Raw genomic sequence first — 63951 nt, forward strand, 5'->3', positions numbered from 1 at the left:
ATGGCTTAGAGGATGGAAAGAAAGCATGCAAAAGTGGAAGGAATACAAGAAGTTGAAGGAACTGCAAAGCTGTCAGCCTGACCCTCTCGCACTAAAACGATCATAACTTGAGCTACAGAGGTCCAAATGATGTGGTTCCACTTGCGTTGGAAAGCTAACGTCCGGGGCTTCGATTTGATATATAATTCATCATAGTGGCTGTACAGATAGGCGACACGAACGCGCGCTCCATGCGGACGCGTCGCATCTGCGAACTTCAATCCGCGCGGACACGTGGATGACGCCTCCGCGTCACTTTGCCGCGACCTGTACGGACCAGATTTCATAATCAGCGACTTCTGGGCTGTTTCTGACCCAGTTTTCGGCCCGAAGAACACAGATTAGAGGCTATAAAGTGGGGGAATGCATCCATTCATGATTATGCTTTCATAACTCACAATTTTAGGTTTTAGATGTAGTTTTTAGAGACCTCTCTTTCTCTCTTAGGTTTTAGAATTAGGATTCCTCTTAAAGGATTTAGGATTCAACTCTTCATCAGGTTCAATATTTCCTTTACTTTATATTTATCTCTTATTTTCATATACTTTAATGCTTTTATTGGTATTTGATTTATGTTGCCGAATTGGCTTATGAACTTTTCATGTTAGGATTATACATTATTGAGATGTTTTCAGATTTATGATTTTAATTCAGCTTTTTACATTCTTGGCTTTGGTTAAGAAATCAGTAACTCTTGAGTTATCAAACTCAACGTGATCAATAACCGCTATCTTTACTAATTAGCTTGAACTTCTATAATCCCAATCTTTTCCTAGAAATTAACTAGGATTTGAAGATCAAACTAATTAGCCACTTGACCTTCCTTTGCACCAGCAGAGGTTAACTAAGTGGAATTAAGATTCAATTTTCATCATCATTGATAAGGATAACTAGGATAGGACTTTTAATTTCTCATACCTTGCCAAAAGTTTATTTTACAGTCAATTATTTATTTTACTTGTCATTCATCACAATTGCTCCTCATTCTTAAAACCCCCAATTTACAAAACTCATAACCAATAATAAGAACATACCTCCCTGCAATTCCTTGAGAAGACGACCCGAGGTTTAAATACTTCGGTTATCAATTTATTTAGGGGTTTGTTACTTGTGACAACCAAAACGTTTGTACGAAGGAATTTCTGTTGGTTCAGAAACTATATCTACAACGCGACTTTATAAAATTCTTTACTAGCAAAAATCCTAACATCAGCAATCCTAAACTCCAGCTCAACACAAGATTCAAGCCTAGGGTTCCATTAATCCCAATAAGGTAATTAGACTAAATCTCAGCTATATTAGTGATCTCAGATCTTCAACTCTTCTCAATACAAGTCATCGATTCTCTCAATATCACAATGGTTCAAATTTATTAATTCAGTGTTCAGTAATTTTCTTAGTAGTAATAACAAGCACAAGTAGAAATATTCAAGCACAAACAAAGGCAATTAGCAGTTAAACATGAATAATCACATAAGCAAACCCAAATACAATATGTATGCGCAAACAATGCCACATAGATGCAGATGATGCATGCTTGTCCTACTGACCATGAACTCACGTGTCAGTTAAACTGCCAGAACCCGACACAATCGGTAGCTAGCTCGGATATCGTCCTTCTGTTGTGCATCCCTAGGAGGCATTTAATCGAGGGAGTGTGCTTGACCACCTTCTCTTGGAGGCAGTCATCAGAGGGAATAAATAGAGGGAGAGTGTCCTAGCAACTTCTCCTGTGCGGTCGTGCCATACAGATCGAGGGGTTAGTGCCCTACCACATTGCAGACAGAGAGAAAATGTGGGGGAATACATCGAGAAATTAGTTCCCTACCAGCTTTTCCACTTCCAATATAACACAATCAACGAGAATGTAGGGGAATAAATTGAGGAAAAGTTCCCTACCACCTTCCCCACATCCAACAAATCATAATTTAAGAGAATACGGGGGAATAAATCGAGGGAGAGTGCCCCACCTCCTTCCCCACATTCATATCGCAACAAGAAAAGGAATCCTTCATCCTCAACTTGTCTATCATGAGAGAGGGAATCCTTCATCCTCAACTCGCCTAATCGTGAGTAGGACAACACTACCGTCCTCACCGTGAGCGGGATAAAACCACAATTCCTACCACATCACACCGCAACCACGAACAAGTGGAATGGAACCTCTGTCCTTGCCTGGGGTAGGTGCCAAACCACATACGCAAGTGGGACGAAACCCATGTCCTTGCCAATCCAGCCATTCAGGCCACAATCAGACAACATCAACATCTTTAATCAATTTCTTAAGTTATTATACTCATTAACCCCAATTTGTTATCAATTTATTAAATTTAGATTCATTAACCCAAATATTTTATCAATTACCAATTCTATTATCAGTTTATCACGTGAGCGGGATAAGACCACTGTCCTCACCACTGGCGAGACAAACTACCATCCCCACATAGTAATTTACGCACTTAGCAAGTAGGATGACACCACCGTCCTTGTCAGGCAAGAAATCAATATCACATTTATCCTTAATTGTCATCTCATTCGATTTCATAAGTCATATTGTATAAAAACCTTGTTCACTTATCAATGAACAAATCTTATTATCTCGTGAGTGGGATGAAACCATCGTCCTCAACGCAGACGGGACAAACCTCCACCCTCTCCACAGTGTATTCAAAGCTTATTTATTAGTTATTCAACTCCATACAGAGGTTAACAAGGGTTATAAATATTATGGAAAGACTAGATAGTTCAAAATTATCAATTTGAAAAAAACAGGGTATTCGTGCGTACGCACACCTAGTAAGTACGCGCGAAACCTGGCTCTGGTTTTTCGCAACTTTTTAACATTGTGCGTATGCATGCCTCGTGGATACGCACAAGTTTTCATTCATGTGTAACGCACACATGGTGCGCACACGCAGTACTTGCCACTACCCCCTTGGGTGCCCATAGTGATGCATACGCACGCCTGGTGCGTACACATGGGACCTCCCACTGCCAAGAATATTGTAACCTCTGCATAATTCAATTTTCAACCCCAATTTTTCAACACCCATAAATTTTGATACAAAATTTATTTTTCACCCATTTTTAGACGGTTTTAAAGATTTTTTTCACTAGCTTTAATTTAAGATAAATTTTATTTAATTTTAAGCTTTGAGCACTAAGTTATGACCCGTCGAAGTTGGTAAAAAATAACAATTTACACATATTCTCTACACAATGCACTATCACAATTCCCTAATTTATTCGATTTCAATACTACCCAAAACTACCTATGGGCATCATTTATACACAATTATCAATTCAAGTTCATTCCCTAGTCATTTAAAGCCTAACAACCAAATTTTCAATCAAACCTTAAACGCGCACACACACTCATACATCTATACTTCTCAGCCAAACTAAAATCAATCATCTCATTCTCATCATTTTAACAATTTTCAACATAGCAATGCCACCGCATACATCCATTCACCAAGTAGGGGATACCTCACCCTATCACAAATTTTGGCCTAATATCCTCATCAATAATCATGATAGGCAATTAAACCATACTATTATAATTATGCGCACACACATCCATCCACACACACACATATATCATAATTCAAGCTACCATCGAACCAATTAATCACTATAACAATTAATTCTATTCTATTCAATCCTATCATAAGGACAATTAACGTAGGTTTTCACACAATTTTACATAGTGCCTATCCAAAACCAAAATCCATATCTTATCGACGGCGGTTTTCAAACACTCGAATTTCTTTTTCGACTGGACTCTAGCCTCAATCGACTCCTCCAAGCCTCCACCAATCGTTACGCAACCACACCACGTACTCCAATTGCACCAATTCAACCAAACAAGCCAAGCTAATCCATATATTCTAATCAAATACAATTTCACAATTTTCACACTAGGTTATTAACCCAAATTTGAGAAAAACAAGGAAAAAAGGTTTCTTTACCTTATTTCACATATACTTGGATTAAAACCTCACTAGAACTCAAGATTAAGCTTTCCCTAAACAACAAAATCACAACAATCTCAAAACCATATACCCAAAATGTGAATTTGAAGGAAATTTCAAAAATAGTTCAAGGTTCTTGGGAGTAGTTACCACAAAAATTGGTATAGAATCAAAGAGCACGACAAGAGCGACGCGTAACTACAAACGGGTCCTCGATCAGAAATAGGGTTTAGTGGGATGGTGAATAGTAAAAAGTTAGGGCTCCACTCTCTTCTCTCCTTCTCTTCTTTCAGCTGCTCCCTCACTAATAAAGGGAGAACGGGGCTAAACTTCACTAATGAAGGGAGAACGGGGCTGAACTTGCTAAGGGTGAGGGGTTACATGTTTGGGCTTGGGCCTAAGTATGACCCAATTCAATTTCTTAGCTATTTGGCTCAATTTTGGGTCAAAACCTTTAAGATAACTGTTCGGGCTTTTGTTTTAAATATTTTTTCTTGTTCTTTTCACAGTTTTAGTTTTTTTCTCACTCAAAGTATCAGACAAATTTAAGGCGGTACAACTTTATCGCTGGTATACACTTTTCCGCAATTAGTTATATTTTTGCGCTCAGTTTTATTTTCTAATTTAAATGTTGACCAGTAAATTCTCAAATTATAAATTTTAAATTTCTTAACCCTTTTTGCTCATAATTAATTTATTACTTAATTATTTATTATTTACCTAGGTTTTACACGATCACCCTCAGGTTGGATGTTATGGATATCATATTGAAACAATGAATGAGGGAAATCATGAGTACTTATATATAATAATTCATGATTCAAATAAAAAGGTTATATTAGAAAAGTTACCCTCACTTTCATCTAGGTTATATTATACTAAATTAGTATAATTGAATCACATGTCATTGTAAACCAGAAGTTTACCAACCCCAATGAATTCATAATTTGGCATGATCGATCGGGACATTCTGGAACAACAATGATGCGGAGAATTATTGAAAACTCTCATGGACATTCACTAAAAAACTAGAAGATTCTTAAATATAGTGAATTTTGTTGTGATGGATGTTCTCAGGGAAAACTAATTCTAAGGCCATCACCAGTAAAGATTAGATTTGAGTCTCCTGAATTCCTTGAAAGGATTCAAGACGATATATGTGGACCTATTCATTCACCATGTGGATCTTTTAGATATTTTATGGTCCTAATAGACACATCTTCGAGATGGCCTTGCTAAATGGAACATGGAAGCAATGGCCTTGCTATCCTTCAAGTTCTTCAATTCCTAAAGTTAAGACTAGCATCCTTCAATGTTCTCCCTGAAAAATAATCCACTTGCCCATAACCTTGAATTTCATGAATAGCTCTAAGTAATTAATTTGGATGGTGCTCAGCCGCATCATCTAGTGCATACCTAGAACCACATCAGCCCTTTTTAAGTATTGTACATAGGCATCGACGCCAAAATCATACCCTTGAACTGAGAGGGTCAAATTGGGATACTTAGTTTCATAATGAATCGATGCACTATTTCCGACCATCATTTGAAGAGTCGCGGTGGGAGTAAATGACGTCTTTAATTTCTTTGCAACAAAACTCTTGATGAAATTGTGAGTACTACCTCCATTGATCAAGATCATTAGGGGACGATTAGCATGGGTTCCATGAACCCGAAGTATCTCAGGGTGAAATTATCCTTCAAGTGCGCTTAGACTAATCCACAAGCGAGGAGTCTTATCATCATCGTCCTCTCCTTTAGAATCAAAATCTGAATCGCCGGCAACTCCTTCCTATGTCCCCTGTAGCAACTCTCGAAGCTCTTCCTCCCCGACTAATAGTTGGAACACGGCCTTACAGTGGTGTTCGGGGCAAACTTCTCATCACAATAGTAGTATAGGCCTTTTTTCTTTTCTATTGCGGATGTCAGCAGATGTGAGCTTCTTGAACTGACGGGTATTTGATTTTACAAAGGGAGAAGAATCTTGTGATGTGAGGGATGAAGAAGCCGTGACAAGAGAGATAGGGATTGTGGGTTTCTGATTGGAATTAATCTGGTTTAAAGTCCAGTGGGGGTGAACTGGTTTGGGTTGCTGAAGGAAGTATTAGGGTGAGTTGTAATTTTTTGGACAGCCCTAAAGTCACCGTGTGTTTTTGTTCATGTAGCTTGGCCATAGGCACATCTTGGATATAAGAAGTGGCTTGGGGTAGAAGCATCTCACATTTTAAATGCTCTTGAAGCCGAGAAATAAACAAGGCAATGATCCACTCCTCACTCATGCCGGTGACCTAATTGCTTAGCTCTTCAAACTAGCCCTGTTATTCCTCCATTGACCCTCCTTGTCTCAATTCCTTGAGGGCGTTCCAGTCATCATAAAACAAATTTTAGTGAATCTACTGTTCATGGCGTTGAGCATCGAGGAATGTTTCCTAATTGTAAGGAATGCCATTATTGACTCCCCAGCGATATCAAGCATAGCTGCGTCGACAAGGTGGAAGGACAGAACCTGGATCTTCTGCTCCACCAGAATATCAAATGTCTTGAGGTACTGTCTTGCTTGGAAGACCCATTCTTCAACACCTTTCCCATTGAACATTGACAGATCCACAACTTTCAATTTTCGTGGCCAATACAACTCTGCACGCTGATTATTCGGACTTCCTTCAAAATTGTATCCGATAAGGACCGATTCGTTGACTTCGTTCTTCAACTTCAGGTTATCGTCAAGAAGCCTTTCAATGGATTGCAGAGAGGAATCCATATTGTTAATCTGCATTTGTATCTTGGCAATCCGCTTGTTAGCTTTAATGAACCCTCTACCTAACGTCGATATTTCATGCTTTTTGGAGAGTATCAATTCCTCCAACCGATTCAAATGAGCTCCTTCTACCACGGTGATTTCTCAATGGAAGCACCAATGATGTACCTAAATAAAAAAATACCATTTTTACAGCAAAATACAGAAAGCCATAGATGATAACAACACCACAAATCAATCCAAAAATTGTTAATGAAGAAGAATTAAGAGGAGAATGAAGAAGAGAGCAAATATAACCTATGAAAAGAAGTGTAACAATGTTTTCCCTTTCGAGTATGGGCATAGTTGTAAAAACCGGACCGGACCGGCCGGTTCGACCGGAAAATCGGTGAACCGGATCCTATACCGGTCCGGTTCTGGGAGAAAATATTTCCAAAATGCTTGAGGTAGGGTTCGAACCCTTGTCCTCAAGGAAACCAAAAGGCTCCACAACCACCAAACCACTTTGTTTTCTATTAAAATTTATGCAAATTATAATACATATAGATATTTTTCATCAAATAGTTTACTTTTATTTAATTTATTTTAATTTTAATTATAAACTCACTCATTCTTAAATTAATTATATTTTTGTTTAACAATAATTATAAACTCATTTATTTTTTTATAATTATATAATATCTATTAATATTATTTTTTAATAAATACTTGTAGTATATAATAGTATAAAAGATATAAAATAATTAATAAATTATTAAAATTTAAAAATAATAGTTATTTTAATATAAAAACAAAATAAAAATATTGATGATAGAGTAAAAATAATAAAATATTTATTGTTCATGTTCAATATTGTTTTAAAATAACTTGATATTTTAAAATGTTAGTAAAAATATGTATTTTAAATTTTAATTTTAAACTTTTGACTATTTTTTATTTTTTATTTACATAGGACCGAGTCAACCGGTTCAACCAGTAACCCAACGGTTGAACCAGTGACCCAGTGACCCAATGACCTGACCGGTTCGATCACCGATTCGGTTCTGACAACTATGAATATGAGAGTACTCCACAAATAAATTATATAATTCTTTGCTACTCTATATTTTTCTTTGCTTCTTATTTAACCAATCCTCCACTAAGGTTGTTAGTAACTAATTCTACTCTTGTATTATTTTTCTGTGGTACACACTTCTAAGTTTCATAATTTCTAAATCACATTGGGGCTCTTTATCTTGGCATGATTGGGCTTGTATCACTTCACTTTAATGTAAAACACGCTTAATATTCTAATAGAGTTAACTACCAATTCAGTATCCAAAAGATTTAGCCATTGATAAAAAAATTACTGAAAGATATTATCAACAAAAAGAATTAATAAATATATTTTAAAAGTAATAAAAAAATTTCATACTTGACAAACTACTTATTGTATGTTTGGATCAATATTTGTAAACGGACATTGATACAAATGTGCTTTTACAAAATTAATTTTGATCAAAATTGAATCAGTGTCAATGTAATTTATGTTTGGATAATTTTTATCAAATGTGCTTTCGTGAAAATGAATCATGTTGGGAATATATTAACCAAAATCACATTAAAATCTAAAATTACTAAAAAAGACATTATTTATATTATTTTTTATATTACTTATGTAAAAAATAAATATTATTAAATATAATTTTTAAAAATATAAATATTATTATATAATATGATATGTTAACCAAAATGTATTTAAATAATAAATATTATTATATGAAAGTCGGAAATTTGTACTTCGGCGTACTTACAATTAGACCGGGTGGATAACCTGCAACCGATACTAAAATCAATAGTATTTTTAGATTATATAGAACAAATGTTCTTACCTTTTTATCTTTTCTTTTTAGGTGTCACCGTTTTTCAGCATTTAGTTATTTTACATTACCGTGTAAATACTGGGATTTCACTATTTTAGTCTTAGCAACGTTGTCGTTATGGTGTATTTAATGTTAATTCGTAATATCGAATTCTCTTTTAGTCGTTGTCCGTTATGTTATTATTTGTCTAAAACAATAAATATGAGAAAATATAAAATAAATATGACATTATGTGTTGTGCAAATTGACATGTATAATAAGGTGATTAGGAAATTAATTTTTGTGTGTATTTTAGTAATTCAAACATATATATATATATATATAATGATGTGTAAATATAAATATAATGAAATTAAGATAAAACTTTAAATAATTCTGTTAATGCATGAGCAAATGAAAAATTCTTTTACCTATAATTTTTACCATGAATTCTCCTGCATATCTTATATATTTGTAAGAACAAAACACTTATAATTTTTAGAAAATATAGATTTAATTATTTTGTTAGTTCTTATAATTTTACTAAAATTTTAATTTAGTTCTTATATTTTTTTTCAATTAGATCTTTATATCATATCAAATTTTATAACTAAGTCCCTTTCTATAATTAACAGAATATTTTATTAAACTATATAGAATATTCAGTCAAATATTATGTATATTTGTTTTGTTTAACATAATCTTCTGTTAATTTCAACGCTTTTGTTATAACAAAAATTTAACTACAAAATTTAATGTGGCATAAGAAATTAGGGACTCAATAAAAAAATATACAGACTTAATTAAAAATTTAATAAAATTATAAAAATTAACATAATAATTAAACCAAAATTATAATATCTTATTTTAACAAGTACAAGTATTTTTTTTCCACCATCCATGCGTAGCATCTATTGTGTTTTTTTCTCTGTTCCATCCTAATCCAGTTTCTTTAGCAAATAATTTGTACCACACTCTCCATTTTCTCTTAAAATTATTCCACTTATTTTTCAAATTATTCTTATTATCATCTTTCAATTGTTGTTATAATAAAATGCCTAATAGTTTTTGGCTAAAAAATTTAGATATAAAAGTGAGATATAAATATATTTTAATATTGTAATTTTGGATGTTTCTTAAAGTTGTGGAATGTCCACAAATCGAACCTCCGATTTGTATTTAAAAAATTTAAAAATTTGGAGTACACAAATCAGACTCGTGTTAAAAAATTTTAAAAATTTGGAGTACACAAATTAAAGGGTACCATTTGTGTATTTTAAATTTTTTTAATTTTTTAAATACAAACTGCAGGATCTACTTTATGTACTAAAAATCTGACGGTACAATTTTTATACCTCTTACAAATTGGACGATCCGATTTTAACTTTTGACATTATAGCTGCGTAAAGCACTTCATGCATTCTATAACTACCTTCACCATTTTCCTTTTTATATCTAAATTAAAAAGTGATAGTTTTCATATCTCATACCGCCTTTTGTTTTTGAGAATTGTTATTCAATATTCTAATCAACAATGCTAGGGAACTAAGAGAGTACCAGCAAAAAATTAGCCAAATACCTTTGGATGAATCTAAAATCTCTACATGAATGGTGCTTATGCTAGGCATTAAGATGTTTCTTCTACTAAGTATTAGAATGTTTCTTTTTCATACTTAATATATGTTTTTTATATATTTTATAAATTTTTTATATACTAAGAATCAGAATTGTTGGAAGTAGAGTTCCATGATCCCCGCCCCTAATTTTCCAACGTATCATTCAAAATTTTAATTTGAGGTGAGAAGTAATTAATATCAAATATTATAAATTAAAAACAAATAAAATTAATTAAATATAATTATAAATTAATTAAGTTGTTTACTTTTTTGCTGATCACTTCTTAATTCCATATATTTTTTCTATTCTAATTTTGTGTAAGTTAAAAAATTATAATCATAAAAGAACATAAAAAAGAATCCAAAAACATTAATCAATATAATTCAATTTAATTTTTTTTTAAATTATAACCTATAAATAATAGATACAAACTGTTTCAAAAAAAAAATACCTATTACTATTATAAAAAAAATTAAATTCATACCAATACAAAAATCTATTCAGATTGATAGATAATAAAGAAATAAAACTGTGAAAAAAAAAGTGTTTATTTTATTGCGTGAATGAATCAATCTTGTAATTTTAAAGCCAATCTTCTTTGTACATGAGATTTTATAAAAAAAAAATTAAAAGAACGGTATTTTCAATTAAACGTTGAAGCAAGTCCAATATTACTTTTGAAAAATGTAATTTTGAAAATATTGAACGTTGTTGAAAAAAAGAAAAAGAAAAAAGAAACTAATCAAAAGGAACTTGGTTTAAAAAAATAAAACATACTTGTTTATTGGATGAAACATTAAACCAAACACACACTTATCCATTAATTCTAAATATTTGAATAAATATTTAAAAAATACATACAAAAATTTAAAATAAAATTTAATTTTTAGATTTTTTTTATGTTTTTTTAAAATATGACCATTCATACTAAAAAAAAATTCTTGACAAAAAATTAGAAAATTTTAATAATAAAAAATCTTATTTTTTAAATTATAATAATAAAAAATTACATCAAAATTTTTATCTCTAAAATTTTGTTTAAAATATATATTTAATATTAGTTCTTTTTGTCACATTTTAAAATCTTTTAAAAAATTATTTGTCTCTAGTATTTTTTGAATTCGTCTTATTTAAGACTTGCAATACATACCCTATATGCGGGTACCCAAACCCGCCTAATCCGTTCAGGTAGGGTAGGTTACCGGCCCGCTGCAAATAGGGTAAAAATCGGTTTGGATATGCCTGCGGGTAGGTAGGATACGGATTTAGGACCCCATAAATAACACATATTTTATAAAAATTAAATATACAGTGAAAGAGGTAAAAGTTAAACCCACAACTTTTCTTATATAATGACTTATAATAAGTGAACAACTATTAAACTAGTTATTTAATTTAGTAATTTAAAATATTAGTTTTTTATTTTTTATTTTATTAATATATATAAAATTCGAAATAATTGAATTTTATATTTACTTTAAAAAAATTTAATATTTCTATGGATAAAATAGGATAATGTAGAGTAGGATTTAAAATTTTACGGTGCAAATAAGGTTACAATTTAGAGATTCTCAATTCGCAAATAAGATAGAATAGAATTTTAATGAAATTTTCAATTTGCGGATAGAGTTAGAGTATAGTCCAAACCCTATCCTATCTTACCATTGTCAGTCCTAATCTTATCAACTGTATAAACTTTTATATACCATTTTAATAATTTACTTCCAATATAAAAAATTGCAAAACAGAGCCTATTAATTAATATTGACCTCAATTTATTTGACTTGGGCATGCGATAAAATTGTCCTGTGACATACGATGAACTTTCTAACGCCGTTGTTGCTTCAGTCTTAGTCAACAACTGTCCAAAGAGCACCGGTGACTGGTGTGGAATCCATTCGTAGGTTAAACATTCTTAGTACTTCACAGTTCCCATATCAGTTAGTCACGTAAGGGAGCCCAATTTATGAAACTCACCCTCTCTTCTGGCGACCATCACAAAAATTCTAAGTTCAAAATAAACGAATATGCAAAACAAAATAAATATTAATTGAAAGTTTTTCGGTAAAAAAAAGAAAAAGAAAAGAAAAAGAAAAATAAAAAGGAATAATAATAAAAAAAGAATGAATGAATAAATAATAAAGGAAGATGTTAAAAATTAAAAATAAAACAAAGCTACAGAACGTGAAACGGATGTCAAAACTCAAAATAAGAGTTAGAGGGCTTGGATGAGCGCGTGATAGAGACTCGCGAAGTGAGTGGGAAGTGAGAAGCATGGTCACTCATGGGCTCCTGGTTTCGTACGTGGGGACTAGTGTTCCTGTGTTACCTCGTTGCAGCAGTTCCCATCAATAACCCTGAGGCATGATCCCAACGCGCAAATATCTCGCGCGTGAAGTTCTGCAGAGCAGCTAAGCTTTGATAGTTTGATGCATCATGTATGTATGACCAAGGAGGAGGCTGAGCCTCATTTGCCTTTCTATTTTTGGCTCCCTGCCCCATTCTCCTTTCTCCCTCCACACAAACTATAATCTCTCGGATTCTTCACTTCACAAACCTGCTCTCTACAGATCGCGATTTCATGAATGGCCACCCACCGGAAATTCAAATTCCGGCCTCCTTTTCCGACTTGAATGCACACAATTTCATTGCCATCCGGAGGGCCTAAGCCATGACGACCAAGAATAACATGTAATCAATCATAAGAAATCCTCCACGACCTTCAGCTTGAGCTTCCATCATCACACACCAAAGCTTTTTTGTTTGTTTGTGTTTGAGTGGGTTCTGTTGGTCAGTTCCACTGCAATGGCGGCGAGCAACACTGCCACAACGCCTTCCGTGGACTCCGCTTCAGCAGAGGAGCTATCAGCGAAAGCCGTTAACAAGCGATACGAAGGGTTGGTCATGGTTAGGACCAAGGCAGTCAAGGGAAAAGGGGCTTGGTACTGGGCGCACCTCGAACCTATGCTGGTTCACAACGCTGACACCGGTCTTCCCAAAGCGGTGAAGCTACGCTGCTCTCTCTGCGACGCCGTTTTCTCAGCTTCCAACCCTTCTCGCACAGCCTCCGAGCACCTCAAGCGTGGGACTTGCCCCAATTTCAATTCCGCTGCCAAACCCATTTCCTCTGTTTCTCCGACCGTCGCTGCCATGGCCTCCTCTCCCTCTCCTACGGCCAACCACAACCACCGCAAGAGGAGTTCCACTTCGTCCGCCGCCGCCACGGCCGGTCCTGCTACGTCGTACCACGTGACGCCGCTAGCGGTGGTGGATCCGTCGCGGTTCTGCGGGGAGATCGCGTACACATCGTCAGGCTCCACGGCGATTACACCGGTGGGTCTGCTGGCGCAGCAGCCGCATTTGATGCTGTCGGGAGGAAAAGACGATTTGGGAGCTCTGGCTATGTTGGAAGACAGCGTGAAGAAGCTCAAGAGTCCAAAAACGTCCCCCGGTCCAACGCTGAGCAAGACGCAGGTGGAGACGGCCTTGGATTTCCTGGCCGATTGGGTATACGAGTGTTGTGGTTCGGTTTCGTTTTCGAGCCTGGAGCAGCCGAAGTTCAGGGCGTTCCTGAACCAGGTTGGTTTGCCGGCGGTTTCTGGGAGGGAGTTGATTGGCGGGAGGTTGGATTCGAAGTTCGAGGAGGCGAAAGCGGAGTCGGAAGCTCGGATGAGAGACGCCATGTTCTTTCAGTTATCGACGGAGGGTTGGAAAGCAAAGAGCAGTGAGGAGAATGGGAATGTGGTGAAGGTGACTGTGAATCTGCCGAATGGGACCAGCTTGTACAGAAGAGCTGTGTTTGTGAGTGGCTCTGCTCCTTCAAAGTACGCAGAGGAGGTTCTGAGGGAGACAATCACTGCCATTTGCGGGAATGTTGTTGACAAGTGTGTTGGCATTGTTGCGGACAGATTCGGCTCCAATGCTCTCAGAAATTTGGAGTCTCAGAATCATTGGATGGTTAATCTCTCTTGTCAGTACCAAGCCTTCTCCTCTCTAATCAAGCATCTCACCAAGGAACTTCCCTTCTTTCCCACCGTCACTCGCAACTCTTTCAAAATCGCCTCCTTTCTCAATTACAACTCTCCCCATCTCAGGAATGCTTTCCACAAGTACCAATTGCAGGAGTACGGCCACGCCTCCATGCTGCGAATGCCGCCTCCCCCACCCGACTCTCATCATGCTTTCTTCACCCTTGGCCCTCTCTTTGACGTCATGGACGACACGCTGGCTTCTGCCCGTGCCTTGCAGCTTCTCCTGCACGATGAACACTTCAAGATTCTCTCCATTGAAGACCCAAGCGCCAGGGAGGTCGGGGATATAATCGGAGACGTTGGATTCTGGAACGACTTGAACGCTGTTCACTCGCTCGTGAAACTGGTCAGGGACCTAGCTCAGGAAATTGAGTCAGAAAGGCCGCTTGTTGGTCAATGCCTTCCGTTGTGGGAAGAGGTGAGAGCCCAAGTGAAAGAATGGTGTTCTAAGTTCCACATGGCAGACGGAGCGGTGGAGAAGGTCGTCGAGGGACGCTTCAAGAAGAACTACCACCCTGCTTGGGCTGCCGCCTACATCCTGGACCCGCAGTATCTTGTGAGAGACACCTGCGGCAAGTACCTGCCGCCGTTCAAGTGCTTGACGGCGGAGCAGGAGAAGGACGTGGACAAGCTCATAACAAGGCTTGTTTCGAGGGAGGAGGAGCACATTGCTCTGATGGAGCTCATGAAGTGGAGAACGGAAGGGCTTGATCCCGTGTATGCACGTGCCGTGCAGATGAAGGAGAGGGATCCTGTTACCGGCAAGATGAGAATTGCGAACCCGCAGAGCAGTAGGCTCGTTTGGGAATCATATCTGACCGAGTTCAAGTCCTTGGGGAGGGTTGCTGTTAGGCTCATTTTTCTTCATGCAACTTCTTCTTGTGGCTTCAAATTGAACTGGAATGTGTGGAGATGGGTTTCTAGGGGGCAAAGACACTCCACCACCGCACTCGAAAGGGTGCAGAAATTAATATTCATTGCTGCTCATTCCAAATTGGAGAGGAGAGATTTTTCCACTGATGAACATAAGGACGCAGAGCTTCTTGATTTCCCAAATTCTGACGATGATGTCTTGAACGACGTTCTTGTCGATACATCTTCCGTCTAGTAACTTTTTTTTTTTTTGGTTAGGGAAGGGGAAGGAGAGCTTGATTAATCATCATTTAGGACCTTTTTTTTCTTTTTCTTAAAAGAATTTATTGAATTCTTTCCGATTACTTTTCTTGTGATCTTATCTCCTTCGTTTCTTTTCATTATTATTACTATTATTATTGTATTTTGTGGTGCCATCCTTCATCCCTAAAGCTAGAGAAAGGAAAGGTTAGATCTTTGTTGTTTGTAAAGCTAGAGAAGGAAAAAAAAAAAAAAAGAATGCATGAGCAGCTCCAGAAACGGGAAGAGTGTTGTATAAAGTGTATGTGGCTCTGGAAATTTCGAGATTTTGATGATAATAATAATAAGAATAATATTTGTAAAGTCGGGAATGGAATTGTCCTTTGATGATTCCATTTCTAAGCAATGCTCAAAACAACGTTGTTTTTCCGCCTTACATCATCCGCTAAAAGCTGCAATCATATTCTTGTCAAATGTGGCTAACTTTGGGCATCAAAAATTGTCTTAATGGGGTTCAATCCTCTTACTGTTACTACTAGTTTTTTTATACTCTAAAGAATCTTAGTGCATTTTTATAAAATCTGGTAAGTTAGCTCCGCTATCAATCACTTGTAGGACTGATGAATCCTTTCCGCCCTACACCTACAAACAAAGAGAAACAGCTTTTTAATTCTGACTACATAAAGTCAAAGTTGTGCCATAAATCATCCAATCCCAAAGGTCTTGTTGATGAAATCACGTCAAATATGTAGATATAGTTATAGTTGTGACTTTTCAAATGGACACTTGTTTTGAAGTTCAGTCACGATGTTGATTCCTTGGTAAGTTCAGTGTCTTGTGGTATTGGCAGCAGAATATAAGGGGGGCCTTTGTTTGATAGCTAAAGCTGTCATGGATATCACTCCAATGGGGATGGGGTCCCAATCCCACATTAATCTCAGTTTAAACGGACAGCGTAACATGGAGTAATCTTTATACTTTTAACCACATTATACACACAAAATTACATGATCTAACAGTGTATAATTTTTTTTCCTTATTAAAATACTAAGTAGCAAAATTGGTATTGTATGCCGTGCATGCTTGATGACGATGAGTTTAATTACTGTATAGTGTGTATACTGTGTAGAGTTTGAAGTACTATATCTGTAGTGTGGATACTGTAGAGTTTGAACATATCAATAAAATTAAAACTTAGTAACTTACTGTTTGGTGCCAGTGGACAATAGTGGACGTACAATGATATGGTTGGTTGTTAATAGAACTTGCTGGACCATAATTTAGGAAAGCAGGTCTTAATTGACTTGAATTTCAAGGTGTCTATCTATACTGTTAAAAGGTTAAGACAGTTTGAAATATTATTAACAAAGACTAATTTGATTCTTATTTAATATTGTTTCTTTTGAATTTTAGTATATTTACTTAGCTAAAATTATGATTCAAGATCTCTAATTAAACCGATCAACTCTTATGAGAGTGTTAATAAAGTTAATTTGACTGTGATTGGATTGGATTTCAAAGGAGCAGGGCTAAGCTAAATGTATCCCATCCAGGTATGTTTGGTCTGAAATCTGAACCCCACCAGCAGGAGAGTATGTATAGTGGTGAGTGGAGGTCATTTTCCAAGCATTGGTTGGTGGTGTTGCATTGTTATTGTGGATAGATATTAAAGCCTTTCTTTCTTAAATGGAACAAGGTAGCTTTGAGTAACTTCTCTTTTAAACATTCCAAAGATTGTGTGATGGTTCATGGCAGGGTCATTGGATGATGCTCCCCATGATTGCAAGAAAGGTGTTGAGAGGACCCAAAACAAAGGAACTCTGTCGGCATGAAGCACCACAGAAGATGCTGCAACACAAGATTAGAGAGAACCCATTCTTGATTCTTCAACAACGAATTTTATTTTTTAACTCAACTACTCCCTCCCTCCCTTTCTTTTTTCCAAAGCTACTACTCTTCCCCACTTTACTATAATAATATGTTTGTTGAAACCCAAGAACAACAAATTATTATTGAAATTGATTCGTTTTTGCTAAAAGTTCCGCATCTTAAGCTGCTTCTACGAACGCTTTCTTCAAGCATATATAGCAAGGATGCTCCTATAGTGTGTGACATAATATGTTGTAAAGTTTGAAAAGGAAAGGCACGTATATATTATTAACAGACTTGTTCATAATTCTTTTGAAATAATATCATATCATATCTTACCAGAATCGGAACACTTCTGTATAGTGTATATCCCACAGCAATGAAATTTTCTAGCTAGTATTATTTGAAAACTCGAAAATTTAAATTTGATGCAAATTGCAAATTTTCATTAAGCTAAAGATTCGAATTGTCTGCTACTACTAAGCGAGGTATTATTGTACGAGCTAGAAGCTCAATGCCTCAATCTATCCCCCAATTGATTCCGTATATGCCAGCTACTCAATTGACAATTTGACATCATTTCAAAATTGAACATTTGAAAACAATGCTACAGAGGACCCAAACATCAATAACAACTTTTAACTTTATTAAAATACTACTAAAGAGAGTCCTATTTAATATCATTAACTTTAATATAATCAAGTTGCTCGTCAAGTTTACTAAATTTAGGCAAGCAAAAATATTGAATAACTTATCTTTTAACGCAACTAACAATATTTAAATTTATATTTGAATTTCTTGGAATGTTTATTAAATGAATTAAAATTTTATAATAAATAATTTTATTCTTTATTAATATACCATCATATTTAAATAATAAATATATTTATTTAAAATACATCTAAAAATATTAAATTTAAAAAATATTATTATTAATTAAAAAAATTAAATAATTTTTTATGGTTGATTCTAGGCTTTTCTTTTTTTGTACATGGAAGTAAAAGTAGTGATATATCATAACATTGTAAATTTCGTTGTTTTTTAAAAGTGTGGAAGATACACAAATCGGAAGGTCCAATTTCTATACTTCAAATTTTTTAATTTTTTAACAGAAATTCCTCGATCCGATTTCTGTACTCTCACAAATCCCTCGGTCCAATTTCTGTACTTCTCACAAATCGGACGATCCGATTTTTTTTTTATCTAATCAAACGGTTTCACATTTGAGAATCACACCCATCAACCCACATTTTGAAAAAACACCGTTATTACTCCAATATCAAAAATAAAAGCCGTGATTCTAATGACAAACCAACAACAAAAAATAAATATGAACTATCAAGAATCAATTTGTTGAATGGTCTAATGAGTAATGACATAGCAAATAAAAAAAGGCTACTTATTAATAGTAAATTATAACAATTAATTTATGTTATTAAAATAGAACAAAATTATGCCTTTTTTGCTAGTGTCATGATTGACACAATTTCACTTGAAATATTCAAACGTATTGGCAAACGATTAGTGTTATTAATCTAAGTTAAACACTCAAAATCTATACTATATGTATATTTTTTTAGATCTATACAGTAGACCTTTCAAAAAAAATGTATATATTATATTAAGTTGAAGAAAAGGGAATGAAGGTGGTGAAAGAAGCGAGAGTGTGTTAAAAAGTTGGACACATTGAAAAAGAGTGAGTGAAAAAAAATTAAGAAGTAATTAAATTATAAAGATATTTTAAATATTTTAAATTTTAAGTGAAATTTCATTAAAATAAAATTTTAAATCAGACCTATATATTTAAGTTAAAATTAATTTTAAAAGAAAACAAATAAAGTGAATTGAATTCCATCTAAATTAATTTAATTATTTTTGTTTTAAACACTGGAATTGAATTCAATTATCATGGGAATTGAATTCTAAGAGGTTTTAAAACACCCTATTTATGTGCATTATTATTATTTCAAAGAATTTAGCTAAAAATGTGTTTAGAAAGTGTTTAATACAAAATATTTTTTTAACTTCACAAATTTTGAAATTTGTACACTTTTATAATGCATGTATTATTAAGAAATAAAACTTAAAAAATATTTACTTTCAGTATCCTTAACAAATGTCACTTACTTCTTAGTTGGAACTTTTTTCTCATTCTTTCACTGGTTTCTTAACAAGCGTAAAACAAAAAGGAGTTTTTTTTTTTTCAGTGTATATATAGTAATAAGGTCTAGTATAATAGCATGCTTATGATGCCTTTACATGTGAAAATTATGTTGCCATTAATAATAGCCGGAATGAACCCTTTCAATTCATGGCTTAAGCTAGGGGGTATTTAAAGCTTTGCCCCAAAATTAAAGCAAAGCAGGTTCCCAGTTGTGGAAAGCTTCCACTAGTCTCGGGTATACTATATTTCGTTTCCACAGAATACAATTAAAAATAAAAAAACAAGAATTATTAAAAGTGCATGTATAAAATAATGAAAAGATGATGTAGTGTCCTTCATGATAGTCATGATAGTAATTACACATCCTCGTGGGGGGAGCTGTGATATACGAATCCCCAATGTTGTTGATGGTGTTCCACGTTCACACATTCACTCACTCACCACTTACTTCAAACAGTTAAAAGGTGAAAAGCTTAGGGGTAAAATAATAAGTGCGTAGAGCTCTTCAGTAGTGTTCTTTTTTTGAGTAGGTCTAGTAATGATAATAGAGATGTTGTAAGGAGTGAATAGAAAAGTGGTAGTAGCTAGTGAAAAAATCAAGTATAGTATTATTATAATTATAATTGAGTTAGGGGTGATGTAATTACTGATTTTAGTGAGAGACAGAAATGATTGTCGGCAAGGCCTTAACAAAGCTGACTGCTCACCAACCAAAAAGTTCATTCTCTCTCTCTTCTCTCTTACACACACAACTTTCTCTGTATGTGTTTGTCTGTGTCTCTCTCTAGATAATAGATATATTAGGCTTTTATTTTCACCTGTATGGTATGCACTACATTCATTCATTTTGAGGTTAAAGAGAAAAAAGAAAGCAAATATAATGATTAGTATAGGACGACACACACACACACTCTTTATACAAGAATCTTGGCTGTTCCAAAGAGTAATTATGTAAGCTTTATTAATAATTGTTGGTTTTACTTAATGGCTGACTTGATTTGTATGTCCTTTTCTAACGGGAAGAGCACATTGAGGCATTGATGCTTGACAGAAAGAAGAATGCTGTTTGCGATCTGTGCATTCATATGGGTACCCACACAAATACGCATATCTACTCACTACTCACTACTCACTACCCCCTATCCCCTATCTAGCTACCTAGCTTTAATTTTCTCTTTCTGTTTAGTTTCACTAATCATATCATTCCACATTATTACCTTTTGGATCTTGTAACAACTCTACTCCAAATTCAATTTTACCAAGCTACACATATTAATCAACATATATTAGCAGTAGCGTATGCTTTTCCTTAATTTCTTTAGCATCATCACACGTCATTTTTTAAGAATGAATTGAGTTCTCAATGCCCTTCACTACTTTAATTTTGCTCTGCATGCAATAACAATTTCTTTCTTGATGATATTATTAATTATTCACTTCAAACTAACTAAATTATATTTTTCTACTAATTCATGCAGGGACAAGCTAAGCACGCTGAACAAAATTTTATGAACGTATGAAATAAATATCTTTGCTTTCAAATAAGCTCCCTAAACATCAAGCTAATGTTGATTGTAGTAGAATAGATTAACATAGTGTATATATATATACTGTCATTTCACGTGCAACGATAGTTTTTTCATACCTTAACTTTCTACGAGAAATTTAATTCCTTCTCTTAAACATGAACCCAAAAGTCTTGGCTCTTTATGCACTTTTCTATTAGACCATGCCTATATTAAAATAAGAGAAAGGAGTAATTAATCGTAGTGTGTCAGGAGATGTGTCTTGTAAGTACATGCTTGTTATTTGAATGTTTATTATTTGTCAGTAGTCTCTTTTATATGTTGTCGTATTCCGTTCAATTTTACCCTTGTGAGTAGTATATATACATGCACGGGTACATTAGATTATTTGATGTGATTGCGCTACAAGAATCGGGCAGATATACTTGTTTCTTTTATTCTTCTTTTCTTAATTTCTTTTTAGTTTAGTTATCCTTTCTGGCAAAAAAATTTCAAGCCCTTTAGAGGTGGGGTGGAAGTGGAACTATAAATTCTTAACGAATTAACTCTCTATTCTTTGAAGATGCAACTACTTCCTAACCTTTCCTAAAAATTAAATTCCGAGACTATAAGAAATGAATATTATTTCTCCCGTATTCATTTAAGGCAACTACTCAAATGAAGATGGCAAAAACATCTTTTTATGAAGATGTTTTGTTCAAAAATATGATTTATTTATTTAGCCACACTTTAAATAAAAATAACACTTTTATAAATATCAAAATCTAACCATCCAATCTATAATTCAAGGGTCAAAAAAAATATTTTTACATGAAGACAATTATAAAGTTTTCATTGTAGTATCCACCTTCATTTAAATATAATGTTTGTTAGTAATGTTCATGAGATAAACAATATAAGTTTTGATGCAACATTAGAATTGTCGAGCTTCATTCACTCAATCCTATAAGTTACTAGTTTATGAGGTAAAGGTTGTCCATCTTATGAAAGCTGCTAACCTTTATCTCTATAAGATATACAATTCTAATAATAGGATTATGTTCAAAGAATAAATTGTAATTAGAAAGCCTAACTCTTGTAATGATATGATAATTTGCTATGATGATCATATAATAAATAAACTTACACTATAATATTACTCGTAAAAAAGATTAGAGGAATAATAAAACCTTACTTTATGTTTAATTAGTTAGAGCAATTACATAAAGTAGACATGTTTGTAATTATAGATAATGATAAAATCCATCAGTGATGAAATATCTTGTGAAACAATAACCATATCGTAGCAAAAGTGGCATCATATTTAGTCATCAGTTTAATCTATTCGAAATCCCTCTTTTGTTTTTTTTTTTTTTCTTTATTTATTCTCTCGGATGAACTCTAAATAAACTTTACATATTTGTTCTATTATGATCATTTAACAATGCGATGGTTTTCTCTCACGTACTAGCATTCAAACTTCACATAATTTTGTAATATATATTTTTCTCCTTTCCGACTCATATTATATACCAGCCGTCATCTTTACATAGTAAGAAATTGATTAATATATTGGCTCAAATTTAAGAAAAATATAAGGGAAAAATGATGGTAATCTAACATTTATGTGTATTAATGATATAGTAGAGTTATATATATTATATTTTGTTCATAATATGATTCAATCTGAAAAAGAAAATGTTTAGTAATATTATTAACAAACAAATGCAAAACAAAACTTATTGCAGTTCTTTCTATGTTGTTGTTTTCTTTTTTTCATTTTTTTTCAACATCATTGTTTTCTTTCAGACTATGATTTCCCCCTTTTGGGTTGGGTCCATACAAGGAGAAACGCAATGATTATAATAAGTTAATAGCCCTTACAAACCAATGAGCGAAAGGACTCAAATCTTATGTAAATAATGATGGTTGCGGGTGGGACGACTAATCCATTTTGAATGGGTTGAATGTCTTTTCGGGGTCATATGTTTTATGTATTTAATTGGTTTTAATTTGTTTCGGTTTACTTTTGGTGGTTTTTGTTGGAGCTAATACAAAATAACGATCAAACATTAAGAAACCACTTTATTTATTATTACCATTGTTTTTTGGGAATGAGAATCACTTTTGTTTAAAGCCGTAGATGGTGCACTTTCGTTTTTCGTATTATGATAGTAGTGCAATTTGTGCAGGTGCTTAATTCCATGACGTGGCTAGCTGAGACTGGCTACACATCATGATCCATGTTAGATGAGTTATCTGAAATGACAATAGTAGCCATTGAAGATTTAGAATCCAATGCAAATGAGAAGGTGAAAGTGGGAAAGTGGGGTTTGGGGGTTATGAAGTTGGTGTTTGCCTTTTGTGTCATTGTGTGTGTGTGTCTCTGTACAGATTACTGAATCTCCAAACAAGATATGGAGGGTATAAGTATTTGCCATTTTGTAGGCTTGCATGGTTGCTTGATGCAAAAGAATAGGAAAAAAAAATAATTAATTAGTTGGATTAGTTAACGAATTTCGCGTGATATGATGGGTAAACACTTAAATTTTTCCCTATTGCTCCCATTAGAAGCATGAGCCACGAGAAATGGAAGCTATACTTATCATCATTATTATATTGTTATTATTCTGATTATTAATAGTTAACCTTATTTGGTTTATAAAATTGAGTGGTGGACCTACTACTTCTAGTAGTAGCAGGCGTAGCTACATAGTGTATTTGGTAGACGGGGTAGGTATTTGTGTTTGCAAGAGAGTGTGTGGGTGAATATCAGAGTAAATAAATGAAAAAGAGTGTTAGGAGTAGTAAATTTTTGTTATTTGTAGTCATTAAAAATATTTTTAATAGTGTAAAATTTTATATAATGATATGAGATTATTCACTTTTCTTTTATTAATTATATGTTGGCCACAATTTAATAAAATTGGTATCCCTAAATTTTTTTATAAATAAAAATATACATAAAAAATTTAGTGTGATAAAATATATATCAAATTCGTAAATACGAAGTATATCAAAAAATTATTTTTTAAGGACCAAAATATACTCGGGTCTTATAAATTTATTAATGATACAATATTTTTGTTTATCGAAAATAATCGATATACTTTAAAATTTATAACCTTTTGTATGTATTTTTGTTCATTCTAAATTTATATATATATTTTTTTATTTATTTACTTGTAAATAATAATATAACATGATTGAAAGTGCTTTCTCTTTAAACTCGTGTTGTCAAATTTGACAACCATGAATTTTTTGTAACTTTGTTAATATTCATTCATCCATGCATTTTAACTCAAATGTGTCTATGTCCATATGAATATTGTGAAAGTCTCCAAATAGTCAAACCTAGAATCTCCTCTATTCAGTATTCATTTTTACTAAACAAAGGGGACATGGGGCCATAGCTTACGTCTGACACCGTGATGAATCTTTACTCCTATTCTACTTTCTTTGCACACAAATCAGAACACTGCAATTAAGCTGTAATGCTTTATTTCCTTTATATTTTTGGTCAAAATATGATGGGATTCAAGTATGACCCCAAATGTACTTTCATATGGGCTAGCGAGATCCAGCTTGAAATTGGGCCTCACGTAAGATCGAATGGAGTATACACGTGTCTTTTTGGAGAAGGAAATAGGGATAGATTGTGTGGCTAAAAAAAAGTCTTGTGTGAGTCGGACTTCGACTTTGTAGATGAACCTTGTGCTGAGCAGACGAGCATTGTTGTTGATGATGCTAGAGTCTAGAAGGGTCTCCTTAACCCATCTCGTTTAGTTGAGGTCATTTTGGGCGTTAGCCCTGTTTAAATCACTAATTATACTACGTATATATTAAAATTAATCATTAAAATTAATTATTAGTATAAAATATATATTAAAAAATAAATAAATATTAAAAATAAATTAAATTATATATATTTATATAGAAATATATTAATGACTAATTTTAATAATTAATTTTGATTTACAAATAACATTTTTGTTAAACAACAAACAAGTCGAGAACTTGCTGATAACTGTCGCTTCTACCAACCGCATTATGAATTTATGATTCATTGCAAGGAGCCTGCGAGTCGACTCGTAAGACTTTATTGGATTGATCAATTTCCGACGAACAAGTTTGTATAAAGAAAAAAATTATAATTTATCTTAAAAAGTGAATAAAAAAAATAAAATGACACATTTTATTTTGTTAGATAGGTATTTAAATAGAGGCATGCTCCATATACAAGTCTTTTTGACTTACAAGCTATACAAGTTGGTCCAAATTTAAGAAAAAAGCACGCCCACCACTCCTTTAAAATCGAGCGTCCAACGCACGCGTTCATTATGCCACACTCTTCCTCTTCTTCCTCAATCAAAACGCAAACCGTCAAGATTCGCACTCATCCTCTTTTTTCTCAATCAAAACGCAAAATGTCAATATTCAAGCGACATTCAAAACAAAAGACACGTTCCAACTCCTCGCGAATAGTAGAAGAAATCAAGAAGAAAAGATACAAATCTCCATAAAAAATTACCAAAAAAATAAAGAAACATTATTCAAGGTACTGTTTTACTATTCTTCTAGATTTTTTTTTCTAGATTATCTCTGTAATGTGCCTCATTCTTAACCGTTTGGGTGTATTTTTGTAATCCTTCTGTAATCATTTGGGAGTATTTTTGTAATCGTTTGGGTGTATTTCTAAAGTTCCATTATCTTCAAAACAATTTCAAAGCTTGATTTCAGAAACCATGAAAATTGAAAAAAAACCGAAGCAAGAAGGAGATCTAACAAATTTGGCAAGAAATTCGAAAAAAGAAACGAAATCGTTTGAAAAATGAAAGTTATATATTTGCGCGTTAATTGATTTGAATTGATTTAAAAGTCTGTTAAAGAGGTACGTAACATAAGCAGCGCGTTTAGTAGGTTTTGTTTTCTTCAGACATGTAAAACTTGTAAGCGCAAAACACTTGTATGTAGAGATTAATCCATTAACTATATAACAAAAAGAATTTTCATTTTTTTACTATTTTTTCTCTTTATTATAGCAAACACTCATTTTATTTACTTGTGTTAGTTAGATAATTAGCTTGTTAATTATAGAGATTAGTTTGTCATATTCAGGTTAGTAAAATTAGTTATTCTCACTTACATGTATGTATATATATGTGACAGCTGGATTTGTAATAGCTAATAAAAAGTAAAATGAAAAATGCTGAAGGTGCTTTTTGCCCCCGATCTTCTCTCTCGAACCGTCTCTCTCACCTTCTAGAAACTCCTTCTTCTTCTAATCAACAATTGATTCAGTCATGGACGCAGAACACAGCAGTTTCAACATGGTGCGGTGAGCGTTCCATGGATTGAATCCTTCATTTCTTCTATGTACTCCCTTTGTACTCCCCTTTACTCCCATTTCTTGATTTCTTCTCTTTCCTTAAACCTACACTATAGAGTTTGATGAGAGTTTCTCACTTCACGATCTTGCAATTTTGGTGTGGTAAGAACTCCGATCAACGGGATTAAGGGAAGAAGATTCTGAATCGGTCATTTACTATATTCATTGATCAAAAATTTCAATTCCTACTCCAATGGATTCTAACCACACCCCGAATCTTAGAAGCATCAATCTCCAACTTTTGGCCCAAATTGTAATGCAAATCACTAGTATGCAATCTGCATCGACGAAATCAACTGTGAGCCCTCATCTTGATTTGGCTAGTTGATGAGCGGATAATTTGTACGCTTTTTGGCATTGTTTTTAGTATGTTTCTAGTATATTTTAGTTAGTTTTTAGTATATTTTTATTAGTTTTTAGTTAAAATTCACTTTTCTGGACTTTACTATAAGTTTGTGTACTTTTCTGTGATTTCAGGTATTTTCTGGCTGAAATTGAGGGACCTGAGCAAAAATCTGATTCAGAGACTGAAAAGGACTGCAGATGCTGTTAGATTCTGACCTCCCTGCACTCGAAGTAGATTTTCTGGAGCTACAGAAGCCCAATTGGCACGCTCTCAACGGCGTTGGAAAGTAGACATCCTGGGCTTTCCAGCAATATATGATAGTCCATACTTTGCCCAAGATTTGATGGCCCAAACCGGCGTTCAAAGTCACCTTCAGAATTCCCAGCGTTAAACGCCGGAACCGGCACCAAAGTGGGAGTTAAACGCCCAAACTGGCACAAAAGCTGGCGTTTAACTCCAAGAGAAGTCTCTACACGAAAATGCTTCATTGCTCAGCCCAAGCACACACCAAGTGGGCCCGGAAGTGGATTTTTATGTCATTTACTCATCTTTGTAAATCTTAAGCTACTAGTTCCCTATAAATAGGACCTTTTGCTATTGTATTTGAGGTCTTGGAATCTTGGTAGCTATCTTTAGTCTTATGCTATCTTAGATCATGGGGCTGGCCTCATGGCCATGCCTAGACCTTGTTCTTATGTATTTTCAACGGTGGAGTTTCTACACACCATAGATTAAGGTGTGGAGCTCTGCTGTACCTCGAGTATTAATGCAATTACTATTGTTCTTCTATTCAATTCAGCTTGTTCTTGTTCCAAGATATCACTTGTTCTTCAACTTGATGAATGTGATGATCCGTGACACTCATCATCATTCTCACCTATGAACGTGTGACTGACAACCACCTCCGTTCTACCTTAGATTGGGTGAATATCTCTTGGATTCCTGATACACGACGCATGGTTGATCGCCTGACAACCGAGCGCTCGCCTGACAACCGAGCCAGCCATTCCGTGAGATCAGAGTCTTCGTGGTATAGGCTAGAACTGATGGCGGCATTCAAGAGAATCCGAAAGGTCTAAACTTTGTCTGTGGTATTCTGAGTAGGATTCAATGATTGAATGACTGTGACGAGCTTCAAACTCGCGATTGTGGGGCATTAGTGACAGATGCAAAAGAATCACTGGATTCTATTCCGACATGATCGAGAACCGACAGCTGGATAGCCGTGCCGTGACAGGGTGCGTTGAACATTTCCACTGAGAGGATGGGAGGTAGCCACTGACAACGGTGAAACCCTTGCATAATGCTTGCCATGGAAAGGAGTAAGAAGAATTGGATGAAGACAGTAGGAAAGCAGAGAGACGGAAGGGACAAAGCATCTCCATTCGCTTATCTGAAATTCTCACCAATGAATTGCATAAGTATCTCTATCTTTATCTTTATGTTTTATTCATCATCTATACCCATTTAAGTCTGCCTGACTAAGATTTACAAGGTGACCATAGCTTGCTTCATACCAACAATCTCTGTGGGATCGACCCTTACTCACGTAAGGTTTATTACTTGGACGACCCAGTACACTTGCTGGTTAGTTGTGCGAAGTTGTGATAAAGAGTTGAGATTGCAATGAGCGTACCATGTTGATGGCGCCATTGATGATCACAATTTCGTGCACCAAGTTTTTGGCGCCGTTGCCGGGGATTGTTGAGTTTGGACAACTGACGGCTCATCTTGTTGCTTAGATTAGGCATTTTTCAGAGTTCTTAAGAATGAATTCTAGTGTTTCAAGGTGATGTTCTTATCATCGCCAAAGCTGATTGATTCTCATCAATTTAGCTCTTGAATGCAATGTCCTGCTAAAGCTTGGCTATCCATGTCTAATTCCTTTAGACTAAAGCTTTAGACTAACATTGCATGATTCCTGGAATTCTCATTAAGAATTTTGATACCTTTATTTTCTTTTCCACTTAATTTTCGAAAAAGCACAAAAAAATTACAAAATCATAAAAATCAAAAAAAATATTTTATGTTTCTTGTTTAAGTCTAGTGTCTTATTTTAAGTTTGGTGTCTTGCATGCATTGTTTATTTGATCTTGGTTCTATTCTCAAGTCAATAATACAGGGAACTGAAGATTCAGTACATGCAGTAGAGGAATTATACAGAAAAAGCTGGGCGTTCAAAATGCCCAGTGAAGAAGGAAAAACTGGCGTTTAACGCCAGCCAGGGTGCCTGGTTGGGCGTTTAATGCCCAAAAGGGTAGCATTTTGGGCGTTAAACGCCAGAATGGATACCATTCTGGGCGTTTAACGCCAGGATGGCACAAGAGGGAAGATTTTGTTTTTAATGCAAATTTTTTCAGGTTTTTAAAATTTTTCAAAATCAAATCTTTTTCAAATCATATCTTTTCAATCAAATCTTTTTCAAAATCAATTTCTTTCCATTTTCAAAAATACTTGCTATCAATTAATGATTTGATTCAACATTTCAAGTATGTTGCCTTTTCTGTTGAGAAAGGTTTAATGTTTGAATCATATCTTTTCTTGTTAGCCAAGTCATTATTTTTAAAATCAAATCTTTTTAACTTGTTTTTTTCAAATCATATCTTTTTAAAACCATAACTTTTTCAATCATATCTTTTTAATCACATCTTTTTCAAAAAAAAGTTTTCAATCATATCTTCTTCAAAATCTTTTTCAAAATGATTTTAAAATCTTTCTAATTAATTTTCGAAAAAAAACTCTCCCTCTCTTCTCACATCCTTCTATTTATGGAGTATCACTCCTCCTCAATGCACAATTCGAACTCTATCTCACTAAGTTCGAATTTTTCTACCTCTTCCTTCTATTTTTCTGTTCCTCTGACACCTCAAGGAATCTCTATACTGTGACATAGAGGATTTCATATTTTCTTGTTCTCTTCTCTTTCATATGAGCAGGAGCAAAGACAAAGGCATTCTTGTTGAAGCTGACCCTGAACCTGAAAGGACCTTGAAGCGAAAGCTAAGAGAAGCTACGGCACAACTCTCTGTAGAGGACCTAACAGAAATCTTCAAAGAAGAAGAACCCATGGCAGCCGAAAATAACAACAATGCCAACAATGCAAGGAAGGTGCTTGGTGACTTTGCTGCACCTACTCCCGATTTCTATGGGAGAAGCATCTCTATCCCTGCCATTGGAGCAAACAACTTTGAGCTTAAGCCTCAATTAGTTTCTCTAATGCAACAGAATTGCAAGTTCCATGGACTTCCATTGGAAGATCCTCATCAGTTCTTAGCTGAATTCTTGCAAATCTGTGACACTGTCAAGACTAATGGTGTTGACCCTGAGGTCTACAGACTTATGCTATTCCCTTTTGCTGTAAGAGACAGAGCTAGGATATGGTTGGACTCACAACCTAAAGAAAGCCTGAACTCTTGGGAAAAGCTAGTCAATGCCTTTTTGGCAAAATTCTTTCCACCTCAAAAATTGAGTAAGCTTAGAGTGGAAGTCCAAACCTTCAGACAGAAGGAAGGAGAATCCCTCTATGAAGCTTGGGAAAGATACAAACAATTGATCAGAAAGTGTCCCTCTGACATGCTTTCTGAATGGAGCATCATAGGTATCTTCTATGATGGTCTGTCTGAGCTATCCAAGATGTCTTTGGATAGCTCTGCTGGAGGATCTCTTCATCTGAAGAAGACGCCTGCAGAAGCTCAGGAACTAATTGAAATGGTTGCAAATAACCAATTCATGTACACTTCTAAAAGGAATCCTGTGAACAGTGGGACAAATCAGAAGAAAGGAGTCCTTAAGATTGATACTCTGAATGCCATACTGGCTCAGAATAAAATATTGACTCAGCAAGTCAATCTGATTTCTCAAAGTCTGTCTGGAATGCAAAATGCACCAAGCAGTACTAAGGATGCTTCATCTGAAGAAGAAGCTTATGATCCTGAGAACCCTTCAATGGAAGAGGTGAATTACATGGGAGAACCCTATGGAAACACCTATAATTCTTCATGGAGAAATCATCCAAATCTCTCATGGAAAGATCAACAGAGACCTCAACAAGGTTTCAACAACAATAATGGTGGAAGAAACAGGTTTAGCAATGGCAAGCCTTTTCCATCATCTTCTCAGCAACAAACAGAGAATTCTAAGCAGAACCACTCTGACTTAGCAACCATGATCTCTGACCTCCCTGCACTCGAAGTGGATTTTCTGGAGCTACAGAAGCCCAATTGGCGCGCTCTCAACGACGTTGGAAAGTAGACATCCTGGGCTTTCCAGCAATATATGATAGTTCATACTTTGCCCAAGATTTGATGGCCCAAACCGGCGTTCAAAGTCACCTTCAGAATTCCCAGCGTTAAACGCCGGAACCGGCACCAAAGTGGGAGTTAAACGCCCAAACTGGCACAAAAGCTGGCGTTTAACTCCAAGAGAAGTCTCTACACGAAAATGCTTCATTGCTCAGCCCAAGCACACACCAAGTGGGCCCGGAAGTGGATTTTTATGTCATTTACTCATCTTTGTAAATCTTAAGCTACTAGTTCCCTATAAATAGGACCTTTTGCTATTGTATTTGAGGTCTTGGAATCTTGGTAGCTATCTTTAGTCTTATGCTATCTTAGATCATGGGGCTGGCCTCATGGCCATGCCTAGACCTTGTTCTTATGTATTTTCAACGGTGGAGTTTCTACACACCATAGATTAAGGTGTGGAGCTCTGCTGTACCTCGAGTATTAATGCAATTACTATTGTTCTTCTATTCAATTCGGCTTGTTCTTGTTCCAAGATATCACTTGTTCTTCAACTTGATGAATGTGATGATCCGTGACACTCATCATCATTCTCACCTATGAACGTGTGACTGACAACCACCTCCGTTCTACCTTAGATTGGGTGAATATCTCTTGGATTCCTGATACACGACGCATGGTTGATCGCGTGACAACCGAGCGCTCGCCTGACAACCGAGCCAGCCATTCCGTGAGATCAGAGTCTTCGTGGTATAGGCTAGAACTGATGGCGGCATTCAAGAGAATCCGAAAGGTCTAAACTTTGTCTGTGGTATTCTGAGTAGGATTCAATGATTGAATGACTGTGACGAGCTTCAAACTCGCGATTGTGGGGCGTTAGTGACAGACGCAAAAGAATCACTGGATTCTATTCCGACATGATCGAGAACCGACAGCTGGATAGCCGTGCCGTGACAGGGTGCGTTGAACATTTCCACTGAGAGGATGGGAGGTAGCCACTGACAACGGTGAAACCCTTGCATAATGCTTGCCATGGAAAGGAGTAAGAAGGATTGGATGAAGACAGTAGGAAAGCAGAGAGACGGAAGGGACAAAGCATCTCCATTCGCTTATCTGAAATTCTCACCAATGAATTGCATAAGTATCTCTATCTTTATTTTTATGTTTTATTCATCATCTATACCCATTTGAGTCTGCCTGACTAAGATTTACAAGGTGACCATAGCTTGCTTCATACCAACAATCTCTGTGGGATCGACCCTTACTCGCGTAAGGTTTATTACTTGGACGACCCAGTACACTTGCTGGTTAGTTGTGCGAAGTTGTGATAAAGAGTTGAGATTGCAATGAGCGTACCATGTTGATGGCGCCATTGATGATCACAATTTCGTGCACCACTAGTCCCTATTATTTGCATCCAGCGGACAGTACAAGTAACCGTTTGATTTCTAGGGTTCTTGATCATCAGAATCATCACAACTGGTCGCACTATATGCTGTTAGCGAAATCAAATAACAAATTGGCCTTTATTGATGGTACTCTCCCGAAGCCACCGTAGATGACCCGTTGTTTGAGGCTTGGGATCGTTGCAATACTTTCGTCATCTCCTGGATTCATTTTTCTCTAGCGTAATGGGTAATAGTATAGCCAAAGATCTATGGCAAAAACTCAAAAATCGATTTTATCAAGGGGATGTCTTCAAGATTGCTGAGCTCCAAGAGAAGTTGTTCTCAATCAAGCAAGGTGATCTGTCTGTCACTCATTATTTCACCAAACTCAAAGGAATTCGGGAAGATTTGGAAACTTTCATACCCCTCCCACAGTGCAACTGCACACTGAAATGCACCTGTGTTTTTGACACGGTTAGCAATTATCGAAAGAATACTTTTGTGGTGCGATTCTTGAGAGGCCTCAATGAACAATTTGGAAGTGCTCGATCAAACATTATGCTCATGAACCCTCTTCCCTCCATTGATTCTGCCTATTCAATGATGCTGCAACAGGAACGGAAACTCTTGGGCACTAACATTGCTGAGCCGAGCCCTTTGTTGAGCACCGCTTCATCTAACACTTTTCAGTCTCGAGGCATAGGACACGAGAGAGGAGGTCGAGGCCATGGTCCAGGTGGCAGAGGAAGTTCTAAGCTCTGTGCCTACTGTGGTAAAACTAGACATCTCATCGACACTTGCTACCACAAGCATGGAATACCTCCACATCTTAAGAAACAGAACCAAATCAATAATCTCACTGCTGAGGATGATGATTGCGGTGAACCAATTAGCTTGTATGAGAATAAGGGGGAATCTTCACATGCGAAGTTTACTTCAGAGAAAAAAGATGCACTACTCGCCCTCTTGCAGCATCATGGAGCCAAGATCAATCATAATATGAATCAAGTTGCTCCAGCCAATGACACCACTCCTGATGAGCATCACTATGCTGTCATGTCCATTTGTTCACAACACAATGACTCCTGGTTCATCGACACTGGAGCCACGATACATGTGACATATAAGTTAGATGCATTTGATTCGTACCATAAAATCAAACCAGTAAAAGTTAGATTACCAAACAACCAAATCATCATTGCATCTATTGCGGGTCGTGTCATTTTCTCAAAATCTTTATACCTTACAAATGTCTTATACATTCCATCTTTTGCATACAATTTAATTTCTGTTTCACAACTCATTGCATCACTTGACTGCCAATTTGTTTTTAACAAATTTGGTTGTGAGATACAAGATCTTCCAACATGGAAGATGATTGGAGCAGCTGATTATTCTAATGGCTTGTATACACTGAACACCAGCACCACCATACATAATACACTTGAATGCAGTTCACATGACACCACGATGCACAACATTAAACTGTGGCACCTTAGATTGGGCCATGTTCCTTTCAATAAATTGTAACTCTTACATGATTTGTTTCCTTCAATTTCTAGTTCAAACTTTAATAAAATTGTGGCTGCAAAGCCGTGTGATTCTTGTCAATTTGCCAAACAAAAGAGACTTTCCTTTTCTACTAGTCATCGCAAATCTAATGCAATGTTTGACATTATACACATTGATATCTGGGGTCCTTTGAATATTCTTTCTACTGATTGTAACAAGTATTTTCTCACTATAGTAGATGACTACAGCAGATACACTTGGATATTTTTTATGGAATTAAAATCTGAGACAGAAAGGCTGATTAAAAACTTTGTAACCCTCATTGAAAATCAATTTCACAAGACTATAAAGTGCATTTGGTCTGACAACAGCAAGGAGTTCTTAATGCATGACTTTTATGCAGCCAAAGGCATATTGCATCAAAGGTCATGCGTGGCAACTCCACAACAGAATGGAATAGTAGAACGCAAGCACCAGCATATACTGCAGGTAGCTCGATCCATTTTATTCCACTCTACTGTCCCTAATTGCTATTGGGACTTTGCCGTCACCCATGCTATCCATTTGATCAATAGATTGCCAAGTTCCATTTTAGAAAATAAAACACCTTTTGAAATGATTTTTAACATCAAACCAGATTTCAAACATTTAAAAGTTTTTGGTTGTCTCACTTATATTTCAACACTTGTAGCTGGTACGATGAAACTTGATAAACAGGCCAGCAAGTGTGTTTTTTTGGGATATAAGGAAGGGACCAAAGGTTACATTGTTTTAGATATACAAAGCAAACAATTATTTGTGTCAAGAGACATCGTGTTTTTTGAGTCGAGTCTGCCCTTCACTGAGGCAGGGCTTCCCACACCTCCTGTATCTAGGGGTGGCAAACGGGCCTGAACCCGCCAGGCTGGCCTGCATAACCCGCCAAAAAAGGCGGGCTGGGCTGGAAAATTGGGACCACCAAATAGCAAAAGCCCGCTTAACCCACACCGCTTAAACCACGGGCTTTGGCGGGCTTTGGCGGGCTTCCCCGCCGGGCTTAGTATTTTTTAGCAAGGGGGTATTTTTACAATATTTTTTACCAAAACCCAACTTCTTCCAACCCAACTTACAAGAGAATGAAGATGAAAATTGAGTGTTTTGGATTATGTTTATTTTGTTTTAGAGACAATATTTATAATTATGTTTTGGATTATGTTTATTTTGTTTTGGGAACAATATTTATAATTATGTTTTGGATGAAAACTTAGTTTATAATTATGTTTATTAGATATTTATAATTACAAAGATTTTAGTGTTTGTGAATATAAAAATTATAATTTGTTTATACTTTTAGAAATTATAATAGTTAAAAGTAAAAAATAAAAGAGATTTTTTTATGTCTTTATATATTATTTAATATTTAAAAGTAAAAAAAAAAAAGAGGATATTTGGCGGGCTTGGCCCGCCGGCCCGCCAGCCCGCCGTTAGGCGGGGCGGGCTGCGATTCTGGAACCGCCTCACTAGGCGGGGCGGGGCGGGCTTCTGGCGGGGCGGGGCGGGGCGGGCTTTCCCGCTTGCCACCCCTACCTGTATCTTACACAATATGTGCTAAGCCCGTTGACCCATTTCTATACACTGAGGCTTATGATGCCACACCACAACATCACGATGACCACAATTCACCCAATATTTCATCAAAGTTGCCTCTTATTTCACAAAATTCACATCATCAGATCACTCACACACCACTGAGGACTCACACGGAGGCTCTCTCACAAACTCCTACATTAACTCCACTCAGAAGGTCCTCAAGGATCCACAAACCACCACGCCACCTAGCTAATTTTTAGTGTATGCAAACCTCTAAACTTTATATTGCACAATCATTGTCATCCTTGTATCCTCTTTCACATTGCATATCATACCATAAACTCTCATCCACTCACAAGGCACTGTCATTGGCTGTTTCAAATGCATCTAAACCTTCATCTTATGAGGAAGCTGTAACTCAAAGATGCGGGAAAGAGGCCATTAATGTAGAATTAAATGCTCTAAAGTCAAACCAAACATGGACCTCACCCCTCTTCCTCATGGCAAGTCTACAACTGGTAATAAATGGGTTTTTAAACTGAAATTGAGGCCTGATGGATCTGTTGAACGCCACAAGGCCCGGTTGGTTGCAAAGGGTTACACCCAAACTCCTGGTTTTGATTTTTTTTGACACATACAGTCCCGTTGCGAAGATGGCAACCCTTCGGACTCTCTTGGCAATTTCAGCAGCTAAGAATTGGCATTTGCAACAACTCGATGTCAATACGGCATTTTTACATGGCGATCTGGATGAGGAAGTCTATATGAGACCCCCTAAAGGCCTTCATCTACCAAAACCAGACCTAGTCTGCAAACTCAAAAAGACTCTCTATGGCCTAAAACAAGCTAGAAAGCAATGGAACGTGAAACTGACTTCAATGTTAGTTAGTTTGGGGTACAAACAATCCATCAATGATTACTCTCTCTTCACTAAATAATCTGCCAAGTCGTTTACTGCTGTTTTGGTTTATGTGGATGATTTAATACTAACAGGGGATGACCAAGATGAAATAAGGAAAACAAAGATGAGTCTAGACAAAGCATTCAGCATCAAGGACATAGGTGATCTCAAATATATCTTAGGCTTGGAAATAGCTAGGAGCAACAAAGGTATCTCTGCTTGTCAAAGAAAATATGTCACTGATTTATTGAAGGACTATGGCTTGAGTGATGCCAAACCAGTTAGTACTCCCATGGAGTATATGGTGTACGAAATTGTGATCATCAACAATGGCTCCAATGACTTGGTGCTCTCAAACGTGAATCACACTTTGTCACAACTCCGCACAACTAACCAGCAAGTGCACTAGGTCGTCCAAGTAATAAATCTTACGTGAGTAAGGGTTGATCCCACGGAGATTGTTGGTATGAAGCAAGCTATGGTCATCTTGTAAATCTTAGTTAGGCGGATAATAAATGGTTATGTAGTTTTCGAAAGTAATAATGAATAAAGCATAAAATAAGGATAGAAATACTTGTGTAAATCATTGGTGAGAATTTCAAATAAGTGTATGGAGATGCTTGTCCCTTCTGAATCTCTGCTTTCCTACTGCTTTCACCCAATCCTTCTCACTCCTGTCCATGGCAAGCTATATGTAGGGCATCACCGTTGTCAATGGCTACATCCCATCTTCTCAGTGAAAATGGTCCAAATGCTCTGTCACAGCACGGCTAATCATCTGTCGGTTCTCGATCATGTCGGAATAGAATCCATTGATTCTTTTGCGTTTGTCATCACGCCCAACAATCGCGAGTTTGAAGCTCGTCACAGCCATTCAATCCCTGAATCCTACTCGGAATACCACAGACAAGGTTTAGACTTTCCGGATTCTCAAGAGTGACCGCCAAAGGGTTCTAGCTTATACCACAAATATTCTGGTTAGAGAATCCAAGAGATACTCGCTCGTTCTAAGGTAGAACAGAAGTGGTTGTCAATCATGCGTTCATAAGTGAGAATGATGATGAGTGTCACGGATCATCACATTCATCATGTTGAAGTGAAACGAATATCTTAGAGTAAGAATAAGCCGAATTGAATAGAAAAATGTAGTACTTTGCATTAAAACTCGAGGTACAGCAGAGCTCCACACCTTAATCTATGGTGTGTAGAAACTCCACCGTTGAAAATACATAAGTGATCAAGGTTCAGGCATGGCCGAATGGCCAGCCCCCAAAGTCTAAGAACTAAACGTCCAAAGATGGATGCTAAGATAAAAGACGAAAACCAAGATGTCTAATACAATAGTAAAATGTTCTATTTATACTAGACTAGCTACTAGGGTTTACAGAAATAAGTAATTAATGCAGAAATCCACTTCGGGGGCCCACTTGGTGTGTGCTTGGGCTGAGCTTGAGCTTTACACGTGCAGAGGCTTCTCTTGGAGTTAAACACCAAGTTGTAACGTGTTTTTGTCGTTTAACTCTGGTTTATGACGTGTTTCTGGCGTTTGACTCCAGAATGCAGCATGGAACTGGCATTGAACGCCAGTTTGCGTTGTCTAAGCTCGAATAAAGTATGGACTATTATATATTGCTGGAAAGCTCTGGATGTCTACTTTCCAACGCCGTTGAGAGCGCACCATTTGGAGTTCTGTAGCTCTAGAAAATTTATTTAGAGTTTAGGAAGGTCAGAATCCAACAGCATCAGCAGTCCTTTGTCAGCCTTCTTATCAGAGTTTTGTTCATGTCCCTCAATTTCAGCCAGAAAATACCTGAAATTACAGAAAAATACACAAACTCATAGTAAAGTCTAGAAATGTGAATTTTGCATAAAAACTAATGAAAACATCCCTAAAAGTAGCTAGATCCTACTAGAAACTACCTAAAAATAATGGCAAAAAGCGTATAAATTATCCGCTCATCATAACACCAAACTTAAATTGTTGCTTGTCTCCAAGCAACTGAAAATCAAATAGGATAAAAAGAAGAGAATATACTATAAATCTCAAAATATCAATGAATATTAGTTCTAATTAGATGAGCGGGACTTGTAGCTTTTTGCTTCTGAACAATTTTGGCATCTCACTTTATCCTTTGAAGTTTAGAATGATTGGCATCTGTAGGAACTCAGAGTTCAGATAGTGTTATTAATTCTCCTAGTTAAGTATGTTGATTCTTGAACACAGCTACTTTTATGAGTCTTGGCCGTGGCCCTAAGCACTTTGTTTTCCAGTATTACCACCGGATACATAAATGCCACAGACACATGACTGGGTGAACCTTTTCAGATTGTGACTCAACTTTGCTAAAGTCCCCAGCTAGAGATGTCCAGAGCTCTTAAGCACACTCTTTTATTTTGGATCACGACTTTAACCACTCAGTCTCAAGCTTTTCACTTAGACCTGCATGCCACAAGCACATGGTTAGGGACAGCTTGATTTAGCCGCTTAGGCCTGGATTTTATTCCCTTGGGCCCTCCTATCCATTGATGCTCAAAGCCTTGGATCCTTTTTTTACCCTTGTCTTTTGGTTTTAAGGGCTATTGGGTTTTTCTGCTTGCTTTTTTTTCTTTCTATTTATTTTTTTTCTCAAGCTTTTGCTTTTTTATTGCTTTTTCTTGCTTCAAGAATCAATTTCATGATTTTTCAGATTATCAATAACATTTCTCTTGTTCATCATTCTTTCAAGAGCCAACAATTTTAACATTCATAACAACAAGATAAAAAATATGCACTGTTCAAACATTCATTCAGAAAACAAAAAGTATTGTCACCACATCAATATAATTAAACTAAGTTCAAGGATAAATTCGAAACTCATGTACTTCTTGTTCTTTTGTATTAGAAACATTTTTCATTTAAGAGAGGTAAAGGATTCATGGATTTATTCATAGCCTTAAGACATAGTTACTAGACACTAATGATCATGTAATAAAGACACAAACATAGATAAACATGAAGCTTAAAAACCAAAAAACAGAGAAATAAAAACAAGGAATGAGTCTACCTTAGTGATGGTGGCACCTTCTCCTTGAAGAACCAATGATGTCCTTGAGCTCTTCTATGTCTCTTCCTTGCCTTTGTTGCTCCTCCCTCATTGCTCTTTGATCTTCTCTAATCTCTGGAGAATGATGGAGTGCTCTTGGTGTTCCACCCTTAGTTGGTCTATGTTATAACTCAAGTCTTCTAGAGAAGTGTTGAGTTGTTCCCAATAGTTGTTTGGAGGAAAATGCATCCCTTGAGGCATCTCAGGAATTTCTTGATGATGAGCTTCCTCATGTGTCTCTTGAGATCTATGAATGGGCTCTCTTGTTTGATCCATCATCTTCTTAGTGATGGGCTTATCCTCTTCAATGAGAATGTTTCTTTCTATGATAACTCTAGCTGAGTAGCATAGATGGCAAATAAGATGAGGAAAAACTAGCCGAGCCATGGTGGAGGACTTTTCGATTATTTTGTAGAATTCAAGAGAGATAACTTCATGAACTTCTACTTCCTCTCCAATCATGATACTATGGATCATGATGGCCCGATCCACAGTAACTTCGGATCGGTTGTTAGTGGGGATGATGGAGCGTTGGATGAATTCCAACCATCCTCTAGCCACAGGCTTTAGGTACAGTCTTCTTAATTGAACCAGCTTGCCTTTTGAGTCTCTTTTTCTTTGAGCTCCTTCCACACATATGTCTATAAGAACTTGGTCCAACCTTTGATCAAAGTTGACCCTTCTAGTGTAGGGGCGTGCATCTTCTTGCATCATAGGCAAGTTGATTGCCAACCTCACATTTTCCGGACCGAAATCTAAGTATTTCCTCCGAACCATTGGAAGATAATTCTTTGGATTCGGGTTCATACTTTGATCATGGTTCCTAGTAATCCATGCATTGGCATAGAACTCTTGAACCATTAGGATTCCAACTTGTTGAATAGGATTGGTCAAAACTTCCCAACCTCTTCTTTGGATCTCATGTCGGATCTCCGGATACTCATTTTTCTTGAGCTTGAAAGGGACCTCGGGGATCACCTTGTTCTTGGCCACAACTTCATAGAAGTGGTCTTGATGGACCTTTGAGATGAATCTCTCCATCTTCCATGACTCGGAGGTGGAAGCTTTTGTCTTTCCTTTCCCTTTTCTAGAGGTTTCTCCGGCCTTAGGTGCCATAAGTGGTTATGAAAAAACAAAAAAGCTATGCTTTTACCACACCAAACTTAGAATATTGCTCGTCCTCGAGTAAGAGAAGAAAGAAAAGAAGAAGAAGAAGAAAAAATTGGAGGAGATGGAGAGCGGTGTGTATTCGGCCAAGGGGGAGAAGAGAGGGTTGTGTTGTGTGAAAATGAAGAAGGATAGAGGGGTTTATATAGTGGATGGAGAGGGGTTAAGGTTCGGCCATATTGGGTGGGTTTGGGTGGGAAAGGGATTTTGAATTTGAAGGTAGGTGGGGTTTATGGGGAAGAATGGATGGATGTGAGTGGTGAAGAGGTGATGGGAAAGAGAGATTGAGGTGATTGGTGAAGGGTTTTGGGGAAGAGTGTTTATTGAATTGTGTGAAAAAGAGAGAGAGGGTGAGTTGAGGTAGGTAGGGATCCTGTGGGATCCACAGATCCTGAGATGATCCTGTGAGGTTCACAGATCCTGAGGTGTCAAGGATTTACATCCCTGCACCAATGAGGCGTGTAAAATGCCCTCTACATGCATTACTGGTGTTTAACGCCAGATTGATGCTTGTTTCTGGCGTTAAACGCCAGTTTTATGCTTGTTTTGGGCGTTCAACGCCAGTCTGCAGCATGTTTCTGGCGTTGAACGCCAGCTTTTCTCAGTGTGCAATCCTGGCATTTAAATGCCAGATTGCTGCATGTTTTTGGCATTCAACGCCAGATCCATGCTCTGTTCTAGCGTTGAACGCCATCCAGATGCTCCTTACTGGCGTTTAAACGCCAGTAAGCCCTTCCTCCAGGGTGTGCTATTTCTTCTGCTATTTTTGATTATGTTTTTAATTTTAGTATTTATTTTGTGACTCCACATGATCATGAACCTAATAAAATATAAAAGAATAATAAAAATAAAAATAGAATTAGATAAATAAAAATTGGGTTGCCTCCCAATAAGCGCTTCTTTAATGTCAATAGCTTGACAGTGGACTCTCATGGAGCCTCACAGGTGATCAGGCCAATGTTGTGGACTCCCAATACCAAACTTAGAGTTTGAATGTGGGGGTTCAATACCAAATTTAGAGTTTGGTTGTGGCCTCCCAACACCAAACTTAGAGTTTGATTGTGGGGGCTTTGTTTGACTTTGTACTGAGAGAAACTTTTCATGCTTCCTCTCCATGGTTGCAGAAGAAGATCCTTAAGCTTTAAACACAAGGTAGTTCCCATTTAATTGAAGGACTAGCTCTCCTCTGTCAACGTCAATCATAGCTCCTGCTGTGCCTAGGAAGGGTCTTCCAAGGATGATGCATTCATCCTCCTCCTTTCTAGTGTCTAAGATTATGAAATCAGCAGGGATGTAGAGGTCTTTAACCTTCACTAACACGTCCTCTACTAATCTATAAGCTTGTCTTTGTGATCCGTCTACCATCTCTAATGAGAATGTGGCAGGTTGTACCTCAATGATCCTCAGCTTCTCCATTACAGAGAGTGGCATAAGATTTATGCCTGACCCTAGGTCACACAAAGCCTTCTCAAAGGTCATGGTGCCTGTGGTACAGGGTATTAAGAATTTACCAGGATCTTGTTTCTTTTGAGGTAATGTTTGCTGAACCCATGTATCTAGTTCACTAATGAGCAAGAGAGGTTCACCTTCCCAAGTCTCATTACCAAACAACTTGGCATTCAGTTTCATGATGGCTCCTAGATATTGAGCAACTTGCTCTCCAGTTACATCTTCATCCTCTTCAGAGGAAGAATAGTCTTCAGAGCTCATGAATGGCAGAAGGAGGTTTAATGGGATCTCTATGGTCTCTATATGACTTTCAGATTCCTTTGGGTCCTCAATAGGGAATTCCTTCTTGCTTGAGAGACGTCCCATAAGGTCTTCCTCATTGGGATTCACGTCCTCTCCTTCCTCTCTAGGTTCGGCCATGTTGATTATGTTAATGGCCTTGCACTCTCTTTTTGGATTCTCTTCAGTATTGCTTGGGAGAGTACTAGGAGGAGTTTCAGTGACTTTCTTACTCAGCTGGCCCACTTGTGCCTCCAAATTTCTGATGGAGAACCTTATTTTACTCATGAAACTTAAAGTGGCCTTAGACAGATCAGAGACTATGTTTGCTAAGTTAGAGGTGCTCTGCTCAAAATTCTCCGTCTGTTGCTGAGAAAATGATGGAAAAGGCTTGCTATTGCTGAGCCTATTTCTTCCACCATTATTAAAGCCTTGTTGAGGCTTTTGTTGATCCTTCCATGAGAAATTTGGATGATTTCTCCATGAAAAAATATAGGTGTTTCCATAAGGTTCACCAATGTAATTTACCTCTGCTATTGCAGGGTTCTCAGGATCATAAACTTCTTTTTCAGAAGATACCTCTTTAGTACTCTTGGATGCATTTTGCTATCCATTCAGACTTTGAGAAATCATGTTGACTTGCTGAGTCAACATTTTGTTCTGAGCCAATATGGCATTCAGAGCATCAATTTCAAGAACTCCCTTTCTCTGAGGCGTCCCATTATTCACAGAATTCCTCTCAGAAGTGTACATGAACTGGTTATTTGCAACCATGTCAATGAGTTTTTGAGCTTCTGCAGGCGTTTTCTTTAGGTGAATGGATCCACCTACAGAATGGTCCAGTGACATTTTAGAGAACTCAGATAGACCATAATAGAATATATCCAAAATGGTCCATTCTGAAAGCATGTCAGAAGGACACATTTTGGTCATCTGCTTGTATCTTTCCCAAGCTTCATAGAGGAATTCACCATCTTTTTGTTTGAAGGTCTGAACATCCACTCTAAGCTTGCTCAGCTTTTGAGGAGGAAAGAACTTAGCCAAGAAGGCCGTGACCAGCCTGTCCCAAGAGTCCAGGCTATCTTTAGGTTGTGAGTCCAACCATGTTCTAGCTTTGTCTCTTACAGCAAAAGGGAAAAGCATGAGCCTATAGACTTCAGGATCTACTCCATTAGTCTTAACAGTCTCACAGATCTGCAAGAACTCAGTTAAAAACTGATAGGTGTAGTATAGTCACCAAGCATTGAGATGCTTCTTCCATCAAACTTGGAAGTAGGTGTAGTATAGTCACTGGTGCACGAAATTGCAATAACACTTTTGCAATCCCGCACAACTAACCAGCAAGTGCACTGGGTCGTCCAAGTAATACCTTGCGTGAGCAAGGGTCGATCCCACGGAGATTGTCGGCTTGAAGCAAGCTATGGTTATCTTGTAAATCTTAGTCAGGAGATCATAAATTATCAGGATTGATTGTAAAAAGCAAAAGAACATGAAATGGTTACTTGTTTTGCAGTAATGGAGAATAGGTTGGGGTTTTGGAGATGCTCCACCTTCTGAATCTCTGCTTTCCTACTATCTTCTTCATCAAACACGCAAGTCTCCTTCCATGGCAAGCTCGTATAGGGTTTCACCGTTGTCAATGGCTACCTCCCATCCGCGCAGTGAAAGCTAATGCACGCACTCTGTCACAGTACTGCCAATCACCGGTTTGGTTCCCTCCCCTACCGGAATAGAATCACTCTTTTGCGTCTGTCACTAACGCCCAGTAGGTTACAGGTTTGAAGCACGTCACAGTCATTCAATCATTGAATCCTACTCAGAATACCACAGACAAGGTTTAGACCTTCCGGATTCTCTTGAATGCTGCCATCAGGTCCTGCCTATACCACGAAGATTCCGATTAAAGAACCCAAGAGATAACTACTCAATCTAAGATAGAACAGAGGTGGTTGTCGGGCACGTGTTCATAGTTGAGAATGATGATGATTGTCACGGATCATCACATTCATCCGGATTAAGAACAAGTGTTATCTTAGAATGGAAGCAAGCATGATTGAATAAGAAACAGTAGTAATTGCATTAATCCATCAAGACACAGCAGAGCTCCTCACCCCCAACCATGGGGTTTAGAGGCTCATACTGTGGAAAGAAACGTGTACAAAATGTTATGAGGTCATGAGGTACGGATACAATGTCAAAAGATCCTATTAATAGTAAACTAGTGTCCTAAGGTTTACAGAAATGAGTAAATGACAGAAAAATCCACTTCCGGGCCCACTTGGTGTGTGCTTGGGCTGAGCAATGAAGGAATTTCGTGTAGAGACCTTTTCTGGAGTTAAACGCCAGCTTCCATGCCAGTTTGGGCGTTTAACTCCAAATTTTATGCCAGTTCCGGCGTTTAACGCTGGAATTTCTGTAGGTGACTTTGAGCGCCGGTTTGGGCCATCAAATCTTGGGCAAAGTATGGACTATTATATATTGCTGGAAAGCCCAGGATGTCTACTTTCCAATGCCGTTGAGAGCGCGCCAATTGGGCTTCTGTAGCTCCGGAAAACTCACTTCGAGTGCAGGGAGGTCAGAATCCAACAGCATCTGCAGTCCTTTTCAGTCTCTGGATCAGATTTTTGCTCAGGACCCTCAATTTCAGTCAGAAAATACCTGAAATCACAGAAAAACACACAAACTCATAGTAAAGTCCAGAAAAGTGAATTTTAATTAAAAACTAATAAAAATATACTAAAAACTAACTAAAAGATACCAAAAACATACTAAAAACAATGCCAAAAAGCATACAAATTATCCGCTCATCACAACACCAAACTTAAATTGTTGCTTGTCCCCAAGCAACTGAAAATCAAAATAGGATAAAAAGAAGAGAATATACTATAGACTCCAAAATATCAAAGAAACATAGCTCCAATTAGATGAGCGGGACTAGTAGCTTTTTGCCTCCGAACAGTTTTGGCATCTCACTCTATCCTTTGAAGTCCAGAATGATTGGCATCTATAAGAACTAAGAACTCAGATAGTGTTATTGATTCTCCTAGTTAAGTATATTGATTCTTGAACATAGCTAGTGTATGAGTCTTGGCTGTGGCCCAAAGCACTCTGTCTTCCAGTATTACCACCGGATACATACATGCCACAGACACATAATTGGGTGAACCTTTTTAGATTGTGACCCAGCTTTGCTAAAGTCCCCAATTAGAGGTGTCCAGGGTTCTTAAGCACACTCTTGTTGCCTTGGATCACCACTTTATTTCTTTCTTTTTCTTTTCTTCTCTTTTTTTTTTTCGAAAATTTTTTTTTTTGTATTCACTGCTTTTTCTTGCTTCAAGAATCAATTTGATGATTTTTCAGATCCTCAATAACAGTTCTCTTTCTCCTCATTCTTTCAAGAGCCAACAAATTTAACATTCTTAAAACAACAAATTCAAGAGACATATGCACTGTTCAAGCATTCATTCAGAAAACAAAAAGTATTGTCACCACATCAAACTAATTCAACTAGTTTCAGAGATAAATTTCGAAATCCTGTACTTCTTGTTCTTTTGTGATTAAAGCATTTTTCTTTTAAGAGAGGTGATGGATTCATAGGACATTCATAGCTTTAAGGCATAAACTTTATTAATTTTATTAATTAAGAACAAGACTCAAATATAGATATAAGATGAGACCAGAAATAGAAAAACAAGAACAAAAACGAAAAAAATAGGCTCCTAATGATAGAGGTGTTCACAGAGTTAGGACTCAACAACCTTGATTTTGAGAAGTGGATGCTCCCTCAGCTTGAGAGGAGAGCTTTTGGCGTTTCAACTCTTGGATTTCACGCCCCTGCTTCTCTTGTTCCTTCAGCAATTTGCAGAGCATGCAGTTCTGATTCTGCTGTTCTTCCTTCAGTTGCTCCATAGTCTCTTGCAGCTTGTTAATAGATGCTTCTAGGCTGGACCAGTAGTCAATTCTTGGGAATTCAGGGAGGAATTCCTGCGCCCTCCTCTTGATGGAGTTGTCTTGCACTTGTCCTTCCATTGACTTCTTGGTGATTGGGTGTTCAATGGGTATGAACTCATCTACTCCCATCTTCACCCCAGCCTCTTTACAGAGCAAGGAAATCAAGCTTGGGTAAGCCAGTTTGGCCTCAGTGGAATTCTTATTTGCAATGGTGTAGATCTCACAAGCAATCACATGATGAACCTCCACTTCTTTTCCAAGCATAATGCAGTGAATCATCACTGCTCTCTTGATGGTGACCTCAGAACGGTTGCTAGTGGGCAATATGGAACGCCCAATAAAGTCTAGCCAACCTCTTGCAATTGGCTTGAGGTCTCCCCTCTTGAGTTGGTTTGGGACACCCTTTGAATTGGTTATCCACTTAGTCCAGGGAGGCAGATGTCCTCTAGAACTTGATCCAACCCTTTATCTACTCTCACCATCCTCCTATTGAAGGAATCAGGATCATCTTGTAGTTGAGGTAGTTTGAAGATTTCTCTTATTTTGTCCAGATGGAAGTACATAACTTTCCCTCTGACCATGGTTCTGTGGGTATGGTAAGCGGTTCCAGTCATTCTTTGCTTATCTGTTAGCCACAGATTTGAGTAGAATTCCTGAACCATGTTCCTTCCAACCTTTGTCTCAGGATTGGTCAGAACTTCCCAACCTCTGTTTCGAATTTGCTCTTGGATCTCCGGATATTCATCTTCTTTCAGATCAAATTTAACTTCCGGGATCACTGACCTCAGACCCATTATTTTGTGATAATGGTCTTCATGTTCTTTGGTTAAGAACTTCTCTTCATTCCAAAGATTCTTTGGATTAGTCTCTTTCTTTCCTCTTGAGTTGGTTTGTTTTCCCTTGGGAGCCATGATCTTGATAGATCTTAGCTTAGTGATCACGGAAAAGCACACCAAACTTAGAGGTTTTGCTTGTCCTCAAGCAAAAAGAAAAGAAAGAAGATAAGAGAGAGAGAGAGAGAGGAAATTCGAATGGTGTGAGGAAGGAGGGGTGAGGAACGTTCATTTATAGAGTGGGGGGAGGAGAATTTCGAAAACAAAAGAGAGATTTGAAAGGAAATTTGAAAAGATTTTGAAAAAATTTGAGAAAAGGGTGAGTTTTTGAAGAAGATTTGAGATTATTTTGAAATAGATTTAAGGAATGGTTTTGATTTGTGAAGATGTGAAAGTGAATGATGAAAGGTTGAAGTGCATTTATGTAGAAGATTATGGGTAAAAAGAGGAAAGTTTGAAAAAATTTGAGTTGAAAACAAAAATGCGGTCCCCCCACCTTTCTGGCGTTAAACGCCCAGAATGGCACCCATTCTGGCGTTTAACGCCCACTTGGCACCCTTTTTGGGCGTTTAACGCCCAGCCAGGTACCCTGGCTGGCGTTAAACGCCAGAAAACCTTCCTCACTGGGCGTTTTTCTGAACGCCCAGTGATGCTGCACACCTGGCGTTAAACGCCCAGAATGGTACCCATTCTGGCGTTTAACGCCCAAAATGGTACCATTACTGGCGTTAAACGCCCAGAATGGTACCCATTCTGGCGTTTAACGCCCAAAATGCACCTTACTGGCGTTTTTTCGCCAGTAAGCTCATTTTCTCTGCTTTTTGAGCTGAATCCTTCTGTAACTCTGTGAATTCCTTCATTTTTGATACTTGCCTCTGTAAGAACAATTCATACAACTTTCCTAATGACTGGGTTGCCTCCCAGTAAGCGCTTCTTTACTGTCTTTAGCTGGACTTTCACTAAGAATCACTCTAGTCTCAGTTTTGAGCACTCCTGCTCAAAGTTTCCTTCAAGATAATGTTTGATTCTCTGTCCATTAACAATGAACTTCTTATCAGAATCAATATCCTGAAGCTCAACATATCCATATGGTGACACTCCTGTAATCACATATGGACCCCCCCAACGGGATTTGAGTTTTCCTGAAAACAGTTTGAGCCTAGAGTTGAAGAGCAGAACTTTTTGTCCTGGCTCAAAGACTCTGGTTGACAATTTCCTGTCATGCCATTTCTTTGCCTTTTCCTTATAAATTTTTGCATTTTCAAAGGCATTGAGTCTGAACTCCTCTAGCTCATTTAGCTGTAGCAGTCTTTTTTCACCAGCTAACTGTGCATTCATGTTTAGGAATCTGGTTGCCCAGTAGGCTTTATGTTCCAGTTCCACAGGCAAATGGCAGGCCTTCCCATACACCAATTGGTATGGAGAGGTGCCTATAGGAGTCTTGAATGCTGTTCTGTATGCCCACAGAGCATCATCCAAGCTCTTTGCCCAATCCTTTCTTCGGGCCATTACAGTCCGTTCTAGGATTCTTTTTAGTTCTCTGTTAGAGACCTCTGCTTGCCCATTTGTCTGTGGATGATACGGAGTTGCCACTTTGTGGCTAATTCCATATCTGACCATAGCAGAGTATAGTTGTTTATTGCAGAAATGAGTGCCCCCATCACTGATTAGCACTCTGGGAACGCCAAATCTGCTGAAAATGTTCTTCTGGAGGAATTTCAGTACGGTCTTAGTATCATTAGTGGGTGTAGCAATTGCTTCTACCCACTTAGATACATAGTCCACTGCCACCAGAATGTAAGTGTTTGAGTATGATGGTGGGAATGGCCCCATGAAGTCAATTCCCCATACATCAAACAGCTCTATCTCTAATATCCCTTGTTGAGGCATGGCATATCCATGAGGCAGGTTACCAGCTCTTTGGCAACTGTCACAGTTACGCACAAACTCTCGGGAATCTTTATAGAGAGTAGGCCAGTAGAAGCCACATTGGAGGACTTTAGTGGCTGTTCGCTCACTTCCAAAATGTGCTCCATACTGTGATCCATGGCAGTGCCATAGGATCCTCTGTGCTTCTTCTCTGGGTACACACCTGCGGATCACTCCGTCAGCACATCTCTTAAAGAGATATGGTTCATCCCAAAGGTAGTACTTGGCATCTGAAATTAATTTCTTTCTCTGCATGTAACTGTACTCTTTGGGTATGAACCTCACAGCTTTATAGTTTGCAATGTCTGCAAACCATGGAGCTTCCTGAATGGCAAATAATTGCTCATCTGGGAAAGTCTCAGAAATCTCAGTAGAAGGGAGGGACGCCCCAACTACTGGCTCTATTCTGGACAGATGATCAGCTACCTGATTCTCTGTCCCTTTTCTGTCTCTTATTTCTATATCAAACTCTTGCAGAAGCAACACCCATCTGATAAGCCTGGGTTTTGAATCCTGCTTTGTGAGTAAGTATTTAAGAGCAGCATGGTCAGTGTACACAATCACTTTGGATCCTACTAGGTAGGATCTAAACTTGTCAATGGCATAGACCACTGCAAGTAATTCTTTTTCTGTGGTTGTGTAATTCTTCTGTGCATCATTTAGAACACGGCTAGCATAATAAATGACATGCAGAAGTTTGTTATGCCTTTGTCCCAACACTGCACCAATGGCATGATCACTGGCATCACACATTAATTCAAATGGTAATGCCCAATCTGGTGCAGAGATGACTGGTGCTGTGACCAGTTTAGCTTTCAGGGTCTCAAATGCCTGCAAACACTGTGTGTCAAACACAAATGGCGTGTCAGCAGCTAGCAGGTTACTTAAAGGTTTTGCAATTTTCGAAAAATTCTTGATAAACCTTCTATAGAATCCTGCATGCCCCAGAAAGCTTCTGATTGCCTTAACATTGGCAGGTGGTGGTAATTTTTCAATTACCTCTACCTTTGCCTTATCCACCTCTATTCCCCTGCTTGAAATTTTGTGCCCAAGGACAATTCCTTCAGTCACCATAAAGTGACATTTCTCCCAGTTTAAAACCAGGTTAGTCTCTTGGCATCTTTTCAGGACAAGTGATAGGTGGTTAAGACAGGAGCTGAATGAGTCTCCATATACTGAAAAGTCATCCATGAAGACTTCCAGAAATTTCTCTACCATATCTGAGAAGATAGAGAGCATGCATCTTTGAAAGGTTGCAGGTGCATTGCACAGACCAAAAGGCATTCTCCTATAGGCAAACACGCCAGAAGGGCATGTGAATGCTGTTTTCTCTTGGTCTTGAGGATCTACTGCAATTTGGTTGTAGCCTGAGTAGCCATCCAAAAAGCAGTAGTAATCATGGCCAGCTAGTCTTTCTAGCATTTGGTCTATGAATGGTAAAGGAAAATGATCCTTTCTGGTGGCTGTATTGAGTCTTCTGTAGTCAATACACATGCGCCACCCTGTGACTGTTCTTGTAGGAACCAGTTCATTTTTTTCATTATGAACCACTGTCATGCCTCCCTTTTTGGGAACAACTTGGACAGGGCTCACCCAGGGGCTATCAGAAATAGGATAAATAATCCCAACCTCCAGTAATTTAGTGACCTCTTTCTGCACCACCTCCTTCATGGCAGGATTTAGCCTCCTCTGTAGTTGGACCACTGGTTTGGCATTATCCTCCAACAGGATTTTGTGCATGCATCTAGCTGGGCTAATACCCTTGAGATCACTTATGGACCACCCAAGAGCTGTCTTGTGTGTCCTTAGCACTTTAATCAGTGCTTCCTCTTCCTGTGGATTTAAAGCTGAGCTTATAATCACTGGAAAAGTGTCACCCTCTCCCAGAAATGCATATTTCAGGGATGATGGTAGTGGTTTGAGTTCAGGCTTAGGAGGTTTATCCTCCTTCTGAGGAATTTTCGAAAATTCCTTTGCCTCCTCTGGCTCTTCCTGATCAGTTTGAGTATCCTTGAAGATGTCCTCAAGCTCTGATTCTAGGCTTTCAGCCATATTGATCTCTTCTACCAGAGAGTCAATAATGTCAGCGTCCATGCAGTCCTCTGGTGTGTCTGGATGCTGCATAGCTTTTACAGCATTCAACTTGAACTCATCCTCATTGACTCTCAAGGTTACTTCCCCCTTTTGTACATCAATGAGAGTTCGTCCAGTTGCTAGGAAAGGTCTTCCTAGAATGAGAGTTGCACTTTTGTGCTCCTCCATTTCCAGCACCACAAAGTCAGTTGGAAAGGCAAATGGCCCAACCTTGACAATCATGTCCTCTATTATGCCTGATGGGTGTTTAATGAAACCATCAGCAAGTTGGAGGCATATCCTGGTTGGTTTGACTTCTCCAATCAACCCAAGCTTTCTGATAGTGGATGCAGGTATTAAATTGATGCTTGCTCCAAGATCACATAGGGCTGTCTTGGTGCAAGTGCCTTCTAATGTGCATGGTATCAGAAAGCTTCCAGGATCTTGGAACTTTTCTGGTAAGCTTTTTAGAATGACTGCACTGCATTCTTCAGTGAGAAACACTTTTTCAGTTTCTCTCCAATCCTTCTTATGGCTTAAAATTTCTTTCATGAACTTAGCATAAGAAGGTATTTGCTCAAGTGCCTCTGCAAAAGGAATCTTTATTTCAAGAGTCCTTAAATAGTCTGCAAAGCGAGCAAATTGCTTATCCTGTTCCGCTTTGCGGAGTTTCTGAGGATAAGGCATCTTGGCTTGATATTCTTCAACCTTAGATGCTGCAGGTTTATTCCGTACAGAAGTGGTTGAAGAAGCCTTGTTAGGGGGATTACTGTCAGCACTCTCAGGTGTCTGATCCTCCCTTGGCGTTTGGATGCCAGAATTGGGTGGAAAATGGGCGTTTAACGCCAACTTTTCCCCCTTTTCTGGCGTTTGAACGCCAGAACTGGGCAAGGAATGGGCGTTTAACGCCAGTTTTCCTTCCCTTTCTGGCGTTTGAACGCCAATATTCCTCTCTGGGCTCTTACTGTCCTCAGAGGGATTTTGAACAGTGGTTTGGTTGTCCTCTGTCAATTGTTCCTTATTTGGCTTTTTGCTCTTTTGAACTGTGTTGTTCAAGGTCTTCCCACTCCTCAATTGAACTGCTTGACACTCCTCTGTTATTTGTTTAGATATTTGCTGTTTTGCTTGATTCAACTGTAGTTCTATGCTCTTATTAGCAACTTTAGTTTCATTGAGCATCTCTTTAAATTCTGCTAACTGTTCTATCATCAGGAGCAATTGTTGATTAAGCTCATTCATCTGTTCTTGAGGATGAGGGTCAGTGACTACTGTCATGACTTCCTCTTCTGGAGAGAACTCATTGCTAGAGTACAAATATTGGTTTCTAGCAACAGTGTCTATAAGCTCTTGAGCTTCTTCAATTGTCTTCCTCATGTGTATAGATCCACCAGCTGAGTGGTCTAAAGACATCTGAGCTTTCTCTGTAAGCCCATAGTAGAAAATGTCTAACTGCACCCACTCTGAAAACATTTCAGAGGGACATTTTCTTAGCATACCTCTATACCTCTCCCAGGCATTGTAAAGGGATTCATTATCCTCTTGTTTAAAGCCTTGGATGTCCAGCCTTAGCTGTGTCATCCTCTTTGGAGGGTAAAAATGATTCAGGAATTTGTCTGACAACTGTTTCCATGTCTTTATGCTTGCTGTAGGTTGGTTATTCAACCACCTTTTAGCTTGATCTTTTACAGCAAATGGAAACAGTAATAGTCTGTAGACATCCTGATCCACCTCTTTATCATGTACTGTGTCAGCAATTTGTAAAAACTGTGCCAGAAACTCAGTAGGTTCTTCCTGTGGAAGACCGGAATACTGGCAATTTTGCTGCACTATGATAATGAGTTGAGGATTTAGCTCAAAGCTGCTTGCTTTGGTGGGAGGTATACAGATGCTACTCCCATATGCAGCTGTAATGGGGTTAGCATAAGACCCCAGAGTCCTTTTGGACTGATTGATTCCACTTGAGTCCATTACGGACAAAAGGGAAATGATGATAATTGCAAGGAGATAAATTTTGCTTATTTTTATTTTTTTTTGAAATAACCGAAAAATTAAAATAAAATAAAATAAAACAAAAGGAAAATAAAATAAAATTCGAAAATCAAAAGAGAATAAGATCAAAGTAAATTGAGAACTGAATCAATTAGTAAAAAAAAAGATTTTGAAAACAGCAATTAAAAAGATGTGATTGAAAAGTTTTTATGAAAAAGATTTGATTCTTAAAAAGAGGAAAGAGAAAAACACAAAATGACACCAAACTTAAAATTTTAGAAAATCAAACACTATTTTTTTCGAAAATTTTAAAGGAAAAACACAAAGAGGACACCAAACTTAGAACTTTTATGAATCAAAAAGGGACTAAGAACATGCAAAAATCGAAAATCAAAAAGAAAAACAAAAGCATGCAAATGACACCAAACTTAGAATATGAAGCTAGACTCAACTAAAAGACTCTAAACCAACAAAAAATAAAACAGTCCTAATCTAAGCAACAAGACAAGCCGTCAGTTGTCCAAACTCGAACAATCCCCGGCAACGGCGCCAAAAACTTGGTGCACGAAATTGCAATAACACTTTTGCAATCCCGCACAACTAACCAGCAAGTGCACTGGGTCGTCCAAGTAATACCTTGCGTGAGCAAGGGTCGATCCCACGGAAATTGTCGGCTTGAAGCAAGCTATGGTTATCTTGTAAATCTTAGTCAGGAGATCAGAAATTATCAGGATTGATTGTAAAAAGCAAAAGAACATGAAATGGTTACTTGTTTTGCAGTAATGGAGAATAGGTTGGGGTTTTGGAGATGCTCCACCTTCTGAATCTCTGCTTTCCTACTATCTTCTTCATCAAACACGCAAGTCTCCTTCCATGGCAAGCTCGTATAGGGTTTCACCGTTGTCAATGGCTACCTCCCATCCGCGCAGTGAAAGCTAATGCACGCACTCTGTCACAGTACTGCCAATCACCGGTTTGGTTCCCTCCCCTACCGGAATAGAATCACTCTTTTGCGTCTGTCACTAACGCCCAGTAGGTTACAGGTTTGAAGCACGTCACAGTCATTCAATCATTGAATCCTACTCAGAATACCACAGACAAGGTTTAGACCTTCCGGATTCTCTTGAATGCTGCCATCAGGTCCTGCCTATACCACGAAGATTCCGATTAAAGAACCCAAGAGATAACTACTCAATCTAAGATAGAACAGAGATGGTTGTCGGGCACGTGTTCATAGTTGAGAATGATGATGATTGTCACGGATCATCACATTCATCCGGATTAAGAACAAGTGTTATCTTAGAATGGAAGCAAGCATGATTGAATAAGAAACAGTAGTAATTGCATTAATCCATCAAGACACAGCAGAGCTCCTCACCCCCAACCATGGGGTTTAGAGGCTCATACTGTGGAAAGAAACGTGTACAAAATGTTATGAGGTCATGAGGTACGGATACAATGTCAAAAGATCCTATTAATAGTAAACTAGTGTCCTAAGGTTTACAGAAATGAGTAAATGACAGAAAAATCCACTTCCGGGCCCACTTGGTGTGTGCTTGGGCTGAGCAATGAAGGAATTTCGTGTAGAGACCTTTTCTGGAGTTAAACGCCAGCTTCCATGCCAGTTTGGGCGTTTAACTCCAAATTTTATGCCAGTTCCGGCGTTTAACGCTGGAATTTCTGTAGGTGACTTTGAGCGCCGGTTTGGGCCATCAAATCTTGGGCAAAGTATGGACTATTATATATTGCTGGAAAGCCCAGGATGTCTACTTTCCAATGCCGTTGAGAGCGCGCCAATTGGGCTTCTGTAGCTCCGGAAAATCCACTTCGAGTGCAGGGAGGTCAGAATCCAACAGCATCTGCAGTCCTTTTCAGTCTCTGGATCAGATTTTTGCTCAGGACCCTCAATTTCAGTCAGAAAATACCTGAAATCACAGAAAAACACACAAACTCATAGTAAAGTCCAGAAAAGTGAATTTTAATTAAAAACTAATAAAAATATACTAAAAACTAACTAAAAGATACCAAAAACATACTAAAAACAATGCCAAAAAGCATACAAATTATCCGCTCATCAGTCACCAAGCATCCTCCTTACATTATTGTTGTTGGGTTCGGCTGCCATATCCTTTTCTTGTTCGAAAATTTCAGTAAGATTGTCTCTGGATTGTTGTATTTTAGCTTCTCTTAGTTTTCTCTTCAGAGTCCTTTCAGGTTCAGGATCAGCTTCAACAAGAATGCCTTTTTCCTTGTTCCTGCTCATATGAAAAAGAAGAGAACAGAAAAGGAAGAGGAATCCTCTATGTCACAGTATAGAGATTCCTTTATGTTAGTAGAAGAAGAAATAAAAAGAAGAAGGAAAAGAGTTAAGAATCCAAACACAAGGGGGAAGATAGGTTTGAATTCTTGAGATGAAGAGAAGTGTTAGTAAATAAATAAATAAATAGAAGAGATAAGAGAGAGAGAATTTCAAAAATTAATTTTGAAAAAGGGTTAGTGATTTTCGAAAATTAAGAGAAGAATTAAAATTAAAATTAAAATTTACAACAATTAGTTAATTAAGAAAGTTTTGAAAAAGAGGGAGGAATTTTCGAAAATTAGAGAGGAGGAAGTAGTTAAGTGGTTTTGAAAAGGATAAGAATTTTAAAACAAATAAAAAGTCAATTAGTTAGTTGAAAAAGATTTAAAAATCAATTTTAAAAAGATAAGAAGTTAGAAAGGATATTTTGAAATTGATTTTGAAAAAGATATGATTTGAAAAAAGATATTTTTAAAAGATATGATTGAAAATGATATTTTGAAAAAGATTTGATTTTTTTAAAGTTTAAAATTGATTACTTGACTAATAAGAAACTAAAAGACATGATTCTAGAATTTAAAGATTGAACCTTTACTAACAAGAAAGTAACAACCTTCAAATTTTTGAATCAATCACATTAATTGTTAGTAAAGTTTTCAAAATTTTGAAATAAAGATGAGAAAAAGATTTTGAAAAATAATTTTAAATTTTCGAAAATCATAAAAGAAAAATGAAAAAGATTTGATTTTTGAAAAGGATTTTGAAAAGATAGGATTTTTAAAATTGAAAATTTGACTTGACTTATAAGAAATAGCTAAGTTTTTAAAAAATTTTGACTAAGTCAACTCAAATTTTCGAAATTTATGAGAGAAATAAGGAAAAGATATTTATTTTTTATTTTTTTGAATTTTTAATGATGAGAGGGAAAAACAACAAAAATGACTCACAACATGAAAATTATGAATCAAAATACATGATGCATGCAAGAACACTATGAATGTCAAGATGAACACCAAGAACACTTTGAAGATCAAGATAAACATCAAGACTTATTTTTGAAAAAATTTCAAGAAAAGAAAAACATGCAAGACACCAAACTTTGAGGTCTTTAATGCTTAGACATTATGAATGCAAAAATGCATATGAAAAACAACATAAAACACAAAACAAGAAAATTGAAAGACCAAACAAGAAGACTTATCAAGAACAACTTGAAGATCATGAAGAACACATGCATGAATTTTCGAAAAATGCAAGAGTTTTTAAAACATGCAATTGACATCAAACTTAAAAATTGACACTAGACTCAAACAAGAAACACAAAATATTTTTGATTTTTTGTTTTTTTTTTTTTGAAAATTATTTTTTGAAAAACGAAAATAACGAAAAAATTTTGAAAGATTTTTGAAAACTTTTTTGAAAATAAAATTACCTAATCTGAGCAACAAGATGAACTGTCAGTTGTCCAAACTCGAACAATCCCCGGCAACGGCACCAAAAACTTGGTGCACCAAATTGTGATCATCAACAATGGCTCCAATGACTTGGTGCTCTCAAACGTGAATCACACTTTGTCACAACTCCGCACAACTAACCAGCAAGTGCACTGGGTCGTCCAAGTAATAAACCTTACGTGAGTAAGGGTCGATCCCACGGAGATTGTTGGTATGAAGCAAGCTATGGTCATCTTGTAAATCTCAGCTAGGCTGATAATAAATGGTTATGTAGTTTTTGAAAGTAATAATGAATAAAGCATAAAATAAGGATAGAAATACTTGTGTAAATCATTGGTGAGAATTTCAGATAAGTGTATAGAGATGCTTGTCCCTTCTGAATCTCTGCTTTCCTACTGCTTTCACCCAATCCTTCTCACTCCTGTCCATGGCAAGCTATATGTAGGGCATCACCATTGTCAATGGCTACATCACATCCTCTCAGTGAAAATGGTCCAAATGCTCTGTCACAGCACGGCTAATCATCTGTCGGTTCTCGATCATGTCGGAATAGAATCCATTGATTCTTTTGCATTTGTCATCACGCCCAACAATTGCGAGTTTGAAGCTCGTCACAGCCATTCAATCCCTGAATCCTACTCAGAATACCACAGACAAGGTTTAGACTTTCCGGATCCTCAAGAGTGGCCGCCAAAGGGTTCTAGCTTATACCACGAAGATTCTGGTTAGGGAATCCAAGAGATACTCGCTCGTTCTAAGGTAGAACAGAAGTGGTTGTCAATCATGCGTTCATAAGTGAGAATGATGATGAGTGTCACGGATCATCACATTCATCATGTTGAAGTGCAATGAATATTTTAGAGTAAGAATAAGCCGAATTGAATAGAAAACTGTAGTACTTTGCATTAAAACTTGAGGTACAGCAGAGCTCCACACCTTAATCTATGGTGTGTAGAAACTCCACCGTTGAAAATACATAAGTGATCAAGGTTCAGGCATGGCCGAATGGCCAGCCCCCAAAGTCTAAGAACTAAACGTCCAAAGATGGATGCTAAGATAAAAGACGAAAACCAAGATGTCTAGTACAATAGTAAAATGTCCTATTTATACTAGACTAGCTACTAGAGTTTACATAAATAAGTAATTAATGCAGAAATCTACTTCGGGGGCCCATTTGGTGTGTGCTTAGGCTGAGCTTGAGCTTTACACGTGCAGAGGCTTCTCTTGGAGTCAAACGCCAAGTTGTAACGTGTTTTTGGCGTTTAACTCTGGTTTATGACGTGTTTCTGGCGTTTGACTCCAGAATGCAGCATGGATTTGGCGTTGAACACCACTTTGCATCGTCTAAGCTCGAATAAAGTATGAACTATTATATATTGCTGGAAAGCTCTGGATGTCTACTTTCCAACGCCGTTGAGAGCGCGCCATTTGGAGTTCTTTAACTCCAGAAAATCCATTTCGAGTGCAGGGAGGTCAGAATCCAACAGCATCAGCAGTCCTTTGTCAGCCTTCTTATCAGAGTTTTGCTCAGGTCCCTCAATTTCAGCCAGAAAATACCTGAAATTATAGAAAAACACACAAACTCATAGTAAAGTCCAGAAATGTGAATTTTGCATAAAAACTAATGAAAACATCCCTAAAAGTAGCTAGATCCTACTAGAAACTACCTAAAAATAATGCCAAAAAGCGTATAAATTATTCGCTCATCAGTATACATCAAAACTATCCAGATCAGTTGCACCTCCATATGATGACATTTCAGCATATCGCATATTGGTTGGGAGATTGGTGTATTTGACCACGACAAGGCCAGACATTTGTTATGCAGTTGGCAAGTTAAGTCAGTGCTTGGACTGCCCTACAACAGCCCACTATCAAGCAGCGATTCGTGTGTTGAAATACCTCAAAAATGCCCCCGCTACTGGCTTTCTATTCCCTACTTCTTCTGACCTCTGTCTGAAAGGATTCACTGATGCTGACTGGGCATCTTGTCCAGATATCAGGAGGTCAATTGCTGGGTATTGCTTCTTTTTGGGTGATGCTTTGGTTTCTTGGAAGAGTAAAAAGCAACCTACTATAGCGAGGTCATCCTCAGAAGTCGAGTATATAGCCATGGCAGCTGGTGTGTGTGAGATTCAATGGTTGTCCTATCTTCTGCATGATCTTAATATTCCTATTACTCAGCCTATTCCCTTTTATTGTGATAATCAGTTTGCCCTTTATATTGCTCCAAATCCTGTGTTTCATGAAAGGACTAAGCATATTGAGGTAGATTGTCATGTGGTGCGAGAAAGAGCTGTGTCTGGGTTAGTTAAGTTGCTACCTATCTCAAGCAAAAATCAAACAGCGGATATCTTCACCAAGGCCTTAGCACTTGGTCCTTTTAAGAACTGTTTTAGCAAGCTAGGCCTGTTTGATTTGTATGCTCCTCAATTGAGGGGGAATGGTACCAGTGATTTTGTTACTTGATGATTGACATCTTCTCTTATTGCAAGTTAGTGATATGGAATTCTCCATTTTTTCAACTTGAGGGGGAATGTTAGTTAGTTAGATGGTGTCATAGTTAGATTGTAGTTTTTTTTTACTCCAAGTTGATATTATGATAATATGTATAACTATCAACTTAAGGGGAAATGTTAGTTAGATAATTAGCTTGTTAATTATAGAGATTAGTTTGTCATAGTCAGATTAGAAAAATTAGTTATTCTCACTTACATGTATGTATATATATGTGACAGCTGGATTTGTAATAGCTAATAAAAAGTAAAATGAAAAATGCTAAAAATGCTTTTTGCCCCCAATTTTCTCTCTCTTGAACTGTCTCTCTCACCTTCTAGAATCTCCTTCTTCTAATCAACAATTAATTCAGTCATGGATGCAGAACTCAGCAGTTTCAACAACTTGCATGTTTATTTTTTGGTTTGTACGGTATTTCTAATTAATCTGTTGCTAATGGATTGATATACAGAAAAATTTAGATCCTGTCATTTACTTACACCAACGAGTAAGCTTAGTATTTGACTAATTCAAATTAATTTGCATGTGCATTTTAATTTCTGTCCTTTAAGGACGGGGCAATTCGAGAAGGCCCAAACTGCTGATCTGTAAACTAATCTTTCATGAACAATAAAAACTTAATAATTTTCCCAATTAAATATAGTAATGCATCCGCTCTTCAAAGTTATGAGGATTTTAGTGCCTCATTTGACATTTGCCTTAATAAGCATTATTTCTTGATTGCTGCACATATCGGCTCTGGAGTGCTTCCCAGCTGGAGATAGTTACTATGAAAAGATGCATGGTTTTATGCGGTAGATAACACCTTTCCCTTTTTTTTTCCCCTTAATGTTTCACCTTATAAATATATATGCCGTCAATTAGAAGATTTTGCATATAGCATGTATTGGACAAAAAAATACTAAAATGGACAAGAGGACGAAGCCCTTGAGATATCCATCTAAGGTAATATAGTAATTCCTTACTCTCAACATTCTTTACATGAGACAGACTTTATTGCCATTTTTATAAATGACATCAATTTTCACGACTGGAGTATCTACTAAATGAAAGGGACTGAATGGCTGGTTATGTTGGTTTGCATGTGGTCAATATGCTTGGTTCATGATCAGGTTTGCGTACTACAAGGTTCTTATTCACTGCTATTTAATCCGAATGTCACTGAAGAATCAAGTGCGGGTTTATAGGCTGTTGTAGTTGCATTCAGACATTTAGTGATCTATTTTCAGAATGAGAACCAGAAGAAACTATATATATATAGGGTTAACTTTAGTTTCTAAGAGCAACTCTAATGGTTACTTTCCCTAAGAGTAACTCCAATAGTTATTTTTTGGAGTTTTTATTACCGTGAATGTCAAAAAAAAAAAAAAAGAAACTAACCGTTAGAGTGAGATGTGAAGGAATTTCTTCTCTTGGATCGAGAAGGGAGAGTCCTTTTGAATGGAGACTCTTGTTGTCCAATAATAACTTGTCACTTGGCAAGTTATTATAAAAATAAATAATTATATAAAATCTTAATTAATTAAATAATTATATTTTTATTTTATTAATAATTATAATAATTAATTAGATTAAATAATTAAATTTTTATTTAATTAATATTAAATATTATTTATATTATTATATTAAATTATAATTAATTAAAAGAGGATTTGATTGAACACATATGACAATTTCACAATGTTTATCGTCAACTATAGAATTTAATTATGTTTTTCTTTTTTAATAAGTACTTTTATAAATTAGTGTAATCCCGAATTATATATTGTGTATTATTGTTACATATGAATTTTTTTAATATTAATATCTTTTAATAGTGAATTATTTTTAAATTTATAAATTTAAATAATATTATTGAAAAAATAATTACATTAATTTTAATTAATTAAGTGGGACCACAATAGGGACTAAAGTTAGTTTCTCCTAATGGAGAAAAGAGAGATGCTTTGAATTCCTATTTACTGTTTATGACGCAAAAACTGATGTGGAGTTACTTTTTAGGACAAGTGGACCATAAATAGGAATTGGGATGAGTTCCCTACTGGAGATGGTCTAAGGTATGGGCTGAAAATTTTTTTCGTCCCCAACCTTTTTTTGCTTATAAAATCGTCCCTAAAGTTTAACTTAGTTTAAAAATCGTTCTTCGGACGAAAATACCCTTCCCCTTATTCCCCAAAATAAGCTCAGGCGCAGAGGCACAAGCAAAGGCAGAAGCTCAGGCATAGGGGCACAACCAGAACAACAACAACAACAACAATAACAACAACAACAACAACAACAATGGAAACAACAATGCAGCAACAATGAAACAACAACAATGGAAATAGAACCAGGCAGAAGCAAAATCAAGAATGAAGTAGAATCAATAACAATGGAAACAGAAGCAAGCAGAAGCAACAATGAAACAACAACAACAACTAGCATCAGAAGAAGAAACAACAACAATGGATAATCAAAACAACAACAACAATAGGCAAAGAGGACGAGGAGCAGCGGCGACCGGCGAAGAGAATCGACGACCGTCCAACCTCTCGGATCTGCTGGCGTCGACGTGACCTCACTCCAGCGGCGGTGACGGGACATGGCTCGATGGCGACCGACGATGGTGGTTCGCGATGAGGACGACGGCGGTTCATGGTGAGCTGGACGCGGTCTCCTCAGCTCAGCGCCTCCGTTCCTCTCTTCTCTTCCTCTCCGCTTCTCTTTCTCTTTCCCTCTGCTCTCTCCTCTCTTGCCGTTAATGTGAGTGAGTACTGAGAAAGAAAAGAAACGGCGAGATCTGACGGTGAGGAGCAACGGCGAGGAAGCGGCGGCGGCGGCAATTCCCTTCCCCAATTCCTCATTTCCCCTCCCACTCTTCTTCTCTGGAAACAACCCCCCTCTCACACCCACCCCACAAACATGATTTCCTTACCCCAGTCCCCCTTTCCCTGTTTTCTTTTCTTTTTTTATTTTATATTTTTTTATTTAGGAGTGGTTTGGTAATAAAAAAAATTTGGTAAAAATGACGATTTTAAAATTAAATTAAACCTTAGGGACGATTTTATAAGCAAAAAAAGATTGGGGTGAAAAAAATTTTCAACTCCTACCTTAGAGACCAAAATCGTACTTAACCATATATATGTATGTATGTACATCCTTATGGTCGAATATGATCGAGGCTTCTTGTGCTCCTCTCATTTTAACGAGGGTCTCACTGAAATTGTTACTCGAACAGCAAAATAGAAGAAGAAATTGAGAAGTGGTAATTGAATTAAGGTAAAGGAAAAATGGATAAAGTACGGTTTATTGAATTTGAAATAACAGAAAGCTTCTAAAAATTTTTCTTTGTTGGAATAAAGTACTCCCAATCAACCAGCACTTACTCAACGAGAATTCCTTCCTTCTTCACAGAGCAGCGAGCAATGATGGCTATCAGGAGTGGTTGGAATGCCGATGGTGTAGCCGCTAGTATGGGAGGCGCTATTGGTGGGTCCCCATGGAAACCCTTCAACATGGAAACATGGAACACTGAGTGGAGGGTGCTGTCCGCAGAAAGCTCCAAATAGTACACCAACTGCCCCATGCTTCAAAGAACCTTATATGGTCCAAAAACTCATCTTCCCAACTTCAGATGTTCTTTGTGGAATAAGGTAACTTGGCGATATAGTTTCACTTTCAATAAAATCCAATCCCCTTTCTTGAACTCTTGGTCATGGCGATGCTTATCGTTTTGCTTTTTCATGCGACTGTGGGCTTGATGCAAGTAGAAGCCTAACTCGTCATTGAGTATCTCACGTGTGCGTAGAAAAGCATCTTTTTTTAGAACCAGCGAAGTTTCTGCAATATACCCCGGTGGTAGGTTCACAAAAAAACCATGAAATGCCTCATGGGGGAGTCATTTGAATCGCAGAATAGAATGAGTTGTTTTAGCAAAATTCGGACCACGGCAGAAACAAGACCCACAGCTATGGCCGAGAGCAGGTGAAAGCACGTAGGTACTATTCCAACGAGCGATTGGTAACTTCTGTTTGACCATCAATTTGGGGATGGTAAGCAGTGCTATAGTGCAAACGAGTTCTGCTATGTTCGAATAAATTGTGCCAGAATTTGCTGTGGAAGATGGGATCCCGATCGAAGACAATAGAGGAAGGGAACCCATGAAACTTAACCACTGGAGTGATAAAAACTTTAGCCACTGAACTTGCTGTAAAACCCAGCCATAAGGGCTCAGAATGCATTGTCTTGCTGAAATGGTCAACAACCACCATGATAGCCAAATAGCCAGTGAATGTCAGAAATTGCACAATAAAATCTATTGAAAACTCCACCCAAGGACCTGAGGGCACCGATAAGGGAAGAAGAAGACCTGCTGCCTTTGCGAGAGAGTATTTTGGGGCTTGGTAAACCTCACACTCCTGTATGAACTTGTGAAGGTGGCGACAGAGTCTTGGCCAAAAGAACACACTACTAAGAGCCTTCAAAGTTTTGAGTTCACCTTGATGCCCTGCCATGGGAGTCAAATGGAATTCCTTAAATAGCTAGTTGCGAAGGTTCTCAAAATCCGGAACCCAATTCTATTGCGGTAAGTCATAAGTCCTTCTTGGAACTAAAATCGGGTGGTTAAAGCTCCCTAATCGTGTTGAGCAATCATTAACTGAGTTTCTTGATCCAATTTAGTGGTGCGTCGCA

General features: G+C 37.2%; 1 protein-coding gene and 1 non-coding gene across 2 annotated transcripts; both read left to right on the top strand.

Annotated features, from left to right (window-relative positions):
• The first annotated feature begins 12670 nt into the window (after positions 1–12670).
• On the top strand, positions 12671–15867 carry LOC130983182 (uncharacterized). Its single transcript, XM_057907368.1, has one exon. The coding sequence runs from the start codon at positions 13035–13037 to the stop codon at positions 15366–15368; it is 2334 nt and encodes a 777-aa protein (XP_057763351.1). The 5' UTR covers positions 12671–13034; the 3' UTR covers positions 15369–15867.
• Positions 15868–43138: 27271 nt separating this feature from the next.
• LOC130983588 (small nucleolar RNA R71) lies at positions 43139–43246 on the top strand. The gene has a single exon (XR_009087571.1). It is a non-coding gene; the product is annotated as a small nucleolar RNA R71 (small nucleolar RNA).
• The last annotated feature ends 20705 nt before the right edge of the window (positions 43247–63951 follow it).

The sequence above is a fragment of the Arachis stenosperma genome, chromosome 5, assembly GCF_014773155.1.
Source record: "Arachis stenosperma cultivar V10309 chromosome 5, arast.V10309.gnm1.PFL2, whole genome shotgun sequence".
NCBI lineage: Eukaryota > Viridiplantae > Streptophyta > Magnoliopsida > Fabales > Fabaceae > Arachis > Arachis stenosperma.

Coding starts and splice junctions, on each gene's coding strand:
- LOC130983182 (XM_057907368.1), top strand. CDS start 13,035: ATGGCGGCGAGCAACACTGCCACAACGCCTTCCGTGGACTCCGCTTCA.